The following is a 72,089-nucleotide window of genomic DNA, read 5'->3' on the forward strand; positions in this document are numbered from 1 at the left end:
TATGTCTTGTGAAAAGGACCGGGGAACAGGAAAAGGTGAGTGGGTAGCCACCTACCTTCTTTCCTCGAAATAATTTTATAACTCAACTGTAATGATAATTCGGTTAATATATATAATTCAAACTTTTCTATTATAAGTGTCAAAATATCAAAAAAAGTCTATTGAACTTTTAGATAAAAAATAAAAAGTATAGGACCACACATTTTTGTGCCACAGTTTTGCCATAATTTTAATATAATAAACTATAACTAGTTGGGAAAAATTAGTAATTTATGTGAAAATGACAAGCATGAGGCTACCAGTTATAGTGTGCTACATGGGATGGTTGTGGAAAAGTGCATTGTAAAATATGTGGTCCTTGAATTACTCTTTAGATGATGAAGTGACATAATGGAAGAAAATGGTAACATGACAACTTGGTTTAATTGGTCTCCAAACTCAGCAAGATCTCGATGCGTGAGTTGATGCCCTGGCCCAAAACAAAAAGAGAAGTCCTAGCTCACAATATTTTCTATCTTTTGGCTCAAAATATATCTTTTTAATTGGATGATGCCCCATTGGTCCAATGCGTTTATTCTATGTGTCTAACTCATAAATTGACGGAAATTTATGCTCATAAGTTGACGCTAAAGAGGCATTTTCTTGTTGTGAGAGCAACTCGCCATGGAAAGAAAGAGCTTGGCGCAGTTGAACTTAAGCGCTACCTACCCAATGGGAAAGCAAAGTTTATCACTAGTTCACCATATAGAAAGGCATATACATATATAATTATAAACCTCAATTGATCACCGGGATTCGCGGGGCTGATTGCTATTGTTGCGATATTATACTATCCATCAATAAAGAGTGGACCAGGGTCAACCTAGTGAATAGTGATCAACTATTTTATCAGTTAAAAAATGTCGTTTTCGTTTGTGAGTTTTCCTTTGGACAAAATGTCACATGGGACTAGTCACAATTAGAAAAAAAAAAACCCAATTACATGCAATAATAGGAAGGACCCTCGACTTCGTCAAGATGATTCCACGAACTTGCACAAAGCATGCATGAGGTCTTGCAACAAAATACCTGATCCTCCTGATGTGCTATATCTTGTCCCAGGGGCAGGGAGTACCCAATCAAGATGTCTTCCAGAAGTGGCTTGTTGCCACAGTTGCTAATGTGGTAGAAAGCGAGATATATAGGATACCAATTGGAAGGCATAAGACACACTACAAGAAGCAAGAGGGTGAAGAATTGGAGGCCCTTAATAAAGTTTATCAAAATGGAACAATAGCTTGATGGATTTTTGGAGGCCCTAAAAGGAAAATTAACTGCAACTAGGGAAGAATTAGTTCAACGGAGTGGCATACGACCCCTTCATGCCATGGATCATGAAATGTCCTTTACTCCTCTACAAGTTTGAAATTCCTAAATTGGAGATCTTTTAACCAAGGAAGTTAATATTATACTTGAAACCATTTCAGTTTGATAAAAAAAAAATGAAATATTTTGGTATCGGTTAATACCAATGTACTATTTCAGGATTACCACTATTTAAAAAAAAAAAAAAATATATATATATATATATTAATGAATTTAAAAGTATATATATAATATTTGCATATTTATAGATTTAATTATTTCATAGAAGCTCATTATTTTATTATGGATCTCTACAAATACAAGTTACAAGTTTATAAGTTAAAAAATAAATAAAAAAGTAAAGGATTTGTAACTTTTATAAAAAAGTTAAAACAAAATTAAAAAAATATCAATAAAATCTTTTCGAGGTCTTGATTCTAAAAAAAAAAAAAAAAAAAAAAAAAAAAAAAAAAAAGATGAGGTAGTGAATAGTGACGTAGGGGTCTGCCTTGGTTAGTAAAAAATAAGTATTAAATATATATATTTTTTTAAAAAAACTAAATAGTCAGAGAGGGGAGTCTTTTGGGTTAATATTGCAAAAACTGAAATTAATTTGCGTTATAGGTACTATTGAAACTTATTTGGGATTTTGAGGAGAGAGGCTGAATTTCGGTATCACCGTTGCCGAAATTCAGCCAAAAGTATGAGAGAGAAGATGCAAAAGGAGGAAAGAGAAAATGTTGAATTTCGGCAACGTGGTTACCGAAATTCGTCTGCCCAGTTCTGCTGCCCAACCCTCTCTCCTATGTGCTCGTGTGTGGAGTGCCCAGGGGAAAAAAAAAAAAAAAAGGCAATTGCGGTAATGCAATTGCCGAAATAGGGGAGAAAAAGATTTTTTTTTTTTTTTTTTTTGGTAATTGTCGCCATGGCCATGCCGAAAATAAAAAAATAAAAAAAAAAGTGGCTCCAAAATATCTGAAAGAGTAAAAAAAAGTAATGTCCATAATATTTTTACAACATTTTCACAATAAATCACATGTAATTAATTATTATTAGTTAAAAAAATTTGTGGCAAAGTAATTGTGGCAATAGGATTGCCGAAAATGTGAAAAAAAAAAAAAAAAAAGAATTATGGCAATGGGATTGCCGAAAATGTGAGGAAAAGAAAAAAAAAAAAAAAAAAAAAAAAAAAGAGAATTGTGGCAATGGGATTGCCGAAAATGTGAGGAAAAGAAAAAAAAAAAAAAAAAAAAAAAAAAAAAAAAAAAAAAAAAAGAGAATTGTGGCAATGGGATTGCCGAAAATGTGAGGAAAAGAAAAAAAAAAAAAAAAAAAAAAAAAAAAAAAAGAGAATTGTGGTGGATGATTTTGGCTTTGGTAGTGTGTTTTGTAGATTTTGGCTATAAGTTTTGTGGTTTATGGTTGTGGTTGTGGTTGTGGAAGTGGCAGTGGCAGTGGGTTGTGGTTGTGGTTGTCATGGCTGGTGGTTTGTGGTGATTGGTGGTGATGGGGTTATGGTTTTGTTTTTGTTTTTTTTTTTTTTTTTTTTTCTATGTTGTGTTGTGGTTGCCAAAATAGAGTGGTGGTTGTGGTCGATGGTGGTGATTGTGGCTGTGGTTGATGGTAGAGGTGGTTGTGGTTGGTGTTGTGAGTGTTTTTTGGGTAGTGAGATATATTATTTTATTGTAGAAGATATATTATTTTATTGTGTTGAAAACTAAAATAGATCTACTGCTGCAGCATGCGTATAGGTAAAATAGATAAAGTAACTTTTGATGGAGCTAAAAAGCTAAATTTTTAGCTCCACTGCTATGGATGCGTGGTAAAAATCAATGTCGAACTTCGAACAGTACCATTGGTGGGTGTGGGGTTATTCTGTAGTGTAGAGATAAACCAAGGGGTTTACTGGTTTAGCCTTAAAAAGGAAGGAAAAAAGCATAATAATTTGGTCCATATGAGTAGAAATGTAGAATCATACTAATGTAGAATAATTTGGTCCATATGAATCGACCTCATAGCAGCTTCAAACCTTCAGTTACATGATATACTTTCACTTTCAGAACTAGTAAAATGGCTAATGCAATGAGGCAAAATGAAGAGGGGAAAAAAATTGTTTACAATTGTACTTTAAATTTTTTTTTAAAAAATGGATAATTGTCTCATATTACTTAAGAGAGTGTGTTGTGTGTAGTATAATTTGTCCCACTCTCCCTTAAAAGTTACCATGGAGTTATAATGCGCCTTTGTGTTAGAACTCCTTTCCCTCTCCCTTATGTGTATGTGTTTGTTTCTAAAAAAAAAAAAAAAAATTGTACTTCAAATAATATTTAGTTGAAAATATAAATTACAACCTTTAAAAATTGTAGGGATGAAGGGTCCAAGAGTGTATATTGGGTTGTGGGCCTTGTCCGAGGACATTTAGCAGTTCGAGGACAGGTAGGCTTTAATTGAAAGGTATCAATCGGTGAGTTATGGAAGGATTCTGGCTATAAAGGTTTGGTAAGATTGTCCGAGGAGAAATGCCTCCTCGGCTAAGTAGAGCAAATGTTAGAAGGTTTGGTCTGTCATTAGGAGCTACGCTCTGGACAATTCTACCGGTAAGGATAAATATCAAGAGGGAATAGAATAGAGGGAAGCTAAGAAATATTTAAGAGAAAACTGCTACTACCACGTTAAAAGCTCTGCAGCTTAATATAAATAAGAAAAACCCCAATTACAGGGGGATTATCTGAGAATCTATAGAAAAAACACTATAGCAATAAGAACTGGACTTGTAATCAAATTGAAAAGAGGCCTATACAAGATCTACTCTCCTCGAACTTTGCTGAGGAAAATTTTCTTTGCACGAAACTTGTTTATCTTTACTTTCTTGTCATCTTTAACCCATTATGATTGTTGTTTAACTCATTGAAATCTAGTTTCCAACCCACTCTCTAAAAATTCATTGTGTTGGCCTTTTTGGACCTGAATCCTTTTATCTTTTGGGCTTAGTAATCAAAATGTGCCCTTAAAAAACTAAGGCGAAAAGCACCTTTTAGTCCTTACATTTTCAGGCGATTCTCATTTTAGTCCCTACATTTTTTTTTACTGCTTTTAGTTCATATCCTGAAAAATGCTTCCTGTTTTGGTCCCTGCTGTTACATTAGAAACGGAAAAAACTGACGTGGCAAACGGCAAAAATAAATAATACTAAATTAATGTCCACGTGGCCTAAATTAATAATAAAAAATGCCAGGTCAACATTTAAATTAAAAAAATTAAATTATTAATTTTAACTACATATAAAAAATTAAAAACAGAATTAAAAACCAAAAATCACATGAATTGAGATCTAAGTATATCTTGAACAAGAACACAAATCCAAATCTAAGAACACAAACCCAGAAATTAAAATCCAAAAATTAAAAATTTCAAAATCACCATTTTCTCAAACCCAACAAAATCATCAAATCCTAAAGCCCCAAAGTACCAAATCAATCAAAAAATACAACACAACCAATCAAAACAAAAAAATCTCAAACTCAGAAAAACCCATCAACCACCACGTCTGAAGAAAGCCACGAACCCAGGGACAAAAAACCCCATCACCCAATGTCAATTCCTTGAACCTAACCCCGAGATCTTTACCGAAGCCTTTGGATCCTTCGAAGTAGCACCTATTGAGAATCGCCTCGTAGAACACGTAAGCCTCGATGAGAAACCTAGCCTCGCTGGTCCGCATGTACTAGCTGAAGTAGAGTTGGCCGATCCGACTGGCGATCTCGCCAATTTCCCAGCGGTGGAGACTGAGTCGACGAGCTCCGACCGGTGATCCTGCTGGTACTTCCAGAGCTTCGTGTACACCTTGAAGACCTTGTGGAAGTACTGCTGGCTCATCATGTGACCGTATGCCGGAACGTCTTGAACCCTCGCGAACTTTCGGTTCGCGCCTTCCACTAATGCCCTGAACGTTCGCAAAACGACGTCGTTCTTCTCTCCCATTACCAGGGGAAAAAAAAAAAAAAAACACGTTTTGCTTCTTCTTCTTTCTCTTAGTAATGGCCACCAGATCTGGGTTTGTTGGGTTCAACTTGCTTAGGATGTGTTTTTCTGAGTTTGAGGTTTTTTTGTTTGGATTGGTTGTGTTGTATTTTTGGATTGATTTGATACTTTGAGGTTTTAGGATTTGATGATCTTGCTGGGTTTGAGAAAATTATGATTTTGAGATTTTTAATTTTTGGATTTTAATTATTGGGTTTGTGTTCTTAGATCTGAGCTTGTGTTCTTGTTGTTCTTGTTCAAGACACACTTAGATCTTAATTCATGTGATTTTTGGTTTTTAATTCTGTTTTTAATTTTTTATATTTAGTTAAAATTAATAAATTAATGTTTTTAATTTAAATGTTGACGTGGCATTTTTATTATTAATTTAAGCCATGTGGACATTAATTTAGTATAATTTATTCTTACCGTTTGCCACGTCAACTTTCTTCGTTTCTGATGTAACGGTAGAGACTAAAACGAGAAGCGTTTTTCAGAATAGGGACTAAAAGCGGTAAAAATAAAATGTAGGGACTAAAATGGGAATCGTCTGAAAATATAGAGACTAAAAGGTGCTTTTCGCCAAAAACTAAATAGTAACAACAATGTGAACTTACAAGATTAAAATTACAATTGACTAAACTTAAAGAGTGAAATTTGTTTTTTCTTTTTCTTTTTTTGCCTCTTTCTAAAAAAGAAATAATAATACATTTTTATGATTAGAGAAGTTTAACCGTGATTGAAAATGCAAATTTAAAGGATCAAAAAATTAAAATAAAAATTGACAAGACCAAGATGACAATTAACCAAACCCAGGGGATGGTTTCAAATTAAACCTAACACTTTCATGAGTTTTAAATTAAATTGTACACTTTCTAAAACAAATGTTTTAAAATTATACACTCATTTATGGTAACGCGGTTAACAAAAAATGTTTAAACAAAACAACATTCTATAGTTATTTCAAGACATGTATTTATTTTATTAAGAAATTATTTCAATCCAAATCACATCACATTGTTTTGTTTAAGTATTTTTCATTAATGACAACATAGTAAATGGGTGTATGATTTGAATTGAAATAATTTTTATAAAAAAATATTTATAATTTAATTTAAACCTTCTAAAATTGTTAATTTGAAACCAATATGAATTATGGGGTTTAAAACGTATTTTATGCTTGTAAGGACCAGATTTGAGTCCCTGGCCCAAAAGATGGATGGCATACGTCCAAAAAGCCTAAAACAATGAATTTGTAGAGAATGAGTTGGAAAATTGGGTTAAAATGGGTTGGACAACAAATAAAGTGGGTTCATTTGACAATAACAGAAAAATAGATTGAATTAAACTAAAGAAAATTGTGAGCTCAATTTACATCTTTTTTTTTTTTATATTATAAAGTTTAGTCAAGTTTTGAAGTAAATAATATTTAAATAAATTACACTAACACTCTTGAGTAGACTTATTATATATCAGATTTTCAAGAAATCTCAATCAGTTACTTTTTCCACACCCAAATAATCAAAATAATGGATACTTGTCATTTCCTGAAATCGAATATAGCAGATCACTATGACTATAGCCCTTGGGAAATTTACCAAGTCTAATTTTGCTTTACCTTAATAGTGTCACTGTAATTTACCCTAAATATTGTTTCATCCCGATTTCCTCTACGTGGCTTCTTTTTTGAACTACACTCAGATCAAAAATATATTTAAAAACAGTAGCACGACCAAGCTTAAAAATCCAAATCCAATAATAAATTAATCAACCTACTCATGGCTATTTTATATAATTTTTTTTTTATATCTAGGTTTGGTTCAAGAGAAAATTGCCAAGGATGATCTGGTTAGAGGGACAATGGGATCTAAAAAGTGAAATCATATATTCAATGTGTTTTCCTCCCCCCAAAAAGAGAAAAAAAAAAAAAAAAAAAAAAAAAAACTCAAATTACACTAACACTCATAAGGTATAATGAAATGAGACTCGTTATACTCGATTCTTAAGAGATGAGACTTCGCTCCAAAATAATCAAAACAATTGATACTTCACCCTTTTTCCCACCCCTAAAATAATTCAAAAAATGGAATGGAATGTCAATTGTTTGATCATCTCTTCAAAATTGAGTATAGAGAGTTTAGTTCAGCATATCTTGAGTTTGTCAATATAATTTACCAAGTGTGAATTTACAACACGCTTGAAGATGAGATTTCAACTATTCACCTTTTAAGTAAATCACACGTTGAAGATGTACGGAGTATTTCATCCAAAGCTAAAATTACATCTTTAACATGCAATTTAATGTTTCAAATTTAGAATCTCTTGCTATCTTGGCAAGTTCCATCACAACAAGAAATTTCATCTTCAAGATGCCGATGCAATTTCAAATAACATTGCATTACTTTTCAAATAATTGATATTTTTATATTAAAAGATAGATTTCAACCAAATCAGTCCCAGTACGTGCTGCAAAATTAATTAGTATGTAAATGAATCCATTTATAATTAAATAAGGCAAATTTTCCCATTAAAACAGAGAAAAGAGACAAATTTAATAGATCATAGAATTTAATATCTTAATAATATAGACAAAAAAGATGCATATTTTTTTTTATGCAACAAGATTCGAGGTAAAATCAATGATCAAGAATTCAAGATGAATCAAACCAATACCGCACACCCTTGGTGCGATGGTCACTTTACAAGTATAAGTGCTTATGGGGTGTAGGGGGTAAGGGCCGGAGTTCAAGTCTTTAGGAGGGAGCTTCACACACATATACACTTAGATTAGGTTAGAGTAGAATTCTATCTTGTATCAAAAAAAGAAAAGAAAAAAAAAAAAGAAGATGAATCAAACCAAGTATCCAACTGAAAAAGAAATACTATTCAAAGATAATTATGAAAAATATAATTTTATATAAAGTAGAAAATACTCAACGATGGGAATGAATACTGATTCTGCTTTGGAATGGGAGGGCATCCCAGGGATTTTGACATTTTCTGTGTTATACTCTTTTCAGCTAGCCGTATCTGCGCGACTTAGAGCATCCACAGCAGCTGTGGTATAATTTATGCCATTTTGCCACACTAAAGACCTACTTTATTATTTTACCACATCATTTTACAACATCACATTTATCAGATGTTTTATCATTCAATTTTATACATTAAAATAATATAAACAACACAATAAAATAATATATCTAACACAGTAATTAACAACCACAACACTGCCGCCGCCGCCGCCACCACCACCACCATCACCACCATCGTGGCAGCCACAATCCATTGCAAAACAAAAAATTGAAAGCAAAAATTGAAAACAAAACCACCACCATAACCACCGCCCACCACAAAACCCATTAAAACCCAAAAAACATAGAAAACCCATTAATCAAACCCAGAAAATATAGCAACTCAAAACCCAGAAAACACAACCAAAACCCACTAGACCGGCAACCCAAACCCACGAATCCACTTGCACCGGCAACCAAAACCCATTAGCACCGGCAACCCACGATTCCGATCTCACCTCAATGTCGATGCCCACGTCGATTCCAATCCCATAATCGTGACGAACACTCCGGCGGCAGACCTCGCCCTCACGAACCTCGCTTATTGCTCACACGCCGATCTTCATGGCTTCGCCGTCCCTAGCACCAAGCTCTACCTCGCCTCCATCGCCGATTCCTTTGTTCTTTCTGGGTTTGTGATGATTCCATTTCTGGGTTTTGTTTTAAACTGGGAATTGGATTTGAGGATTTTTGGGTTTGATTTTTGGATTTGAAGAAAGAAGATTTCTGGGTTTGATTTGAGGAAAGAACACCGGTTTGGGAGAGAGAAACAGATTGTGAGGAGAGGTGTTCGTGAGGAGAGGAAAGAACACCGGTTGGGGAGAGAAAAAATCAATTAAAAAAGTGAGAGGAGAGAGAAAAACCGAATAAAAAAATAATAAAGTTATACCACATTTCGTCCGTACGGTGGTAAATATATAAGGTTACTGTTCAATGTTGCATAATTTATAAGATTTGGAACATCTGATAAATGAGGTTTTTTGGTGTTAGATGTGGCAAATGTGCCAAATATTTAACATTTGGCACATTTACCACATCTAGTGTGGATGCTCTTAAGCGTGTGGTTACTGGCTAGCTATGGCCTAGCGTGCGTGACAGCCAAACCAACTTACTTTTTTTCCAAAAAACAAATTTTACTTGAATGCAATTGCTCAGAGATAGAGAAGACAAATTTGAATCTCCAGGTTCACATGGAATGATCCATCCTTCATTGTTTTTACCAAATTAAATGAACAAAAGGCAATGGCATTGTTTTTATTTAATGAAGACAATCTTTCTTGTTTGCATATGAATTAGGTTGTATCACAGAGGAGAGAGAGAGAAAAGAATAGTGACAAAGCGGAAGAGGCATTAGTATAAAGACAAACATAAATCCTCAATCATGTAAAATTATTCCAACAAAAAGTCCGCCTTTGCAAAAGCTTAAAACTTTTAATTTTTTTATTATTAATTAATTAGTATTTTTTTGGTGGGCTCTGATTCTTCTTGGGTGTTGGAGAGGGTCCCTTCATTTCAAAAAGCCGAGGAAGAAGTATTAGTCTTTTCCAATCAAAAAGATTGAAATTATATTTGGATTTGGTTCAAAGGAGAGACCATTCACCAAAGGCTTTGGTGAGCTAAAAAAGTGAAGGGAAAAGTTGTAATCATGGCGTAGTAAATTGGGGTTGACGGACCCATATGTTTACCTTCTAAACGTACGGTTGCTGGGTTTTTGTTTGCCACATCCATATGCATGCAAGAAAAGCGTGGTGCATGACTCTGACTTCTGCTTCTCTGATTTGTCTTCCACGCATTTGAGCTGTAAAAGTATCCCACTAATTGTTTCACACTTTCTTTCTCACCGGATGGTTAGTATGAAATAGAAATCGACGTGGAGATGAACTTTCCCTGTATCTTTTTAGTAAATACAAATTTTATAAGTCTAATAGTTTAATGATATATTCTTATTATATTTTCATGTTTGTAAAATTTTAAGAAAATAAAAAATTAATAGTTATATCTTTAATAAAATATTTAAATTTTAATTTTTTGTTGTCTAAAATTATGCATAAAAAATAAATTTAATCATCATGGAGATGAACTTTTCCCGTATCTTTTTATTAAATACATATTTTAAAAATTTAATCATCTGATGGCATGTTCTTATTAGGTTATTATATTTTTCATACTTGTAAAATTTTAAGAAGATAAAAAATCAATAGCTTTATTTTCAATCATACATTTAAATTTCAAATTTTTGTGATCTAAATTTATGTATAAAAAATAAATTTATTAATCAAATAGTAAATAACATTTAATTTGAACGAAATTTTATGTGTACGTTAAGAACATGAAGAACATGCAATTCAACAATTAGATTTTTAGAATTCACATTTTAGAATTCAACAGTTATATAAGGGGAGTTTGAAGGCTTTCTAGGTTGTAGAGAAACATTTTCCAACATTGTTTGTGTTTCACTGTTCTACAATTACAACTTTTTATTTATTTATTTTTATTTTATTTTTTCCATTTTAAACTTTAGTGACCTTAGATAGAAATAAAAAATATATGTTGCAAGTTGTGATTGGTAAAATATAAGATGGAATACAAAAATAGATAAGGGTGTGATAAGATTTATGTGTTTCTATTTTGTGCTACATCTTATCACTTTTTGGGATTTTGGTGATTAGAAATGCATCAATCATGAATTATGATGAACGGAAAGTTTTGTTCTTTAGAAAAAAATGGAAAAGCCTTTGAACATGTGCAACGTGTATGTCTAAAAGTTAGTATAACCAAATTTAAAAAAACAAGTGGAATTTTAACCATAGATTTAATTCTATAATTTGAGGATTTTTTTAAAGCTAAGGCAGTTTAACCATGGGAAGTATAACTGAAATTTGAGAATATTTTAAAGCAAATGGAATTTTAACGACGGAGGGTATAATTCCAAAATTTTGGAATTATTGAAAGCAAACATAGGGTTTAATTCCAAATTTTAAAAAATCTTGGAAGTTGGGAAGATGTTAACCATGGAGGGTCCCGATGTATGCATACATTAGAGAGGTGGTTTTGATAATAACATTCAATGAATAGACGATCTTGAAATGCTTTTAGAATATAATTATTTTCTTTGTTAATAATTTGATATTTGAGGGAGAGATTTGAACCTTAATGTCACCATTAAAAACACTAAAATATGTCAACTAGTTAAGTTAAAAAGTCATTAGCAGAATATGAAAATTTGTTTATGACAAATATAGTGAGTTATTGATTTAAAATTGAGACTTTTTGTGCAAAAAAAGATCACATCAATGTATTTAATTATTTCTATTTACTTACTATTTGCACCCACCGAAGAAAAATCTTGACTCTCACAGTTAACCTTCAATAATATTGATCATGTGGGAGATCACACTCAAAAAATAGCTACAACTACACCTCTATAAAAGAAAGGAATACCATTTGGTTTAGGGGTTCCCTCTCTCTCTCTCGGATTATCTCTAACTTCTTCAGGGACTCTCTCAATTGAGGACATTCTACCGAGGACCCTCTCTTTACTTGTCCAATTCTTTCTCTAATCTTAGTCTTCTCATGCTTTTCATTTGGCACCTAACTTCAGCATAGCCTCCTTAAATCACTAAATTTATTGTAGGAATGTCAATCGAACTAGATTATTTGGACTCACTATAAATCATAATATTTTCATTAATGTTTTAAGAACATCTATGAAGCACGGGTGCGTTTCGGGACTCGGGTGCGGGTGCGGGACTCGGCAATTTTTGAAAAAGTAGGGTGCGGGTGCGGCGGGACTCGGCGATTAAAAAATTACTAAAAATATTTTTATTTATATTTTCTATATATTTTTACTATTAAAATATTCTTAAAAAACACATTAATATACTTGATTCACAAAACAAAGAAATAATAAGGCAAGAAACGCATCTGAGGCCAGAATTTCGGCCTCTCCGGCGATTTTCACGGCCGATTTCGGCCTGTTTCGGCCGATTCCGGCATGTTTCGGCCGATTCCGGCCTGTTTTGGCTGTATCGGCCGTATTGGTCGCCGGCCGATACGGATCGATTCGGCCCGATTTCGGCCGCGTCGGCGCCGATTTTGCCCGCGTCGGCCCGAGTCGGATCCGCCACGTGGCGCGACGCGGCACGACGCGGGACGGACGCGCGGTCTGCGGCGTCCCTCCCGCGTCGCCGCGTCCCGCCGCGTCGGACGCGGGTGCGCCGGCCTGGGAGCCGCGTCCGTGCATCCTTGAAGAACATACAGACCACAATGACTCTTTTTTCTTTTTCTTTTTTCATTGAATTTGCTAATTAAAATGAAGTGGGAGAAAACCATCCGAAGATGTAGCAAATTGGGCCAAAGGTTTCAGTTAGGAATATATTTATTTTTGAATGGATAAGGAAAGAATATATTTATTTTTTAATGGATAAGGAAAAAATATTTTTATGGAAAACTGTTTCTAAGGATGTATTAGTATCAAATAAAGAAGAGCAAGAAGATGAAGCTGTACACGCAGGAAACAGGGGCGAGCAAGAAGAAGAAGTGGACAGAACGGCAAGTAGTTTAGCTTAATGAAAACGACTTGTAGTGTAGCCTCTTTGTATATACTTACTTAGTGTTCACATGTGACACACGTGTTAAAGTTAGTTTTGTGTTAGTTTTTCTGTTAGCATCTTTTCTGCTAGTTAGTTGCTTGCTCAGGCTTGTATATATAGATTAGCTTCTCTGTCATTCTAATTATTTAATGAAATCATTTTCCCAAATCTAGTTTTCACAATTAGTGCTCTCCAGCATAGAAAGTTAAATATAGTAGTGAAGATTATTTTGAATAAAGTTTTTGTCACGATATTTAGGTAGAAAGTGTTGACAACTTGATTCCTTGTGTCCACTACCCTGACTTTTAATACATATGATTAAGCCATCATTACAATTTGTTTAATTCTAGCCCTCCACCTAACCTCTCTTTCTTTACTAAACACTTACAGTTACTTTAGCCTCTTCTAATTTTATCTTAAGTTAGCACTTAAATTATTCTTCTACTTTTGGTGGGCCTTGTCATTGGTAGTGGCACGTCTCGAAGAAATAGTGAATGATCCTTGGATCTGGGCTCGTCATGAGGAGTCCAAGTAGAAACTATCGCCAATTGGACTGTTCCTTAGCTTGCAATCGAGGCCCACACTCAGGTCTACGCATACACCAAAAAAAAAGAGGTGAACAAATGATTCTAGCAGGGCCTAGATTTATTCTTCCAGTTTCATATGGACTCAGCATCAATATAACTACTACGCACTACCCAATAGGACTAGTTAACATCGTAGATCTATTAAATGCATTAATTGAAGTACTGTGAAATAGACTCAAAGAATTTTACTTTGTTCAATTTTTATTAAAAATAAAAAGAAGGGAAAAATATTATTTTAGTTTCTAAACTTTACCAAAAATTTGTTTTTCATCACAAAACTTTAAGAAGTTCATTTTTCGTCCATAAATTATTGAAAAGTTCATATTTCATTCATAAACTATTGAAAATGGTTTATTTATGTCCTTAAACTTTTCTAAAAGTTTGTTATTCATCTCTAAACTATTGAAAAAGTTCTTTTTTCATCATTATTTTTGTTTCTATAATATTCAAAAAACTCTTTACAAAATTTAGGGATGAAAAAAAAAAATTTAAAGTTTAGGGACGGAAAACAAACTTTTAATAAAGTTTAGGAATCAAAATAGTATTTTATCCAAAAAAAGATTTTACTTTGTTCAAATAAATTGTTTTATTAAAGAAGAAAAAAACTGTTTTTAAATAGGGATAAGAGTAAATTCTGCAATCATAATTAGATTGCTTTTTATTTATTTCAATCATATTTTGATTGCTTTCATTATGACATAGACTATCCCAAAGAGTGGTTATTTAGTAATTTGAAAGCACAATAGCTTTTTTTTTAAAAAAAAAAAAAAAATCAAAAAGCATGATAACATGATATTTCTTTTTCTCATATTTGTAATGGGTTACACTAACTAAATTTATAATAAGATCCAACAGTGAATAATTTTAACTATTTTCAAATAGATCCTGAATTATCATACAATTGTTTTACTAGAATGAATCACAAGATAAAATATATTTGGCTAACATATATTGTTGACCCCTAAAGTTTACTTACGAAACGTTTTTAATTCTTAAAATTTCAAGTGAGCGTTAATGGTTCCTAAAACACCTTTAAATGAATATTGTGTGATTATAGATTACCTAATAATTATAGGAAAAATTTTATAAGACTACTAAAACACCAAGTATGATCTATGGAACTAAATGTTTAACAATTGAGAAGTAACATGTTAATGAAATATGTTTAGCATAAATGAGAATATTAAGATGGATTAGTAGAGTAGCAAGAAAATATTGAATTTGATATGGAAAAAAAAAAAAACCACCACAAGATATATGTGGCCCCTATTGATTAAACAATAAAGATAAGTCACTTAAGATGGTTTTATTATATGTAAAGGAAAACAATTTATACAGTATGCACTAACTAGCGAGAGAGAATGAGTTAATTCAAGTTAGGGGAATGAAATAAGGTAAATGAAGACTTAAAATAACATTAGTAGATATAGTAAAAAGGAACAAGTCAATTAAGGAGATTACAAAAGACTATATATGTGACTTACCCTGATTACTGAATTCGAGATCATAGTTGATCCTAAAATTTTGGGAAGAATTATTGTTTCTTTTGTTGTTCTTGATTATATTTTCAAATTTTATGAAAATTAAATCATTATTAAAATCCACTGAAAATTGAAATTGGGGGAGATTTCAAACCACAATTGCTTATAGGTCAAATTAGAGGAATGTAAAATTGGAGCTCAAAATGGGTTTGGGTTGCATAAAGCCACCACTAAAAAAAAATTGCAATTAGTATTAAAAAAAAGAGAAATGCTGCCTTCGTAATATTTTCATAACATGACGAGATGAGATCATTATATTACACAAGTACCGAACTTTTATTTTTTCCTTCCGAATTCTATTAAACGCACGGTGTGTGTTTCAGAATAAATGAAAACGTAAGATGAATTTTAAGTAGGCTGAGGCCTGCACTCGCGGTTGTGCGCGTTATAAGGGTCATCACAATGGTCGTCTGGCGGCTGAACTCCGTTCTTTCGCGGAAGGCAGCTTGTATAGGTCTTACCCCGCCCACAATCAGCCGAAGAATTGTTCTTCTCTAGAGTTCTCGGACTTATCTGAGCGCCCAGCATTCTTCTAATCTCCGAATCCATCAAAAACTCTGTCTCCAAGTCATCTGCAATGAGGCAGCAGGCTGTGTCGTTGTTGTACAGTGCTGCTGCAGTATTAGCACTTGAAGAAATTGTTTTGAGAAGAAATACTATTGTGATCATCACTAGTGAGATGCCCCTCTTTGCCCTAACTCCCACCATTATTCTTCTTTTTTTTTTTTTTAGTTCAGTCTCCTTTCTTTCTCTTTCTTGGCAACTGAGCGTGGGTCTCATATAGGAATAGGGAGGAAGACTTGAGATTGAATTTATTGGAGTGGAATGACAAAAGTGCCCTCCGGGATTTGTATGGAATCACGCTACTACCCGTAAATGGCGTTTTATTGTCGGAAGCATCTTCGTTTTATCATTTATGATCTGGTCGTTGTCTATGTAATGTATTATACTGTAGTATAAAAGAGCGACTTACTCTTTGAACTACTTTTATAAAAAAGAAAAAAATGAAAAATAGTGACTTTGTCAAGCAGCTTGTTTTGCAGAGAAAATAAAGAAATTTACTGTAATATCTAGGTAAAGTGAGTAAAAAAACTTAAATACTAAATTGATTGCTATCAAAATGTAAGGGATAAAATGATATTTTTGTCTTTTTAATAAAAAATATAGATTATTTATATATACAATTCATCTCTATGCCATTTAACCCATCACGATTCAGTCAATAGATTGTAAGTATTACATTTGATTTTTAAGATTTGAATTAAAATAAAATTGTTAGGATTCCATCCAAAATATCCATAAAGGTTTTATTTTAATACAAATTTTAGGGGATCAAAATGTAGCTGTGGGGTCCAATAATTTATGGGTCCGGCCCACACGCTTATGGGAAGCCCACGGGTCTTAAACTGAAGGAGGCCAGGGCCCCAAGCTCGAAACTAGGAAACATAAAAATAGCCCGAAGACATAGCCGAGGACGGTTTCGTCCTCGGCAGGTCCAAAACCTCATGGATAGAAATGGAATACGAGTAAGTTGGAAAGATCAGAAAATATCCTGGGGAAGTTGTCTTTAATACCCTTCCCTGACATGACACTGCCCCTAACAGGGCCGGGATCTTAGGCTTTATGGATCATCTCCAGCAATTTTTGGGATTAGACTGATGGGACAGATAGCTGTCCTAGAAAGATCGACCCTACACGTGGACGAAGGACAACAAACGTAGACTAGTATAAAAGAGAATGTTATGTGACCAAAGGGGGGGGGCTCCCATCTAGCTTCTGGAGAAAGACTTGATGAAAGAGAATGCCTGGATAATATATGCCGGACACCACATAAAAACCCTCCGACGGGTAACCGGGGACAGCACCATCGTTCCTCGGACATGATCCGAGGAGCCAAATCCTCCTCGATACAAGATTGAAGGGCCTGAATATCCAGCCCAAAGCTCTTTCTCATATTGGTTCATCTATAGTCCGGCCCGAAATGTCACCCTGTGATCCAACGCTGGCCTTTCAAGCCCACTCTCTACAAATATTATTGTGAGGGACTTTCCGTGTGCGAGCCCAACATCGATGTTGGGCCGTTAAAGATTTTGTGTCCTTACAATTGGCGCCGTCTGTGGGAAGGCTTGCGCGTTGGCGCAGGAGGTGTTTGAGTTAACTCTCTAGCCAGCTGAGGTTTGTGGGATTCCCTCCATCTCCGGCGACATGCAGTCGTTGCTCCGACCCGAATTTTTGCTAGGGGCTACGCCCTGCAGTGTCAACAGCGCGGGCAGCTCTAGGGGCTTCCGGCTTCAGGCCAAATCCCCCCGCCATGGTCTAGGGGCTGATCTCCAACAAGTTTTGGACAGAACCAAGGCCTTGCATGGTCCCCGGACCCAAGCCTCTGGGGAAACCAACTACTTAAAAGGAATCATACAAGTTTTGGATAGAACCAAGGCCTTGCATGGTCCCCGGACCCAAGCCTCTGGGGAAACCAACTACTTAAAAGGAATCATACAAGTTTTGGATAGAACCAAGGCCTTGCATGGTCCTCGGACCCAAGCCTCTGGGGAAACCAACTACTTAGAAAGAAGCATACAAGTTTTAGACAGAACCAAGGCCTTGCATGGTCCTCGGACCCAAGCCTCTGGGGAAACCAACTACTTAAAAGGAATCATACAAGTTTTGGACAGAACCAAGGCCTTGCATGGTCCTCGGACCCAAGCCTCTGGGGAAACCAACTACTTAAAACGAAGCATACAAGTTTTGGACAGAACCAAGGCCTTGCATGGTCCTCGGACCCAAGCCTCTGGGGAAACCAACTACTTAAAAGGAATCATACAAGTTTTGGACAGAACCAAGGCCTTGCATGGTCCCCAGACCCAAGCCTCTGGGGAAACCAACTACTTAAAAGGAATCATACAAGTTTTGGACAGAACCAAGGCCTTGCATGGTCCTCGGACCCAAGCCTCTGGGGAAACCAACTACTTAAAACGAAGCATACAAGTTTTGGACAAAACCAAGGCCTTGCATGGTCCTCGGACCCAAGCCTCTGGGGAAACCAACTACTTAAAAGGAATTATACAAGTTTTGGACAGAACCAAGGCCTTGCATGGTCCTCGGACCCAAGCCTCTGGGGAAACCAACTACTTAAAACGAAGCATACAAGTTTTGGACAGAACCAAGGCCTTGCATGGTCCCCGGACCCAAGCCTCTGGGGAAACCAACTACTTAAAAGGAATCATACAAGTTTTGGACAGAACCAAGGCCTTGCATGGTCCTCGGACCCAAGCCTCTGGGGAAACCAACTACTTAAAAAGAAGCATACAAGTTTTGGACAGAACCAAGGCCTTGCATGGTCCTCGGACCCAAGCCTCTGGGGAAACCAATTACTTAAAAAGAAAAAACAAAAAATTTTGGACAGAACCAAGGCATTGCATGGTCCTCGGACTCAAGCCTATGGGGAAACTAAGTACACAAAAGCGCCATCGGAGTTCCCTAACTCCCAGTCGATTGCTCGGAGGGAATATTTATAAATCATCAGCCTTGGACGATATTCACGCGCTTATCACAGAATATCCAACTGATATCCCGGTTAGTTTCTTAAGTTTGATTTATTACAAGTTATCGATATAATGCCTGATAGTGCTGACAGATGAGAGTTGATTAGATTATGCTTCAAAGTAGCTTTATCACAAATATTCTCAAAGCAACACATATATAGAGCACATTCGTTCACAAAGTTGTGTTGCCCATTAGATCAACGCTTAAAACATGTAAATCAATTTCCATTTTTATTACGATGAAGAAATAGTACAGTGTACAAACGAAAAGCTGGAATCAGCCTACGTCAAAGCTTACTACATAAGCAAGAAAAAGAAAAATACAAGAAAGCTGGAGAAAGCCGAGGAGGTATGTCGGAGGAAAGGTTGGCTACAGCTCCGAGACCTTATTCTTCCCCCGCACCCTTACCTGCCCATAACTCAGGCAGCCAAAGAGACCCAACTTGAACCTGACACCATTGAAGAAAAGGTGCAGGGAGTTGGAGGTGGTGGGGCTTTCTCTAAACATACGCCTGCTGCAAAGCAGAGACGCTGATGGAGGAAAATCTTTCTTCTGCCACACCAAAACTCTGGCATGGACAGAACCTGTTTCGGATTTTGACTAAAAGAGGGGAAGATTCCTTTCCCCCTCGGTGGAGATGGAGTACTCTCCTGAACTTGTGCTTCCTGTGCCCATACCTCACTGTTATAAGCCTCATGAAGACACGGCGCTTCTGCGGCGGAGGAAGTTCTTTCTTCCCAACCCTCGCTTTCAACATGTTATGCCAAGAAAGGAGAACTCTGGGTATGGGAAGCGTGATGTGAGAGAAAACTAAAAGGATTGGTGTATATATAAAGCAACCCTCTCTCCCTCCTATTTATTTGAAAAGACAAGATAGTGGCAGTCAACTCACGCGGCGTCCCAAGGAGCACTACAGACAAAGTGGTCTTGGCTCAACTTCCAACGTCAACTGCAGCCAAGAGACTCAAGAAGCCTCGTAAAGGCGCGCCTCGATCTTTGGGGCGTCAGAGAAGTACTGCATGGCCAGAGGTTGCAGAAATATCTCTTAATCCGCGGGTTCATTGAATTCGCGACCCAGGCCCGCTTTGCGTGAAGGCCCAGGGACACCCTGTTTGGCACCTCGGGAAATGCTCAATAAAAGGGAAAACCAAGTACCAATGCAGACATTGGTCTCGGACAGAACCTAAGGCTTGCATGGTCCTCAGACTCAAGCTAAAAGGGAAAACCAAGTACTGATGCAGACATTGGTCTCGGACAGAACCTAAGGCTTGCATGATCCTCGGACCCAGGCTAAAAGGGAAAACCAAGTACCAATGCAGACATTGGTCTCGGACAGAACCTAAGGCTTGCATGGTCCTCGGACTCAGGCTAAAAGGGAAAACCAAGTACCAATGCAGACATTGGTCTCAGACAGAACCTAAGGCTTGCATGGTCCTCGGACTCAAGCTAAAAGGGAGGACCAAGTACTGATGCAAACATTGGTCTCGGACAGAACCTAAGGCTTGCATGGTCCTCGGACTCAAGCTAAAAGGGAAAACCAAGTACCGATAAAGACATAAGTCTCGGACTCAAGCCTAAAGGGAAAAATCAAGTACATAAGATAAAACGCATAAGTCCTGAACAAAACCCAGGTTTTGCAAAGTCCTCGGAATCAGGCTGCTTGGGAAATCAACTGCCCGAATGAAGAAATTTCTCGGCTTAAGTACTGGAAAAGGTTAAGGCTCGCGTATCATGGAGATGGCAGAACAACCTAATGATCGCCAACCTAAGGAGGCCATTCATCCGGTGGGTAACATGTTCTCGGATAACTACTTCTTACACCTTATCGAGCATTTAATGCCCATCACGGCTAATTTTAAGATAAGTCTCACTCCTCACTGGTCGGATTGTTATGTTGAATAATAATCTTGTTAAAGTTATCGTGGCATCTTTTTATGAACGATTACTTTGGCCCTAGTTATTATTGATTCAAATGCTATACTATTATGCCGAGCAGCGCTTTTACATTTGTTAGAATATATAGACAAGACATACGAAATGGAGTAACAATAACTTTTATTAATATGAAAAATTGTTACAACATACAAGGAAGGGCTTAAACAAGCCTATACAAAAAATGAACTGCTAAAACAGTAACAACATCCGTAACACAAATAAATAAACCATCAAGTGTCTTCTGAACTCGCCTTCAAAGTCTCTCTGAAATCTATGCCTCAGTACTGCTCATATCAGGAGAAGACCCTTATACAAAAATAATGAAGGACAAGGAAGAAGAATTGGAACACATGGAAGCACTTCAGCAAGCTCTTGTTGCTGAAGAATGCGAGGGAAAAAGAAGATGGAGGACATAAGCGGGAAGGAGGAGAAGAAGAGGGAAGCAATGAAAAGAAAGTAAAAGGAGCAAAAGAGGGAGAAGGGGAGCCATATTAGGTATGCTTATGAGAGAGCGGATGGAGATGACAAGGGAGGTTTTCGACTCAGTCACACCAGAAATGGGGTATGACGAGTCCCTGCTTCGGATTTTGGCTAAAAGAATGGGGAGGCAAATCTTAAGCCTCCGCCATCCTTGCCCTGACCGAGCCATCTCAAGTTTTGTCAGGACATGGCATTTCTGGGAAAGGAAGGATTTGTTCATGGTGGATTACTATGAGAGAAGTATTATTGAATAGGGAGTAACCGGATGGAGGAAGTGGATTCTGAGAAGAACGTGAGGGATTCAAATATGAGAGAGTCACCCTCTGTCTTCTCTCTTTATATAGGGGACGAAGAAGAGGGTATGTAACGCACTCAGATCCCCAGGGAAATCCAGAGTATAACGCGCTGCTTCGTTCTCCTACACCATCAGTAACCGTTATATCTGGGAGGCCTCGTAAATGGGAAGACATTAAAGACACGCTGCAGATAACCACGCGGCATAACGGCAACGTGCGCAAATCCAGGAAAAACGGCTCGTAGACCGGTGCATTCCTTGGGGAGGGGAAGAGTCGCAGTGTTGATCAAGATCCGAAGAAAGTGAACGGCACTAAGGGCTTGACATCATCAAAATCCACCTGTCCTACCATAATGTTGGACAGCAGGATTTTGAAGGGCTAATGTGGGGTCCAATAATTTATGGGTCCGGCCCACACGCTTATGGGAAGCCCACCGGTCTTAAACTGAAGGAGGCCAGGGCCCCAAGCTCGAAACTAGGAAACATAAAAATAGCCCGAAGACATAGCCGAGGACGGTTTCGTCCTCGGCAGGTCCAAAACCTCATGGATAGAAATGGAATACGAGTAAGTTGGAAAGATCAGAAAATATCCTGGGGAAGTTGTCTTTAATACCCTTCCCTGACATGACACTGCCCCTAACAGGGCCGGGATCTTAGGCTTTATGGATCATCTCCAGCAATTTTTGGGATTAGACTGATGGGACAGATAGCTGTCCTAGAAAGATCGACCCTACACGTGGACGAAGGACAACAAACGTAGACTAGTATAAAAGAGAATGTTATGTGACCAAAGGGGGGGGCTCCCATCTAGCTTCTGGAGAAAGACTTGATGAAAGAGAATGCCTGGATAATATATGCCGGACACCACATAAAAACCCTCCGACGGGTAATCGGGGACAGCACCATCGTTCCTCGGACATGATCCGAGGAGCCAAATCCTCCTCGATACAAGATTGAAGGGCCTGAATATTCAGCCCAAAGCTCTTTCTCATATTGGTTCATCTATAGTCCGGCCCGAAATGTCACCCTGTGATCCAACGCTGGCCTTTCAAGCCCACTCTCTACAAATATTATTGTGAGGGACTTTCCGTGTGCGAGCCCAACATCGATGTTGGGCCGTTAAAGATTTTGTGTCCTTACAGTAGCAATTGAAATGGATTTTTTTTTTTTTGGCTAAAATTTTTGTAATTTAATAGTATTGTTCAGTCTCATTTATAATGGGAACTAGAGTTTGAATTTCCATTCTTCTCATAAATATATATATATATATATATATATAAACAAAACTTATTAGACTAAAATCGTGATAGAATATAGAGACAACATGTGACATTCGTAATTAAAAAAAAAAAAACTAATGCAAGTAGTTAATTCATTAATAAGTGCTTCCTTTATGAGAGTATCTTATAAAACCATCTCATAAGAACACACTCTCACATCATAAAGAAAAATGTCTTCCTTACACATAAATAAAAAGAATGGAAGCAAGAAATGCCATCCTTGCTTCCTCCTTTTTTTTTTTTTTTTTTTTTTTTTTTTTTTTTTTTTTTTGGGGTAAGTAAATGTGATCCTTGTGAATGGAGCACAAAACTATGACATCACAAAGCACATTAAGTAGCAATGACTAATGTCAATAAGTAAATAAAGGTAAATTTAGATACAATATTTTTAAGTGTAGTACTTTAAATTTCTCCACTAAATTTAAATATTAGATGGTATTGACCAATAAAAAATAAGCATTGTTTTCTTTCTTAAGTCATTCCACCCACCTTGAAATGAATAACCCATTTGTTGTTTCCCAATAAGGCCTAATCGGATTATAAAATACTAAAGAAAAGTGAGATTTTTTAATATATTTTTAACATTGTTCATTTGCTCTATTTATTTTTTTCCACAAATTTTGATCTAGTTTGCTAATGATCCATCTAGATTCTTGTAAGGATCCAGAGTTATAAAGTCTAAGGTAAAGAATAAAATAAAGAACCAAGTGTTTGAATGTAAGTAAAATCTAATGTGCTACACGTCTATACTTAAGGTGTTCTACATAAATTTTACTTAATAAATAAATAAGAAAAAATAAAGAAAGAAGGTACTAGGCATTGGAAAATCCAAATAAACAAGGACGCGACTGACTTGCCTTCATTTTTAGTCTTTCTCACATGGCCATCATAATGCATGCCTGGCTCTTCTTTATAAAAAGTTCTTCCCTAAAGTTCTCACGAATTTATTTTAGTCTTTTCCTATGTCTTGTGAAAAGGACCGGGGAACAGGCAAAGGTGAGTGGGTAGCCACCTACCTTCTTTCCTCGAAATAATTTTATAACTCAACTGTAATGATAATTCGGTTAATATATATAATTCAAACTTTTCTATTATAAGTGTCAAAATATCAAAAAAAATCTATTGAACTTCTAGATAAAAAATAAAAAGTATAGGACCACACATTTTTGTGCCACAGTTTTGCCATAATTTTAATATAATAAACTGTAACTAGTTGAGAAAAAATAGTAATCTATGTGAAAATGACAAGCATGAGGCTACCAGTTATAGTGTGCTACATGTGATGGTTGTGAAAAAGGGTGTTGTAAAATATGTTATCCTTGAATTACTCTTTAGATGATGAAGTGGCATAATGGAAGAAAATGATAACATGACAACTTGGTTTAATTGGTCTCCAAACTCAGCAAGATCTCGATGCGTGAGTTGATGCCCTGGCCCAAAACAAAAAGAGAAGTGCTAGCTCACTATATTTTCTATCTTTTGGCTCAAAATATATCTATTTAATTGGTTGATGCCCCATTGGTCCAATGCGTTTATTCTATGTGTCTAACTCATAAATTGACGGAAATTTATGCTCATAAGTTGACGCTAAAGAGGCATTTTCTTGTTGTGAGAGCAACTCGCCATGGAAAGAAAGAGCTTGGCGCAGTTGAACTTAAGCGCTACCTACCCAATGGGAAAGCAAAGTTTATCACTAGTTCACCATATAGAAAGGCATATACATATATAATTATAAACCTCAATTGATCACCGGGATTCGCGGGGCTGATTGCTATTGTTGCGATATTATACTATCCATCAATAAAGAGTGGACCAGGGTCAACCTAGTGAATAGTGATCAACTATTTTATCAGTTAAAAAATGTCGTTTTCGTTTGTGAGTTTTCCTTTGGACAAAATGTCACATGGGACTAGTCACAATTAGAAAAAAAAAAAACCCAATTACATGCAATAATAGGAAGGACCCTCGACTTTGTCAAGATGATTCCACGAACTTGCACAAAGCATGCATGAGGTCTTGCAACAAAATACCTGATCCTCCTGATGTGCTATATCTTGTCCCAGGGGCAGGGAGTACCCAATCAAGATGTCTTCCAGAAGTGGCCTGTTGCCACAGTTGCTAATGTGGTAGAAAGCGAGATATATAGGATACCAATTGGAAGGCATAAGACACACTACAAGGAGCAAGAGGGTGAAGAATTGGAGGCCCTTAATAAAGTTTATCAAAATGGAACAATAGCTTGATGGATTTTTGGAGGCCCTAAAAGGAAAATTAACTGCAACTAGGGAAGAATTAGTTCAACGGAGTGGCATACGACCCCTTCATGCCATGGATCATGAAATGTCCTCTACTCCTCTAAAAGTTTGAAATTCCTAAATTGGAGATCTTTTAACCAAGGAAGTCAATATCATACTTGAAACCATTTCGGTTTGATAAAAAAAAATGAAATATTTTGGTATCAGTTAATACCAATGTACTATTTCAAGATTACCACTATTTAAAAAAAAAAAATATATATATATATATATATATTAATGAATTTAAAAGTATATATATATATAATATTTGCATATTTATAGATTTAATTATTAGATAGAAGCTCATTATTTTATTATGGATCTTTACAAATACAAGTTACAAGTTTATAAGTTAAAATATAATTAAAAAAGTAAAGGATTTGTAACTTTTATAAAAAAGTTAAAACAAAATTAAAAAAATATCAATAAAATCTTTTCGAGGTCTTGATTCTAAAAAATAAAAAAATAAAAAAATAAATAGATGAGGTAGTGAATAGTGACGTGGGGGTCTGCCTTGGTTAGTAAAAAAGTATTAAATATATATATATATATATATATATTTTTTTTTTAAAACTGAGGGTTCGTTTGGATACAGCTGAAAACTGAAACTGAAAAACACTATAGCAAAATAATTTTTAAATGTGTGAATAGTATCGTGGGACCCATTTTTAATGAAAAAGTTGCTGAAAAGTGAAATTTGTGGGTCCGTGAACAGTACACGATGTGCTGTGATTGGCTGAAACAAATTGGAAAAGTCAAAATTTGCGGTTACTGTTCATTGAACAGTACATAAACAGTAACGGCAGCACCCAAAAAGCTCAAAAACGCATGAAAAAAAAAAAAAAAAAGGGAAAACGCAGACGCAAACGCCCTATCCAAACGTAGCCTAAATAGTCAGAGAGGGTGATAAAACCCAAAAAATTGCTAGCCTATTTTTTTCAATTCTCCCAATCCAGCTAGCTTTTTAAGTTTTCCACTCAGGTTATAAAATTAATTGAAATTCGAGTTTGATAAACTCAATTTTAGGTTAGAATTCGAGTTTGACAAATTCGAGTTCTAGAAAAAGTCTACATAATTAAATAACTTCGCCCTCGTGCTATCCACCTAAAATTTTCCTTAAAAAGTATTATTTAGCAAATTTTGCCGATTTTAGATCCCAAAACTCTCTCAGTCTTTTCCTCTCTCTCTTTCTCTCTCTCTCAAAGTTTTCAGATCTCAAAACTTTTCTTCTGTTTGAGTCTCAATTTCAAGCTCTTAATCTCATTTCACAGCCCTAACAAATTGCTAGTATAGTCGCTTATCGCCATTTAATATCACAGTAGCGGTGTGATGTTGAGAGAATGTTTCTGCCTTTCTGGTTTGTAACTTCGGTATCGGTCCAGTATTCATTATCGGCTAGATTCTGGTATTTATATCGGTACGATAGAAATGATCACGGTATGGCCGGTATTTGAACTAGCACAAAATTATTGTGTTTCTGTATTGGCCAAGCCACCAGTACGACAAATGTCGGTGACATCGGCCGGTACGGTATGAAATTGTCTCATTTTCTTTTAATATAGTTCATAAAGGAATGAAAAAAGAGTGAAATAAAATGGAATGAAATGTATTTAAGCAATGGAAAGGAAATGAAAAAAAAAAATGGAATAGAATTTTGTTAAGTTATCTTATTTGGATGTTTTAAAATAATGGAATAAAATGAAATAGTAATGTAAGTAATTTTATTTGGGAGTAACATTATTAAAACATTACTATTATACCTCTGTTATTTCCTCCTACACTCATATCATTCATTCCCATTTAAATTTCCAAACAAAGAAATGACTTTTTTCATTTTTTTCTATTAAAATTTAAAACTCCCAAACAAGGGAATAAAAAAAAATGGTTTAATTTTTAAAATTATTATTTTCATTAATATTTATTCCATTCTTTCCTTCCAAACAGAGTTTAAGAGAACTAAGGACCCACTTGTACACCTTGAAATCTACAATGCATGTGTTTTTAGGAGGTGGTATTAAGTGTTTCGGATACATGCATCCTCCTACTAACATGAGAATGGGCTCCACATACTCATGTTCTAGACGAGATCATGCATAGAATCTTTCCCACCATTTTAAAGGCCTCAGTTTGGAATGTATTAGAAAACTAAGGTCCAACTCAATCGCATTTTTCATTGATTTCAACAAGTACTTTGTTAGATATTTTATCGGTGAGCAGTGCTATAAAAAACCAACCACACACCTCTTTAATGTCTATTGAGAATCGGGGGAGTCACTCTGGAACTACGTGAATCGTTTTAGCAATGAGACACTTCAAGTGAAGGAGATAGACGGTGGCGGCATTGTGGCCCAAATTCCTATGAAATTCCTTGTTTAAATTTTAAAGGTAAAGAATTTATTAAATTTTCCATTAAAAAAAAAGAGATTATGTTTTTTCTTACAAATAAAAAGAGTTATTTTGGATGACTTATAAGTCGTCTGTTGAAAGACTCAACAAAACTCAAGGATTCTATTATAAAAAAGATTTTACTAACAAAATATCCTAAGGACATTTATTGATGAACAATTTTTGAAATTTTCGTAATAGTGGTATCAACAAAATTTTCTTAAAATAGTTTAGTAACAAATGCTCTAAGAATACCAATTAATCAATCTATTAAAAAAAGTCCAACAAAATACAAGTCTTCTCCAAATGAAAAAAAGGAAAAAAAAAAAAAAATCGTTTTCCTGTTATTAGAATGGACCTCACACTTTCAAATGCCTTTGTCTTGGGATATCGTTCTAAATAGAAAATTCTCACAAACATCGCTTATTACATCATTTCGATAAAATTGGAACGATAAAATTGGAACATCATTTTGATAAATGTCGATGCTATAGTTCATTTGTAATGAAATTTGATAATTATTCTTAAACTTTCTGGTAAATGCACAAACACTCCGTTTAGTTGAAGGTTGGTTTTTTTGTTTTTCTTTTAAAGTATGTTTGGTAAACTGTAATAGACACTATAATATAATAGATATTTTTAAAGAATAGCTATTCAGTTGTTTGGATGTGTTTCTATGCAAGTAATAGGCTAATAGTCATTCAAGATGAATAGTTATTCTTTAAAATGAAGAATAATTCCCTATCAAAAGCCATGTAATCCCTATTTCTTGATCCAACTTAATTCACTTGTAAAAAAAATTCCAAAAAGCTCCTACCTGTCGCTGCTCTCTCTCCTTTCTGCCATATTAATTTATGGTTTTCAAATATAATAAGAACTTGTGAAAATCTGAAAAACCACAACTTGCCAAAATCTGAAAATCATATACTATGTTTTTCATAAAACAATATTTATTTATTAAGCTACCATTGTTGTTTTTGTTGTTGTTCTTCTTTATTATTATTTATTTTATTTTTTGAGAATCAATTTATGGTTCTTCAGGCCATAAGTTCTATATTAAAAATATTTTTCGCTAGTTAGTCTACGTACGGCTCGGCTCCAACGACTGAATTTTAATAATCATCAAATAATCTTGCACAGAAGATCGAATTGACTTTCTCAAAAAAAAAAACAAAAAAGAAGATCGAATTGAAATTTAAGGTGTTATCATTTTTTTCTTTTTCTTTTTTATAACATTTATGCAGTTATTATTATTTTTTTTTTTGAGGGGGACATTTATGCAGTTATTCATTTTGAAATTTGAACAAAAGAAATATATATTAATTATAAAATTGTCCAATTTATACGGATTAAGATGTTAAGTGTTGAAGTGGGCCCGTGTGTGGCTTGAATTGCCACATGCCCACCTTATTTGACCAAATCCTATTTGGAATAGGAACCTACCTCTTCAGTCGACTTTGACATATATATATATATATATATATATTAGGTTTTGAGAAGCAAGAGCAACTGTGAGATTATAGAGAAAAATTCCAATTAACCTAGTGAGCAGTCGCATGAGAGAAAATAGAGAAAAGAGAGGCAGCCAGCTTCTATTCTTATTTTTTTCTGTGAGAGAGTGCTAAGGTGTAATTGGGATTTGGGTTTCTTGAGAGTGTTCTTGTGCACTGTTGTATTTTTCTCTGATAATAGTAAAATCCCTGCAACTCCGTGGAAGTAGGCAAATTGCCGAACCACGTAAATATTGTCTTGTGCGTGTGATTGTTTTCTTTGGCGTGTGTTTTCTCTATTTGTTTTGTTTCTCATAGGTTATGAATTTTTGGTTAAATTCCCTACAACTGGTATCAGAGTCTAGGGTTAGGTTTGAGTGGGAGCAATGGCAGAGGAAGCAGGAAAGGCGTCTGGAATAGAAAAGTTCGATGGCACAGACTTTGGATTTTGGAGGATGCAAATCGAGGATTACCTTTATGGGAGGAAATTGCATCTACCGCTTCTAGGGGAAAAACCTGAGGCTATGAAGGCTGAGGAATGGGCTCTTCTTGACAGACAGGTACTAGGAGTTATCAGGTTAACTCTGTCTAAGTCTGTTGCACACAATGTTGTAAAGGAGAAAACCACAGCAAATCTGATGAAGGCTTTGTCTGGTATGTATGAAAAGCCGTTAGCAAACAATAAGGTGCACTTGATGAAGAAACTGTTCAATCTGAAGATGGCAGAGAATGCATTAGTAGCACAACATCTGAATGAGTTTAACATTATTACAAATCAATTGTCGTCTGTAGAAATTGATTTTGATGATAAGATCCGTGCACTGATCGTTTTGGCTTCTTTGCCAAACAGTTGGGAGGCAATGAGGATGGCAGTAAGTAATTCTACGGGAAAAGAAAAACTCAAGTACAATGATATACGAGATTTAATTCTGGCTGAGGAGATTCGCAGAAGAGATGCAGGTGAAACCTCAGGATCTGGTTCTGCCCTAAACCTCGAGACAAGAGGCAAAGGTAATAACAGAAATTCAAATCGGGGCAGATCAAAATCCAGAAATTCTAATTGGAATAGAAGTAAATCTAGATCAGGCCAACAAGTACAATGCTGGAATTGTGGGAAAACAGGTCACTTTAGGAATCAATGCAAAAGTCCTAAGAAGAAGAATGAAGATGATTTTGCTAATGCTGTAACAGAAGAAGTACAAGATGCATTACTTCTTGCAGTAGACAGTCCACTTGATGATTGGGTTTTGGATTCAGGAGTTTCGTTTCATACCACTCCACACTGAGAAATAATACAGAATTATGTTGCAGGTGATTTTGATAAGGTATATTTGGCTGATGGTTCAGCCTTGGATGTTGTTGGTATGGGAGATGTCCGAATATTGTTGCCCAATGGGTCTGTTTGGTTATTAGAGAAGGTTCGACATATTCCTGACTTGAGGAGGAATCTGATTTCTGTTGGACAACTTGATGATGAAGGACATGCAATACTATTTGTTGGTGGTACTTGGAAGGTTACAAAGGGAGCTAGGGTATTGGCTCGTGGAAAGAAGACTGGTACTCTGTACATGACCTCAAGTCCAAGAGACACAATTGCAGTTGCTGATGCAAGTATTGACACAAGCCTATGGCACCGCAGACTTAGTCATGTGAGTGAGAAAAGGATGAAGATGCTGCTGTCAAAAGGAAAACTACCAGAATTGAAGTCTATTGATTTTGACATGTGTGAAAGTTGCATCTTAGGAAAGTAGAAAAAGGTGAGCTTCTTGAAAACTGGCAGGATACCGAAGGCTGAAAAATTGGAGTTAGTACACACTGATTTGTGGGGGCCTTCTCCGATTGCATCCCTTGGAGGTTCAAGGTACTACATCACTTTTATTGATGACTCAAGCAAAAAGGTATGGGTTTATTTTCTGAAAAATAAATCTAATGTATTTGAAACCTTTAAGAAATGGAAGGCCATGGTTGAAACAGAAACATGTTTGAGGTCAGATAATGGAGGAGAGTACATAGATGGAGGGTTCAGTGAGTATTGTGCTGCACAGGGAATTAGGATGGAGAAGACTATTCCTGGGACACCACAGCAGAATGGTGTGGCCGAGCGCATGAACAGAACTCTCAATGAGCGTGCTAGAAGTATGAGGTTGCATGCTGGACTACCAAAAACTTTCTGGGCTGATGCTGTTAGCACTGCAGCTTACCTGATAAACCGAGGACCATCAGTTCCCATGGAATTCAGACTTCCTGAGGAGGTTTGGAGCGGTAAAGAGGTAAAGTTTTCACATTTAAAAGTTTTTGGTTGTGTTTCTTATGTTCATATTGATTCTGATGCTCGTAGTAAACTTGATGCAAAGTCTAAAATATGTTTTTTCATTGGCTATGGTGATGAGAAATTTGGCTATAGGTTTTGGGATGAACAAAACAGAAAAATCATCAGAAGTAGAAATGTGATATTTAATGAACAGGTTATGTATAAGGACAGGTCAACTGTAGTGTCAGATATTACAGAGATAGATCAGAAGAAATCTGAGTTTGTCAACTTAGATGAATTAACTGAAGGTACTGTCCAGAAAAGGGGTGAAGAAGATAAGGAGAATGTAAATTCACAGGTAGATCTGAGTACACCTGTAGCTGAAGTCCGCAGATCTTCCAGAAACATTAGACCTCCACAGCGTTATTCACCCACTCTAAATTATCTCCTGTTGACTGATAGTGGTGAGCCAGAGTGTTATGATGAAGCCTTGCAAGATGAGAATTCAACCAAGTGGAAGTTAGCCATGAAGGATGAGATGGATTCCTTGTTGGGGAATCAGACATGGGAACTGACTGAATTACCAGTAGGAAAGAAGGCTTTGCACAACAAGTGGGTATACAGAATAAAGAATGAGCATGATGGTAGCAAACGTTACAAGGCTAGATTAGTTGTTAAAGGGTTCCAGCAAAAGGAAGGCATTGACTACACAGAGATATTTTCTCTAGTTGTGAAGATGTCAACAATCAAACTGGTACTGGGAATGGTGGCTGCAGAAAACTTACATCTTGAGCAGTTAGATGTGAAGACAGCATTCCTTCATGGTGACTTGGAGGAAGACCTTTACATGATTCAGCCAGAAGGGTTCATTACTCAAGGACAAGAGAATTTAGTCTGCAAACTAAGAAAGAGCTTGTATGGCCTAAAACAAGCTCCTAGACAGTGGTATAAGAAATTTGACGGTTTTATGCATAGAATTGGGTTCAAGAGATGTGAAGTTGATCACTGTTGCTATGTTAAGTCTTTTGACAATTCTTACATCATATTACTGTTGTATGTGGATGATATGCTTATTGCAGGGTCTAGCATTGAGGAGATTAATAATCTAAAGAATCAATTGTCCAAATAGTTTGCAATGAAGGATTTGGGAGCTGCAAAGCAAATCCTTGGTATGAGAATCATTAGAGACAAGGCTACTGGTACATTGAAGCTTTCACAGTCAGAGTATGTGAAGAAAGTTCTCAGCAGGTTCAACATGAATGAAGCTAAACCAGTGAGCACACTCTTGGGTAGTCATTTCAAACTAAGCAAAGAACAGTCACTGAAGACAGAAGAAGAAAGGGACCATATGAGCAAGGTGCCCTATGCCTCAGCTATTGGCAGCTTGATGTATGCTATAGTGTGTACAAGGTCAGACATTGCACATGCAGTGGGAGTTGTGAGCAGATTCATGAGTAGGCCTGGAAAGCAGCATTGGGAGGCAGTCAAGTGGATTCTGAGATATCTGAAGGGTTCATCAGATACATGTCTTTGCTTCACAGGTGCAAGTTTGAAACTGCAGGGTTATGTAGATGCTGATTTTGCTGGTGATATTGATAGTAGAAAGAGTACTACTGGGTTTGTTTTTACTCTGGGTGGTACAGCTATATCATGGGCTTCAAATCTGCAAAAGATTGTCACTTTGTCTACTACAGAAGCTGAGTATGTTGCAGCAACTGAAGCTGGAAAGGAGATGATTTGGCTACATGGTTTCTTAGATGAATTGGGTAAGAAGCAGGAGATGGGCATTCTATACAGTGACAGTCAGAGTGCAATATTTCTTGCTAAAAATTCAGCTTTTCATTCAAAGTCGAAGCACATACAGACAAAATACCACTTTATCCGTTATCTTGTTGAAGATAAGCTGGTAATACTTAAGAAGATTTGTGGATCTAAAAACCCGGCAGACATGTTGACTAAGGGTGTCACTATTGAGAAGTTGAAGCTGTGTGCAGCTTCAATTGGTCTTCTAGCTTGAGGACAGGAGGATGAGTTGCAGGGATGAGGGATTGTGTTATGGAGGATTGTAGTTGATGTTTACAGCTTGTGAGCCCTTAAGGGCTAAGGTGGAGCTGATGGAGGAGTTTGCTAGTGTAGCTTGATCAATTCAAGCCAAGGTGGAGATTTGTTGAAGTGGGCCCGTGTGTGGCTTGAATTGCCACAAGCCCACCTTATTTGACCAAATCCTATTTGGAATAGGAACCTACCTCTTCAGCCGACTTTGACATATATATATATATATATATATATATATATATATATTAGGTTTTGAGAAGCAAGAGCAACTGTGAGATTATAGAGAAAAATTCCAATTAACCTAGTGAGCAGTCGCATGAGAGAAAATAGAGAAAAGAGAGGCAGCCAGCTTCTATTCTTATTTTTTTCTATGAGAGAGTGCTAGGGTGTAATTGGGATTTAGGTTTCTTGAGAATGTTCTTGTGCACTATTGTATTTTTCCCTGATAATAGTGAAATCCCTGCAACTCCGTGGACGTAGGCAAATTGCCGAACCACGTAAATATTGTCTTGTGCGTGTGATTTTTTTCTTTGGCGTGTGTTTTCTCTATTTGTTTTGTTTCTCACAGGTTATGAATTTTTGGTTAAATTCCCTACATTAAGTTAGATTCTAAATGTAACTTTATAAATAAGGGTATTTTAGGGAATTAATTTAAGTATGTATTCATTTTCCTAGAGTTAGGGTTCTATTTCTTTTGTCACAAAACAAATGAATAATAATAATTATTTCATTACTAGTCGCTAACCCGTGCAATGCACGGGATAGTTAAATAGATATTTAATTAATCTACCTCACATTAAAAGAAAAAGCTAGTTAAATAAATATTTAGTTAATCAACCTTACATTAAAAGAAAAAGCTAAAAGAATCAAGGAAAGGCTGATTTACCCACCAAGAAAAAGCTAAAAAGGAAAGGAAAAAAAAAAAAAAAAAAGACATTGAAAAAGAAATAAAGGAAAAACTATTTTTTTTTTTTTTTACAAAACAATGTTGAAAACTAAGGCAACATTAAGACAATGGGAAATCTATTTGCAAAGGTTTGCAACCTTTGTATGTTTACTTGGCTCAAGGTCAAAATCCAAATTCAATTTTGAAACAATGAAAATATACTTCATATTAATTGTAAATCAGTCTCACTACATAAATTCACTTTTCGCTCTGATGTATTTTGTAGATCAAATACTGTCAAAAGAATTCTAATAAACACAATTGCCACATCTATATTTGTTGTAGGCATTTAATTTACATAGAAGCCAATAGCAACCGCAATAGCTATCACGGTTGCTCAATGCTATGACAATCTAGATCCAAACATTCTCCTTCTAAAATCTCATCTCTTTTCTTTAAACCTGCACATCAAGCTTTGTGAACATGCATCCCCCTTATCTTCATGGAAGAACAAAAGAAAATGAAGTTGATAGCTGTATATTTATTGGCTGCTTTGCAAAGGAACACCACTCCTTCAACTAATGACGTAAGTGTAGCTTTTATATAATAATCACTAAAGGCAATGGTGAAATTGACCAAAACATCAATTACAAATCTGAAAATAACATGTATACATATACCATATAAGAGGTTAATACTCACTGATATTTGTCCACAAACCCACATGAAAAAAAAAAAAAAAAAAAACACTTTACAAATTAATGCCAAGTGCATGTTCTTCCTAAATGATCTCTTAGGCAACCCCTTTTATGTTGACCATAGACTAACCCAATTTCCTAAATCAAAACCAATCCACCACAATATCAAAACCTAAGTCATATTTAAAATCCAAATTTTAAAAAGGGAAAACAAAAACCTTACCAGTGGATGTATATAGAGGGTTGTATATAGAAATGGACCCAAATTAGGTTTCAACCACTATAAAACGAATTCTAATTCAAAACCAAATCTACCACAATTACATACAGTGCATTTAGTGAGTCATTGTGGCGGAATGCGTGGACTTGTTTGATAAAATATGTCAAAGTATCTGTGTGGGATTGGGGGAAGGAGAAATAAATTGAAAGCAATGGGATAATGTTACTATATTATTTTCTTGGACACCTGCCATGCTTGGTTAGTTAACAATCAATAGCATTTTTTTTTTTTTTTTTGTTTTAATGTAGGATGAGAGCACGGGTGGTGTTTTAGTGTGTTAGCAATTCCTATGACAACCAAAACCAAGAGACACAAACCATGAAGTTGACTTAAAATAATGCGAGAGTATAACTATCAAATTCTAAATAAATAAATAAATAAAAGCAAGAGGGAGTGAGATAACGCAACGTGTGGCTTTTTGAAAGGCCACACATTTATTAACAGCTGTTACTTATCAATACAAAGGCAGGGAAAGAAACAGTTTTATGGTATAAAAACACAAGTCCTCAAGCAAAGCCTAAAGCCTCTTGGCTGGTGATTTCTAACAAAATGGAACAACCTCAACATGCATAAAAAAATTCAACACCTAAAATAATAGAGCAACCATTAGTCAACTCAACAAATCAACTAAAACTTAATTGTAATTGTAAGGTGACTTCATAGATGTAAAGATTACAAAAATAAAATAAAATTATGCTAGTACAATTTATGCAATACTAATGTATAATAAATTATGAAAAGGCAACAAACAACAAAATTAAAACTTCCAATGTTCAAAACCTTACATGACATAGAAGCATTAACTCAATTTCTTTTCACTTTGCTGCAAAATATGAAACAGCAAATACCAAACCACATAACTATTTATACCAAAAAAATCACAAACTTAGTCATCCATAAAAATTAAAATAAATCTGGGCATCCCAAATTCATCAACAACACGAAATTTAAACTCTAATCAACCACCAATCTATCCAAACCTATTGTATCTGAAATTTCAACTACTACATACAATCCAAAAGAAACCAATACCGAAAAAACTCATTCTTTGCTTCATCTCTATGTAGGGTTTTAGGTGTCTTCGATTGTGTAATTCTTTTCATTTTTCTTCATCATTCAACCTTAATCAAAACCAATAATCCAAATACCTAAATCAAAGACAATCAACCCAAAAAAAAAAAAAAAAAAAAACTAAAATACTCTTGGTGGTTGACTAAAATAAAAATTTCAGTTTACAGAGATTTACAAACGATGTGAACTTTACATTGGAATCTTTGTTTTCCCCAAAAGAAAATTCATCTTTTCTAAGCACAACTCATTTTGGCATAAAAGTAAACCACAATCAAGTGAACAAATCAAAAGTTCTCAAAGCTTTAAATCAAGGCAATTAAAAACTAAAAACAAAGTTCAGAAAATATCATGTCCCAAATCATTTCATTAAGCAAAACATTGAAGCCAACCACACAAACACAGAAACCTAGTCACAGAATACAAAATTGACAGAACAATATGAAACACATAGCATTAATTTTAGTGAAGCTTAAATACATACATAGTATCTACACACATACACACAAACATAACACAAATATACATACATATCAAACGAACTCAAAAGCAAAATCAATTCAACAGATCAAATGAGTAGTGAAGACCAAATGGTTTATTGAAAAAATCCAACAACAAAAAAAAATGATCAAATCAGAATCAAGTTGAATAGCAACCAAACAAAATTTACAAAACCCAAGTTAAATTTCTAGTCCATTGAAAACCCATAGAGATTTTACTCAAATCAACAAATAGTTTTACAGATTCGAACACACACACACACACACAAAAGTCGAAGTACTCAGCATTAATCGATTGCTAATTAATCGAGTTGAACCCTAGGTTTGATAAAGAAAAAAAAAATCAACTTTATGCAATTTTGATCGAAAATCTCAAAAATAAGAAATAGACATTTCATTAAGCAAAACATTGAAGCCAACCACACAAACACAGAAACCTAGTCACAGAATACAAAATCGACAGAACAATATGAAACACATAACATTAATTTCAGTGAAGCTTAAATACATACATAGTATCTACACATATACACACAAACATAACACAAATATACATACATATCAAATGGACTCAAAAGCAAAATCAATTCAACAGATCAAATGAGTAGTGAAGACCAAACGGTTTATCGAAAAAATCCAACAAAAAAAATGATCAAATCAGAATAAAGTTGAATAGTAACCGAACAAAATTTACAAAACCCAAATATAAATTTCTAGTCCACTGAAAACCCATAGAGATTTTACTCAAATCAAAAAATAGTTTTACAGATTCGAACACACACACACACATAAAAAAAAAAAAAGTCGAAGTACTCAGCATTAATCGATTGCTAATTAATCGAATTGAACCAACTTTATGCAATTTTGATCGAAAATCTTAAAAATAAGAAATAGAAGAAGAAGAAGAAGAAAACGAACCCTAATTTTCTGAAACAAAGTTCTAATTCAATCATCTGATGCAATCTATATATTTTTTAATGAAAAAAAGCAGAAAATTTTAGATCCGATGTGAAATCGTATAGATTACCTGAAAATACGCTGAAATCTATGAAGAGCGTGCAAAGCAAGCTAAGATAAAGCTTTAAACAGAGCAAATGAGCGATTGGGGATGGCTTACAAGGGAGAGGTTTGAGGAATAAAGAGACAAAGCGGAGAGAGAGAGCTCAAAGGTTAGGGTTTTGGGTTTTAAGAATGCATCAATGCGTATAGGTTAGAGAGAGCAAGTCGCATAAAAGACTGAAAAAAGAAATTAAAAAAAAACGAAATTTAAAATAAATTAATAAATTAATTAAATGCTGACGTGAAAAAAAAATTAAATACTGACATGGAAAACTGTGGAAATTTCAAAGGTTTCGGTTTTATATATATATATATATTGATAATATTTTGTATTTCCTATAATACTTATTTTTGTACTTATATAATTATCGTATCGTTACAATGTACCGAATATGCCCTTAGTTTTTTCCATCATATAAAAACTTCAATTATTGGAACTAAGAAATAGGATAATGTACTATCATCTTCATACAAGGGTATAAAAGGACTAACACAAAATAGTAGGTGTCTAGCTGGATTGAAAGTTGAGCCAGTATGGCTCTACAACCCAAATTAGTCACGCACGTGATTTTTTTTTTTTTTTTTTTACAATAAGTCAATAAGTCAAATGACATAACAGAGTGCACAATTTTTTTCACACTTGCTTTAATGTTACGTTGTTGGTATTAAATAAAACTAATGTCAATAATTGTCTAATGTAATTAAAAATGATATTATTGTAATTATAGTGTGCTGAGTACCGATTTAATAAGTTGTGAAATTTGTTATGTTTACAATATTATGGTTTATGTGGTCATGGGATGGATGAAATGGAATCATAGAATCCATCAATAATCATATGAGATAAACTCTACAAAGTTACTTAAAATTAATATATTTTGCTTATCTTCCTCTTTACTTAAATTAGTTATTAATAATTTTTTATAGGTAAAAAATTTGATTAATATTATGAATACAAAGTAAAACTTAATTTTTAAAATTTCATAAAATTATATAAAATCCTAGAGAAAAGTAGATAAAAGAGAAATAATCTTATATACCTCTTTCCATATGCATAATTACTCTTACAATACATAGCCTTCTAAGTTCTAATTGTGTGAACTGTGAACCCACAGGCATATTGCAAGGAGGTAATGCGTCATATGCTTGAGATAATTAATACTCTAAATCTCAACATCATTAATTGGTTCTTAAGGATGAATAGCACTTTCTATTGAGTTGCTCACACATAGTAATTGAAAAAATAATAATTGGTTGGCCTACAGTGGTACCGGTATATGCTTTGAATTTATGATTTTCTTACCGAAGATGAAGCTCAATCTAATGGAACATGATTTGCGAGGTCATTCTTTATTCTCTCTCTCCTTAGTATACACATTAAAATATTAGCACCAAGATGCACGCCAATGCTTTTCTTCTTTTTAAAAAGTTGTAATTTTATCAAACATATGCATTACAAGTTACAACTATCATCTTACTCCATATGTGAATAAAATGACTTTCTTCCAAACCTAGTTTAAGGATCCAACGCGACTCCAAAGTCTAAATAAAACACACTAAAATTTAAGCTACAACCTTTTTTATTTTATTTTATTTTTTATCTACCTTTAGGAATCAAAATCTCAGAAAACACTGCCCCGGCAGACATAAATCCATTCAAATCCGTACTCGCAAAACTTTGTTCTTCCTTGCTTGTAACGGTGACCCTGCTGTTGCTATTTATACTTGTCACTTGTCCATCGCTACTACTGAACATGTCACTACTATCATATACAATGGACTTATTAGGGATGAGAGCTTTCTCAGCTTCCATCACCTCAATTTCAACCCCACGAAGTGTCACCTCTTTATTTGCTGCATTCTCTTGCAACTGCAATGTAAACTCAAGGCCCCACACCACATCGTTCATTGATGGGCGTTCGGTTCCATTGTCAAGCAAACAATTTGTAGCGATCTCAACATATTTCTTCAAACATTCCACTGCAATTGTACCCTTCAAAAATGGATCAACAATCTCATCAAGTTTTCCATAGCGTTGGCACTGTTTGACCCACTCTACCAGGTTGACTTGCTCTTTCACCGCCATACGTGTAATGGGTGGCTTTGCACACAATACTTCACACAACACCACACCAAAAGAATACACATCAGATTTCTCAGTTAACTGTTGACGTAGATAATATTCTGGATCCAAATACCCCATGCTACCTTTCACCACGGTGCTGACGTGAGCCTTGGACATGCTAGTGGGGCCTAGTTTTGATAACCCAAAATCACACACCTTGGCAGTCCATTCCTCATCCAATAAGATATTTGTAGTCTTCACATCACGATGAATGATCATGTGCTTTGCGCCTGTATGAAGGTAGTTCAACCCATGTGCTGCACCAATACAAATCTCGAGTCGTCGTTTCCAGGAAAGAGGCGGATTATCAGTATTGTAGAGATGATCACGGAGGGTCCCACGGGCCATATAGTCATACACTAGGATCATCTCATTGCCATCGTTACAATACCCAATGAGAGAAACAAGATGCACATGGCGGAGTTGAGATAGCATCTCAATCTCGGTCTTGAACTCATGTGCCCCTTGTTGAGACCCCGGCTTCAATCGTTTGATGGCAACGGGGTTGCCCCTAGCCCACCCATCAATGTACCCTTTATACACGTTTCCAAACCCACCAGCACCAACAATGAACACACTATCAAAGTTGTTGGTTGCTGCTGTAATTTCAGACAGTGTAAAATAACGACACAAATCAGCTGGTAGTGTTGTTGTTGACCCCTGGGTCTTCGTTGACTTGGTCGTATCATCGTAGTCTCCGTACTTGACTCTCTTGCTCCTTCGGAAAATTATGAAACCGACAATAAAAAAGATTAAGACTATGCCGGAAACCACACCCGAAATAATTCCAATTTTTGTCGTCTTGTTGAACTTCCGCCCATTTGGTTGTTGGATTAATGGTGGCGGAACCGTAGATGACGTCGGAGCCGGGTCTGGGTTGGACCCGGCGAGATTGCCTCCGGTGGTGTTGATTTTGAATATTTCCAGCCCGTTCAAAATAGCATCGTTGTAAGCTGTCTGCCGATCATCTGGGTTTGCTTGCAGTGCAACGGAAAGGTTCATTTTCTTCTGATTTAATTTGCCGGGCATCGGCACAACATAATCAACAAACATTGGAATCCCTTTTCCACCACTCCATTGGATTACATCTACACCGTCCGCTGCAGCAGTTTGATTGGCTATATAGATGTAAAAGACCCTCTGAGAGCTGCCGGTAATCTCTGGTTGAAACTCGCAAAAATGAAGCCTCACCATGTAAAAAAAGCCAGAATCCACGGAAAACTCCCAAGTAAGATTATAGAGCTTGTTATTGGTTTTGTTCGTACCCATTGTCCGGGCAGTTTTGTAGACTTCCTCTGGTGCTGTATAATTTGGAATTTTGTTGAACATCAAGGAAATAGAGGTGTTGACAGGTAGAACACTATGGTCGTTCACAACCAAGTAATCATTATCGCTCAACCAGCTCCGGTACATACCAGTAGTGTCTTCAGCGGGTGAGATAGACCTTCCACCAACGTTTACACGGTACTCCGTCTCAAGAGCCGTGTTGTTTTCGATGCGGTATGGTTGCACCTGGCCAATAAATACAGCCCCATTTTTTTCAGCTGCAGTGTAATAGAGATTGGGAGGCATTGATACGACTTCTATTCCGTTGATAAAAGCATATGAATCTGGCCTTGGAGTGAAAGTTATGTTCAGAGTTTTCTCATCCCCAACATTTACACAGAACTCCTTTGAAAGATTTTCTAAGTGAAGAGCGTCAGCAGTAAGAGCAGCACTAAAGTTTCTTAGGAGAGTAAAGGGACCAGCTTTGACAGAGAAGTAGGCCTTAGAGCTGTCAAAGTTTGGGTATGAAGCTGGGTAAAAGTAAAAACGGATGAACTTCTGGCCTGAAGTCACTGAAAAGATATAGGTGAATTCGGAGCGTGAGAAGCGTACTGTGCTGTAAGGGACCAGAAGCACCGCGGTACGAGATTGAGGCGCTGTAGAGATGGCTGATGAGTCATGGGGATCTAATGGAGAATATGTTGAGTTGATGTCTCCGATCCAAGTCCGCGGATCTTGCGTAGTACTGTTGCCAGAGAAGCCACAGTCAAGGGCTATGTTCTCAACAGGGTTGTAAGGGGCCAGTAATTCACCAGCGATGGGGCTGGTAAAGTGGTAGAAAAAGAGGAAGACGTAGAAAGGGCTGAGCATAAATGGGTTTTGAAGATTAAGGTATTTTTTGCTAGTTTTGCTCATTGTTGCAAAGCCAATAACTACGCACACAGGAGGAGACTGGTAGAGAAAGGGAGGGAAGGATGGAGGAGATAAATAATGAGAATACGTACTGTCAGTCAAAACTTTTTAGATTAAGCCATCGTGACAATTTGTTTCGTTTTTGCCCTTCATTTATTAATTTCTTTCTTTTCTAATAAATATTCTACTTAGAGTTCGTTTGGATTGAGTTTATTTTTCCTGAAATTGAAAACACTGTAGTAAAATAATTTTTAAATGTGTGAATAGTGTCGTAGGACCCATTTTTAATGGAAAAGTTACTGAAAAGTAAAATTTGTGGGTCCGTAAACAGTACACGAGTGCACTATTCATGGTTGACTTGGTCAAATAGTGCGGCTGGGAAAAAGAAAAAAAAAAAAATCATAAAACGTAGCCCAGGATTCAGCGGAAAACGCTGAATCCAAACGGGCACTTAGCCTCAACTGATTTTGGAGAAATTATTAGGTAGTCTAGGACTACTACAAGGTCAGCTTGTTGATCTTGTAGTTCCAACCAATAGAAACAAGACACATCATGAAAAATGAATGACATCAACTTAGTTGTCACATCATTCTAATACACCCACAGATTTTAACATCGTTAATCCTGTCTGTTAACTCGTTTGTAAATTTCAAAATTTCATTTGGGAATTGGGTCGGTGAAAGATTTTAGAAGGTAAAAGCTTTCAAAATTCATTATTTTGAAAATTCTCTCATCCTTTTTTTTTTTTTTTCCTCCTCATGGTCCATCTACATGTTCATCATCATCACTATTTGCTACTACTTTCTTCCACCGCAACGTTGGCAACACTTCTTCTCTATTTCTACTTCATTAGTTCTTGCGCAAGCCTACTGATGAAGCGTAAGTTCATCAGTCAGAGGTAGCAGATGGAACTGACCTTCAGCCCGAGTGATAGTGTCCTCAAAGTGGTCACCGGTGTGGTGCCTGCCACAAAGTCTCCGATGCCAAAGTCAATATCAAGAAGTTATTGATGAAAAAATAATGCAATATCACAAAGCGAGGAAATATATCTCAAAAGTATCTCCGTACCTCGTGCTGGTGATGTGAGAGCCTTATATATAGGTTCCTTTGGATTCTGACCGTTGTGGCTAATAATGGGATGTTAATGCCCTTCTTGGTAACGCTTTCTGCTTAATATCGGGGTCTTAATGTGCTTTCAATGGTCTACATAGCTGTTATTGTAACCGTCGGAGGTTTTATTGGTGGTATTGAAATGGGCCTAATGCTTATGTCAGCGATGGAGGTACTTGTCTCGGTTCGTCCAGGAGGATGACTTCGCCTGTAACGTTATGTTCGTCTGTAGTTGGTTTCGTCAGTCCTATCAGCTGCCCTCGTATTTTGTGGTTGTCTTGACATGTCATGACGATCATGGAAGGTGAAGAGTTTTTTTTTTTTTTTTTTTTTTTTTTTTTTTTTTTGTGTCCTGTAAGCAACTCTTTTGGGATTTTGCGCCGCATTAAATGCGTAGTGGCGGCTCTTCAGAGGGAGTGGCCACGTGGCACTTTTTGTTTATTGGGGTTAATGCTCCGCTTTGTGGGACTATTGGGCTTTCCGCTGGTTTTCAATCGTTTTTGAGCCTTAATTTAAAACTTCTCCTCTTCTAGTTTCCTTTTTCAAAAAACAAACACAAAAACTTCCAATCACTGCTCTGAGCGATTTTTTCGAACCTTCATTCTGCAAATCTTCTCCAAACCAGTGTGCTGCGCCTTGGTGCTTCGCCGTTTGTTGAGGTATGTTTTCCCTTACATGTTTTTACCTTTTCCTTCTATCTTACTGTAATATAGCCTCTGATTCTCTTTTTCTTTTCTTCTTTTGCTTTTTGTTGGTCTTCGATTTCCTGGGGGATTCAGTTTATGTTGTCTCCCTTTGCCCCTTTTTTATGTATTTCCATGGTTAATAATTCTGAGGTTAGGATAGCTTGCTCATCAATTTCCTTTCTTTTTGTGTGCCTAGGAGGGTCTTTGGGTGTTTTCCCACATTTAGAGAATTTTGTTTTTGAGGGCAATTCTCTGAGTGTTGTTTTGGGCAACTTACTGCCTTTGCTTCGCCAATCGCTTAATTGGTTCGAGGGTCTGGTGAGAGGGAGAGAGGTGATGTCTGAGGTTAGGTCTAGCGACCTCAAGACTAGGTTATTGTCTAATGGCGACCCAGTGGAGGGAGATACAGCCGTCTCTGTCCCTCGAGAGGTTAGGGCTTTTTATGCCCTTGGGGAGGTGTGCGGTTTGGATGCCGACACTATGAGTAGATTCAAGGATAGGTTTCAGTTTCCGGAGCGGGTTCGTGTTCGTCGACCTAATGACGAGGATAGGGCCTGTCATTGTTTCCCAGGTGAGTATGTTTTTATGAGTCGGCCTTCACTTGCGGGCTTAGGCTCCCCGTCCACCCGTTCCTGATGGAACTTTTGACCCATTTTGGTATTGCTCCTGAGCAGTTTATGCCTAACTCGTGGACAATTGTGGTCAACTGTATGCAAATATGGTTGGCCGCCAACGGAGACATGATTAAGGTAGGTGAACTCACCTACCTATACCGTTTGAAAGAGTTGAAGGAGTATGGATACTATGAGTTAGTCCCTTGGGAAAGAAGAACAAGGATTGTCAAGGGTTTACCTTCGTCCTTCAGATATTGAAAATTGCGATTTTTCTTTGTGTCCGGGGATGATTTCGAGACTCAATCTAGCAGGGATTGGGGCGATATCCCGAGGTTGTTTCATCGGTGGGGAACCCTGACTTTAGGTGCGTCAGTATTTCTCCTTGTCGTTTCAGTTTTGCCGTTTTTAATGTTTATTGTCACTAACTCCTTTATCTTCTATTTGGCATAGTTAAGAGACGGCTTAAGCTTAAAAGCATGCATAAGGAGCGTATTGAAACCACGATAGGATATGCAAAGACGATTGAAAGTTGGGACGATCTGGTTGATCCCCAGACCCTTGCCTTCTACAACCTTGGACTTGACCGTCTCCTTACGTTCTTCGTAACATCGGTATTGAAGGAAAAAAAAGTAAGTATTGTCATCGTTAGTGTTGACTCTTCTCATGTACACTTTGGGTTTTCTGTTAAGTGTTTTTCTCTTGCAGAAATGACGACCATGTTCAACAAGGATATGCACGCGAAAATGAGGTCCAAGAAGGATGAGCCGCCGTCAAACATAGGGAAGAAGGCAGTGCGCGTTACCGGGAAGGGCCCCTCCGTCACTCCCCTTGGCTCCGTCACTCCTATAGTTTCTGTTATTGAGATGACGAGGACGGCTTCTCCAGCCACATCGGTAGAAGAGATCCCTACCTCGGGTTCCAAAAGGCCACGTGTAACTGGTAAGGAGAAGGAGAAGGTTGATTCCCGATCGTCCACTATATGGGATGACCAGAGACTGGCAGTGGACAGGGCTCATGAGGTTGTGACTGCAGCAGACTTGAGGACCCTCTCTGACATGCCTCTTAAAGAGGTTGCGTCTCGTCACGTCCATAGGCTTGTTCAGGTATGGTGTTAACCTCTTTTTTTTTTTTTTGGCTGACGACTTAAAAACTTCTTTCCAGGTGTTGGGGGAAAGTCTTCACATCACCTCTGAGTATTTTACTTAAGAGGCTAAAGTGGAATCCTTAACATCTAGGATGGAGGCCTTGGAGAGGGAGAATTCTGAGCTGAAGAAGAATTTGATCGTTTCTATGGACGAGACTACCTCTTTAAAGGCAAAGGTCAAGAAGCTAGATGACGACCTCAGAGTTGAGCACAAATTGACTCTGGAGAAGGACGAGCAGCTCCTTTCTACCAAGGAAAAACTTAAAACAATTGCCGCCAGATCAGTTGAGGCCTTCCAGACAACTGACGAGTACAACACAATACTTTTTAGTTGGTACTTCAAAGGCTTCGAGCTTCTTAGGAGATATCTGGTCAAGCATCCTACTGGGGTCGACATGGAGAGTTTGGACCTGGAGGAGGTTGATAAAGAGATGGCAATGGACAAAGCTGCTCAATCCTCTGCTCCAGAAGGTGATGCCCCTGAGACAGCTACTGACGCTCCGACTAGTGAAAATTCTGCTGTTGATGCCTGACCTGATTACTTAGAAAAAATTGTTATTTTTGTGGATGCCCGTTATGTTTTGGACCTTTTTTTTTTTTTTTTTTTTTTTTTGTAAATCTAATTTCAGAACAATTACTTGTTATCCCGTTTTGAGGACAATGTTTGTGGCCCAGCATTTATGGGTCTTTTTTGGGTATAACAACAATGGTAATTGCCCTTTGTTTTTGGGCTTTTAATTGAATTTGCTACATACTTACTTGTTCATCAAATGCTTGAGCTGTTTTACATTTGTCCATATCTTGTACTTTAGCATGAATCTTTAGCTATGATCTTTCCCTTCCATTTGTCACTGATTTGCTACTTAGTCTGCAACTCACCATCCTTCAGAGGGGCTTGAGTACAGCCTGAGCTTTGTTTTGATTTGTTTTATTTAGCTGTGAGCTTTTTTTTTTTTTTTTTTTTTTTTTTTTTTTTTTTTTTTTTTTTTTTTACGTGGGTTCATTGGTACTTGCACCCACTAAAGGATTATTCTTGCGTCAGTGGCTTACATCCGTTAAGGCGAAGTCTTGTTACTCGACTTATACCCCTTTAAGGGGTTTTGTTAGGTTTATGGATTCGTCAGTAACTTACATCCGTCAAGACGGAATCTTGTTACTTAGCCTTTTGGCTTTCACCCTTTCAAGGGATTTCGTCATGCCTATGGCTTCGTTAGTAACTTATATCCATTAAGGCGGAATCTTGTTACTTGGCCTTTTGACGTACACCCTTTCAAGGGATTTTGTCATGTTTGTGGCTTCGCTAGTAACTTACATCTATCAAGACAGAATCTTGTTACTTAGCCATTTTGTGGCCTATAACCGTTAGAGGGATCGTCAGTAACTTACATCTGTCAAGGCAGAATCTTGTTACTTAGTCATTGTAGGCCGTACGATTGACTAGACCTGCTTACATAAAGACATTAGATGAATAATTCTTTTATTAATTTCAAGAATGAATATATTTGTTTGTTACATCTATTGGTGGTACTTCTTTAAATGCTCAATGTTCCATGGTCAAGGGAGTCTTTGTCTGTCCATGGTTTCCAGGTGGTAACTGCCTTATCTTGAGTAGTAAACGACTCGGTAAGGCCCTTCCCATGTGGGACCCAGCTTTCCTTGTGTAGGGTCTTTAGTTGCTGTGGTGGTCTTGTGCAGGACGAGGTCACCTATGTCCAGTCGTCTGAGTTTAACCCTCTTATTGTAGTATTCGACCATCTTCAGCTGGTACTTTGTCATCTTGCTGGAGGTTTTGTCTCTTACTTTGTCCAGACAGTCCAGGTTGAGTCGTAGTTCATCGTCATTGCACTCTTCGTTGAACGTCTCTCGTCTGACGCTTGTTACTCCTACTTCGACCAGGATTACTGCTTCAGTGCCATAGGTGAGCCTGAAGGGGTCTCTCTTGTTGGGGTTCTCGCCGTGGTTTTGTAAGCCCACAAGACATTAGGTAATTCTTTTGGCCAGGCACCCTTCACGTCATCCAGCTTGGCTTTGATAATCTTGAGCAACGTTTGATTCGTTACTTCCGTCTGTCCGTTTGCCTGGGGATGCCCTGGGGACGAGAACTGATTCTTGATTCCAAGGTTTGAACAGAAGTCTCTGAAGCCTGGCTGTCGAATTGCCTCCCATTATCTGATATAATCGTCAATGGAATCCCGAACCTGCAGATTATATTCTTCCACACAAAACTCCGAATTCTTGCCTCAGTGATTGTTGCTAGAGCCTCTGCCTCAACCCATTTTGTGAAGTAATCAATAGCATCTAGTAGGAATTTTACTTGACTTTTACCTTGGGGTAGTGGGCTGACGATGTCGATTCCCCATTGTGCAAATGGCCACTGGGAGGCTATCGTCGTTAGTCTCTCTACTGGAAGTTGTTGTACCCGTATCGTTGGCACTTATCGCACTTCTTGATGATTTCAATAGTGTCCACCTGCATAGTTGACTAGAAATAACCTGTTCGTATTACCTTCTTTACCAGGGATCTGGGGCCGGCGTGGTTACTGCAAACTCCTCTATGGATATCTTCCAGTATGTATCTAGTTTCTTCTTCGTCGACACACTTCAAGTAAGGCATGGAGAAGCCTCTCTTGTATAAGGCGTCATTGAGGATCGTGAACTTGGCCGCCCTCTTCTTGATCTTTTTAGCTTCTTCTGTATTCTGAGGAAGGTGCCCGTCTTGGAGGAAAGACATTATGGGTGTCATCCAGCTGTTTGCGTTCTGGATGGTAAATGTTGGGACCTCTTCAATGCTGGGGTGTTTCTGGACTTCCATCGCCAAGTTCGTGCTAATCTCCCCTTTTTTTGATGATGCTAGCTTCGAGACTTCGTCTGCCCCCATATTCTGACTTCTTGGGATCTGTACGAACTCCACTGTATCGAACTCCTGAGTCAGATGTTTTGTTAGCCTGAGGTATTTCTGCATTCTCTCTTCCTTTGCTTCGTACTCCCCCCTAATCTGCCCGATCACTAGTCTTGAATCATTTTGGACTAGTAGGTTTTTAGCTCCAAGCGCCTTTCCAAGCCTCAATCCCGTCAGTATCCCTTCGTATTCAGCTTCGTTATTGGTAGCCGGAAATTTTAGTTGAACTCCATACTTAAGCATCTCTTCGTCGGGGGTGGTTATGATGACCCCTACTCCCCCCCTTCTTTGGGCTGATGAACCATCAGTTTGTATCGTCTATCGCTCAACTTCGTCAGTGAGGCTGTCTTTTTCCGGAAAGGTGAACTTTGCGATGAAGTCCGCCAAAGCTTGCGCCTTGATTGCTGTCCTGGGATGGTACTCAATGTCAAATTGACTAAGTTCAATCGCCCACTGGACCATTCTTCCGGCTGCCTCAGGTTTGTTCATCGATTTCTTAATCAGTTGGTCCATCATCACGAGGATAGGATTTACCTGAAAGTATTGCCTTAGCTTGCGCGAGGCTATTATTAGCGTAAACGCGATCTTTTCAATCTGTGGATACCTGGACTTAGCCACTTGGAAGGCTTGGCTGACGTAGTAAACTGGGACCTGCTTCTTGCCTTCTTCTCTAATCAAGGCTGCACTCACTGCTGAAGCTGACACTGCTAGGTATAAGTATAGGTCTTCCCCTTCTTTGGACGGGCTTAAGAGGGGTGGACTACTCAGGTAAAGCTTTAGTTCTTGGAAAGCTGCTTCACATTCGTCGGTCCAGGCGAAAGCCTGCTTCAAGGTCTTGAAAAAGGGTAGGCACTTGTTCGTAGCTCTGGAGACGAACCTGTTTAAAGCTGCTATCCTTCCTATGAGCTTCTGGATTTCCTTGACGATTCTGGGTGATGCCATGTTGATTATGGCTTGCACTTTCTCTGGGTTTGCTTCTATTCCTCTTTGGGACACCATGAATCCCAGGAAGTTCCCTGAAGCTACCCCAAAAACACACTTACTTGGATTCAACCTCATCTGGTATTTTTTGAGGGTGGCAAACGTCTCATTTAGGTCGTCCAGATGTGTGAGCTCTTCCTTACTCTTGACGAGCATATCGTCCACGTATACTTCCATGTTCCTGCCAATCTATTGGCTGAACATTTTGTTCATCAACCTTTGATACGTAGCTCTGGCATTCTTTAATCCAAAAGGCATTACCTTGTAACAATAGAGTCCTTGACTCGTGATGAAAGTAGTCTTCTCCTGGTCTTCCTTAGCCATCCTTATCTGGTTATATCCCGAGAAAGCTTACATAAACGTCACTAACTTGTGCCCGGCTGTAGAGTCCACAAGCTAGTCTATTCTTGGTAGAGGGAAGCTGTTCTTCGGGCACGCCTTGTTCAGGTCTGTGAAGTCTACACACATCCTCCATTTTCCATTTGTTTTCCTCACTAGGACGACGTTTGTGAGCCATTCAGGATAGTACACTTCCCGGATAAACCCTGTCGTCAATAGTTTAATAACTTCATCTGCAACTGCTTGATCTCGTTCTGGGGCAAACACTCTTCGTCTTTGCTGGACGGGTTTCCGCTCTGGGTCCACATTTAACTTATACTAGATGACTTCTGGTGCTATGCCTGGCATGTCCTCGTGGCTCCATGCGAAGACATCTAGATTTTCTTTAAGGAATTGGATTAGTCTTGTTTTCATCTCAGGGCTTAGCATCGTCCATATCTTTGTCATCTTGTTTGCTTCTCCTTCAGCCAGCTCCACTATTTCCAGGACTTCCATTTTATCTTCTTCCTTCTCTTCAATCATCCACGTGTGGTTCTCTTTTGCAGCCAGGACGACATGATAACACTCTCTGGCCAGGACTTGATCTCCTTTTACTTCGCCGACATCATTATCTATTGGGAATTTCACCTTCAAACAGTAGGTAGACGTGGCCGCTTTCCATTTGTTGAGCGTGGGCCTCCCAATGATGACATTGTAGGATGAGGGGTAGTCCACCACTAGGAAGTCTAACTAACGGGTCAACTATACCGGGTAGGTCCCCACTGTCACTATCAACGTTACTATGCCCCTGGGGTATACCCTATCTCCGCTAAAGCTGATGAGGGGAGAGTCAAATGGGTGCAGTCTCCTTGGATCTAGCTTCAGCTGCTGGAAGGCAGGGAGGTAGATGATGTCTGCAGAGCTACCATTGTCCATAAGGATCCTCTTGGTATTGAATCCCTCTATATTCAGCATTATAACCAAATGGTCATTATGGGGCTGCTTCACTCCCCTGGCGTCCCCTTCATTGAAGGACATGTCCCGGTCTGTTCATTGTTGCTTAGACGGAGGTATCGTGTAGACACTATTTACCTGCCTCTAGTTTGCTTTCTTGAGGGATTTAAATGATCCTCCTGAGTAGGGCCCTCTTGTAATCGTCTTTATCTCCCCGATCACATCCTGTGGAGGTTGGGACAGGTGGTCATCATCCTGGGAAGAGGACCTATGATGGCTCTTATTACCGTCCCTAAACTTACTATATTCCCCCTTCTTTACATATTTCTGTAATTTCCCTTTCCGTATCAACTCCTCTATTTGCTCCTTTAGGTCCCTACAATCTTCTGTGTTGTGGTCGTGATCTTTGTGGAATTGGCAGTACTTGTTCTTATCACGAACGTTAGGGGATGAGTGTAATGGTCTTGGCCATTTGAGGTAGTGCTCGTTTTTTATCTGTGTTAAAATTTTGTCAACAGGCATAACCAGAGGAGTAGATCTTACCGTCTGAGGACCTTTATCATCTTTTCTCTTGTTCCCGTCATTGTTCCGACGATCTGGGCGCTCCCTTTTTTGACCCCTACGATTGTCTTCCTTCTTTGCTTTGTCTCCTGGCTTCTCTACATCCTTTATGGCTGTTAAAGCATCTTCAGCATTTATGTACTTCTATGCCTTCAGGAGCATTTCTGCCATCGCCTTTGGTGGATTCTTTGTGAGGGATGCCACGAGATCTCTTGATCTTAGTCTCGCTTTAAAGGTCGTCAGCTGCACTTTGTCATCAGCTTCATCCACCTCCAGAGTCTCCCGAGTAAAGCATTTCACGTACGACCTCAGAGTTTCCTTCTCTCCCTGTCTAATGGTGAGTAAGTGGTCTGCCGGCGTCTTTGGACGCTGCCCCCCCTATGAAGTGACACAAAAAGGCATTGCTCAACTGCTCGAAGTTGTCCACGGGCGAAGTCAGCAACTTTGTGAACCATTCCTTTGCAGCTCCTTTGAGAGTGGTGGGAAAGGAACGACATAGTATCTCGTCAAGTGGCTGTTGAAGACCTAGAGTCGTCTTGAAGGTATTAAGGTGATCCTGAGGGTCTTTAAGTCCGTCGAATGGCTCAAGTTGAGGTAAGCGAAACTTCGACGGTATAGGGCATTCAAGCACCAACGAGGTGAAAGGCGAATCCGTGGCCCTGACCATTCTGTCTACGCTTTGATCCGTCTTCTCCTTAATGGCGTTCCTCAGTTCGTCCATCTCCTTCCTCATTTCTCGAAGGAGATCTGAATTCTGCTCGTCCGGAGTAGTTGGCCTTTGATGGATACTCCTCCTATGGCTATCCCCTTCTCCCTCCATGTTATCTTTCGACCGATTCTCTTCCTGTTGAGCCTGTTGGACCTGTTGTAGCCGTAGCTTCATTTCCTGATTTTGCTGGGTGAGTTCTTCAATGGTGGCCACAAGAGCTTAAACTTGTTGGGCCAAGGCTACAGAATCTGGATTGGGTTCCCTCTGAATGTAGAGGTTTGATGAAAACTACGTTCTCAAATATGAATCTGAAAATGTCGTTTCCACAGATGGCGTCAAACTGATGAAGCATAAGTTCTTCAGTCAGAGGTACCAGATGGAACTGACCTTCAGCCTGGGTGATAGTGTCCTCAAAGTGGTCACTGGTGTGGTGCTTGCCACAAAGTCTCCGATGCCAAAGTCAATATCAAGAAGTTACTGATGAAAGAATAATGCAATATCACAAAGCGAGGAAATATATCTCAAAAGTATCTCCGTACCACGTGCTAGTGATGTGAGAGCCTTATATATAGGTTCCCTTGGATTCTGATCGTTGTGGCTAATAATGGGATGTTAATGCCCTTCTTGGTAATGCTTCCTGCTTAATATCGGGGTCTTAATGTGCTTTCAACGGTCTGCATAGCTGTTATTGTAACCGTCAGAGGTGTTATTGGTGGTATTGAAATGGGCCTGATGCCTACGTCAGCGATGGAGGTACTTTTCTCGGTTCGTCCAGGAGGATGACTTCATCTGTAACGTTATGTTCGTATGTAGTTGGTTTCGTCAGTCCTATTAGCTACGGATATCTCATGGCTAGATGATAACTCTTTTAGTTTTTTTACTTGGTAAATTTGAACTCTTTTTTTTTTTAAATTTTTTTAATTAAATTTTTTTTTCTCTTCTTAGCTCAATATTATCTGGGTCAAATTCCTGTTGCCTTACTTTTCTTTTATATTAAATGGGTCAAGCCTTAATGGTGTTCCTTTAGTGGCACTTTGCTGGAATCTTAGGTTCTGTAATACATGAACATGGGTTTCAGATTAGATTTATAGTTTAACTTTATTGATTGTTAAATATGAGTAATAGTTTTTTTTTTTTTTTGGTTTCCTATATAAAAAAAATTTTAGTTTTTGTTGGATTTGATTTGATCAGATAAATTTTGAGAGTGGTTGGGATTAACAGTGCTTGATTTAGGCAAAGCGTCAATGTCCCAATTTTTATTAGTATTATTTTTTGGTGGCATAGAAAGTGTTTGTTGAAATGCCTTATAGAGTTCTGTTTTGTCTAAACTTGTTATGGGTTTTGAAGAAGAAGAATATTGGAGGTGACGGATCATATCGTATGGACGGCTTGCTAAGCAAATGGGCCAATAATAGATGGATCCTACATGGATGGACAAAAGGGGTGGACGGTTCAAAAGGCCACATGGCGCTTGTCTGTTCATTATGTGGGCCCTAAGAAATTTTAAATGGAAACAACTTGTACCCCACGGTTAACCCTAATCCATAGAATCTCAATGCGAATAGAATTCTAATACAAAGAAGATTTCGGAAGATACGTTCATTAATGAGGATCTTTCCTATAAGGAAAAGACTTGCTACGTAAGCATAATAGTTCAACTCTACACCACTATAAAAACCCAAAGACTCTCAGAAAACAGGTACGCATAATTCATCCCAACTCTAGCACTCTAGAGTTATAGAAATATTCTAACTTGACCTTCAGAGGGTATTTAGTCGGCATCACACTGGTGCTCTCTGTCAGGTCCTTTCTTGTTACTATGCAGGTATTGTTGCGAGAGTGCAAGGATTGTGTAACTTACTGGTGACTTTTTCGGCATCATTAATCGACGCCGTCTGTGGGAAATATTGCAACTTGTAAGCCATACAAACGCTTCTCGGAAAAAGAGTTGCATGATACTTCCTCGCTCGATGGCAACCACGAGACGAGCCGCGACCTACTGCCCTGGAGAGATAAGTCCAAACCCTCACAATAGCAGTGGAACGCCTCACCAGACAAAACCAAGTCCTAGAGGAACAACTACGACAGAAGAACGCAATGATGGGAACCTAAGAGGAAGACCAAGAAGGTACCAGTGCTGATCGAAGGAACCAGGAGGGGCTGAAGGGTAGTAACGCCCCAAGTTGACCGGATAGACAAGACATGAGCCGTCCATCTGTTACTGATATGGCCCTGCCCCACATCGTCGAGGAGATGTAGATGATGAAAGAACGGATGGAATGCATGATGAACGCGCTTAAGGGGAAAGTGTCCAGTGATCTCGACGATCTAGTCCATCGAACTGATTCACCATTCACCATGTCCGTCAACTCTTTCCCCCTTCTTCCAAAGTTTCATATGCCGCAAGTGGAAAACTATGACGAAAATAAGGACCCACTGGATCACTTGGAGTCTTTTAAACCCTAATGCACCTTTAGGGGATATTGGACGAGATCATGTGCAAAGCCTTCCCCATCATGCTAAAGGGCCCTGCAAGGATCTGGTTCAGCAGGTTGACGCCCAACTCCATTAATTCCTTTAAAGAGTTGAGCGCCCAAATTCTAATCGCACTTCATTGGGGGACATAAGTATAAGAAGTCTACTGCATGCCTAATGAGCATTAAGTAGTGGGAAGATGAGACGCTGAGGTCCTACATAACCCGTTTTAACAAGGAAGCACTCTCGATTGACGAAGTTGACGATAAGATCCTTGTAGTAGCCTTCACGAACGGGTTACGAAAGGGTAAATTTTTATTCTCCTTATACAAGAATGACCCAAAAACCATGTCGGATGTGCTTTACAGAGCCACCAAGTACATGAACACTGAAGCTGCGCTGCTAGCACGCGAAGAGAAACCCAAAAAGAGAGAGAGGTAGGAGGAAGCCTAGCAAGATAGGGGTAGGAAGATGGCTAGAACAGGAGATAAAAGAGATGATCGATGATCTAGGCCCCTAACGGGGAGGTTTACAAACTTCACCCCCTTGAATACCCCGATTGATCAGGTCCTGATGCAGATCAAAGATGAAGGAGCCTTAACTTTCCCTAGTAAATTGAAGGGCGATCCCAGCAGAAGGCTAGGGATAAATATTGTTGTTTCCATTGAGACCACGACCATGACACGTCTGATTGCTATGACTTGAAGCAACAGATAAAAGCCCTCATTAGGCAAGGCAAACTGCAAAAATTCGTTGGCAAAGAAGGAACAGAGCAAAACCAAAGAGCACCCGCCTGAAGAGAAAATGAGCGACCTAGGCCACCCATAGGAGACATAAGGATGATTACAGGGGGTAGCACTTCTAGTTCCTCTAAGAAGGCACGTAAGGCATACCTGCAGATGGTTCAGAATATTCAACCAACAGGGTATGCCCCAAAGATGAAGTGGGTTGACAATCCCGTAATTGGGTTCACAGAGGAAGATGCTCGACGTCTCCACCACCCACACGATGATGCACTCGTAGTTAGTATACGGGTAGGAGACTATAATACCTACAGGGTGTGGGTAGACAATGGAAGCTCCGCTGATATTCTGTACTATCCATCATTTTAGAAATGAGAATAGAGAGGGAATGATTGATCCCAACCAACGCCATACTCGTAGGGTTTAAAGGAACAAGGGTGTACCCACTTGGTGCGGTCACCCTACCAGTGACGGTCGGAGATTACCCTTAACAGATCACGAGGGACGTAACCTTCCTAGTCGTTGACTGCTCGTTCGCATACAACGCCATTCTGGGGTGTCCTACTTTGAATTCATGGAAGGCTGTAACATTAACCTACCATTTGATGATCAAATTCCTCACTGAATATGGGGTAGGAGAAGTAAGAGGTGATCAGGTGGCAGCACGTGAATGCTACATTGTGATGCTAGAAATGGATGACCACCAACAAACCATGTGCATAGAAGAACAATGAACGACAGAGCCTGTGGAAGAACTAGAGGAAGTAACCCTTGACAACTCTAGGCCTGAGCGGACGACTAGTGTGGGTATGTTAGCTAATCAGTCGGTTCGTCACGCACTCACGACGTTTCTAAGAGAGAATTAGGACGTATTCACCTGGAGTCACGAGGACATGCCAGGGATTGACGCTTCAGTCATGGTTCACAAATTGAATGTGTCGCCCTCATCCTCTCCAGTTCGACAGAAAAGCGAGTGTTCGCTCAAGAGCGAGACAAAGCAATAGCAGAGGAGGTTCGGAAGTTGTTAGAAGCAGATTTCATTCGAGAAGTATACTACCCGGACTGGTTGGCAAATGTGGTTATGGTAAAAAAGGCAAATGGAAAGTAGAGGATGTGCATAGACTTCACGGAGCTCAATAGAGCTTGCCCTAAGGACAGTTACTCGCTTCCACGAATAGATACCTTGGTAAACTCGATCGCGAGACATCAGGTACTGAGCTTCATGGACGCGTTCTCAGGATATAACCAGATCAGAATGGATGAGGTTGATCAAGAAAAGACTTCCTTTGTTACCAGCCAAGGACTCTTCTGCTACAAAGTGATGCCATTCGGACTTAAAAACGCCGGGGCGACGTACCAAAGATTAATGAACAAGATGTTTGCACAACAGATCGGGAGGAATGTTGAAGTTTATATAGATGACATGATGGTGAAAAGTGTACGAGAAGACGAACACTTGAGCGACCTCCAAGAGACCTTTGACACCCTTCGGGCGTACAACATGAAGTTAAATCCAAGCAAATATGTATTTAGGGTTACGACAAGGAAATTCCTAGGATTCATGGTATCCTAAAGGGGTATCGAAGTCAATCCAGATAAAGTACCAGCTATAATGGAATTAGCCCCACCAAAGACGATCAAGAAGGTGCAGAGCCTGAATGGCAAGATAGCGGCATTGAATAGGTTCGTCTCAAGGGCGACAGATGAGTGCCTACCTTTCTTTCGCGTATTGAAGAGATCGTTTGAATGGACAAACGAGTGCCAGCATGCATTCGAAAATCTTAAGTTATATCTTTCAACTCCTCCCTTACTCAGTCCATCCAAACTAGGGTAAGAGCTCTATCTGTATTTAGCCGTCTCGCAAGCTGCGGTCAGCATAGCTTTGATAAGAGAAGAGGATGGGTTGTAGAAACCCGTTTACTTTACAAGCCGAGGGTTTCGAGAAGAAAAAGAAAGGTATCCTTAAATGGAGAAGCTGGCGTTTGCGTTGGTAACCGTAGCACGGAAACTCAAGCCGTATTTCCAAGCCCATACTATTGTTGTCTTGACGAATAAGCCTTTGAGAAGAGCCATAAGTAGCCCCGAAGCTGCAGGATGGATGGCATTGTGGGTAGTTGAGCTGAGCGAATTTGATATACGATACCGTCCGCATACTACTATTAAGGGGCAAGTGGTAGCTAACTTCATCGCCGAATTCACACTCATGGAAGGCTAGGGGGTAGAAGTAGTTCCACAATGGAGCGTTCATACAGATGGATCTTCGAATAGGCAAGCAAGGGCGTTGGCGTGGTACTCCGCACCTCGGAAGGTGATAAGATCGAGTGCATGATCCGCTGGACTTTCCTTCGACCAACAATGAAGTAGAATACGAAAGCTTTAGGGGCAAGATTGGACTTTGCAAGAGTGGCAAGAGCTAGAAACATAGTTGTCTACTGCGACTCTCAAGTCGTAACCAGTCAAATTAATGGTAACTATGAATGCAAGAGCGAAAGAATGAAGAAGTACCTTCAGGAGGTGAAGGATCGAATTAGTGGTCTTCAAGTTAAATTCGTCCAAATCTCGAGGGAGGAGAACGAATGCGCTGATCGTCTAGCAAAGGCCGCTTCAGCAGAATGCATGCTTGTCCCTGATCAAGTACTATCCTTCGTTCAAACCTCTTCACTCATAGATGAAGTCATGAGTGTGTAGGAGATAGGTACTGAAAACAATTGGAACACGCCATTAGTCTCCTACCTAAGGGACGGTATGCTACCGGATGGGAAGGACCCCGCTAGAAAATTGAAGGTCCAAGCATCGCCCTTTGTTCTAATAAAAAAAGTCCTATACAAAAGAGGTTTCTCCCGCCCGTACCTAAGGTGTTTGGGACCCGAGGAGGCAGACTACGTCATGAGAGAGGTCCACGAGGGGATCTGCGGGAACCACTCGGGAGCACGATCGCTGGTGAACAAGTTGATTCGGGCAGGATACTACTGTCTTACTATGTAGAAGGACGCGTAGACTTATGTCAAAGCTTGCGACAAATGCCAGAGATTCGGTAACGTCATCAGACAACCGCCAGAGGAACTCACCTCTATGACGGCCTGGTGGCCGTTTGCTCAATGAGGATTAGATATCATGGGCCCCTTCCCAACAGCAGTCAGGCAACTAAAGTTCCTAGTAGTTGGCATCAACTACTTCACCAAGTTGGTGGAAGCGGAAGCCTTAGCCACTATCACAGAGAAGAACATTTGAAGTTTTGTCTGGAAGAACATCATTTGTAAGTATGGGATACCCATGGTGCTTATCTTTGAAAACGAAAAGCAGTTCGACAACAATGCATTCAGGGATTTCTGTTTAGAGCTAGGGATTAAGAACCACTACTCATCACCTGCTCATCCACAAGCCAATAGACAGGTTGAAGTTACGAACCGATCCTTGTTCAAAATCATCAAGACTCGGCTCGAGGGGGCAAAGGGTATATGGCCGGAGGAACTACCAAGTGTTTTATGGACATACTGGACAACAATAAGGACACCTACAGGGGAGACGCCATTTCGATTAGCATACGGGAGCGAGACAATCATCCCAGAAGAGGTAGGGCTTGTAAGTTATCGGGTGGACAACTATGATGGAAATAAGAACGATGAAGCCCTTCGCCTACAACTAGACCTGGTGGACGAAGTATGGGCAACAACAGAGTAACGGTTGGCACGATACCAGAACCTTATGGCAAAGAACTACAACTCCAAAGTCCAGCACAGAGACTTCCAGGTCGGAGACCTAGTTTTGAGGAAGGTAATGGGTGCAGCCAAAGATCCTACCCAAGGAAAGCTCAGCCTCAATTGGGAGGGACCCTACAAAATTACATCATGGCTAAGGAAATGCACCTACCATCTGGAGACGTTAGACGGGCGATAGATGTAAGATCCATGGAATGCTGAGCATCTACGAAAGTACTAACAGTAAAAATGACGACGTGGAAAGCAACATCCGACAGATCCTCATTTTATTCAAATTTTGCTAGTTTTAAGTTAATTATTGCAACATTCTTCGGTTTCCTAGTTTTAACTACATAGACAGTTTACTTTTGCTTCAATACTTAAGCATTATTTTTAAGCTTCTTTTTCCTTTAAGAACTACTTTTGGTTTAATAATAAGAGGAATATTTAGATATGACCAATGTGTTTTTTATGAAATTTTATTTAGTCCATAAAGTGGACGGTTCATCCAAAAAGGATGGAAACTTTATCAAGTCCTTAAAGTGGACGGAACATCCCAAGAGGATGGAAACTTTATCAAGTCCATAAAGTGTACGGTTCATCCAAGAAGGATGGAAACTTTATCAAGTCCTTAAAGTGGACGGAACGTCCAAGAAGGATGGAAACTTTATCAAGTCCATAAAGGGGACGGTTCATCCCAGTAGGATGGAAATTTCATTTAGTCCATAAAGTGGATGGTTCAACCCATGAGGATGAAAATTTTATTATCCACAAGGTGGATGGATCATCCACCCATACAATGGACGAATCCAACATAAAGACGGATCAATATTGCTAGTCCATTAGTGGATGGGTTCTGATTAGAATTCAAGTACCGAATAGGACGGGCTAGTCCATACGACGGACAGATCTAACTTTAAGGACAGATCCAACTTAATAAATATTTACAGCCCACAAGTGGATGAACTCATCCTAAAATGAATGATAAACACAAAGTCCATATAATGGATGGATCCAACTTAAGGTTTGATCAAAAGCTTCCTGTCCACAAATAGACGGACTTGTCTTATCATGTGAATACATCATATAAGATTAGGTAGTAACAATAGTTTGTGATAGAGGACGGATCTAAATCAGCTGAATTAATTGTAGTCACTGTGCGGACGGGCTCATCCTAAAGGACGGATCCCCAGTAAAGAGTTATAAAAATCTTTATAACAGGCTCAACGAAAAATTAAAATTGACAATTCACATTCACTAGAAGATGGATACATCTAAAAGATGGTCTTTAAATCACCAGCTACATATTCAAAGTCATGTTTTTACATGCCACAAGTGACAGATAAAAAGTTAAAAGATTGTTCCCAAAATAGTTACAATCCAAAAAAAAAAATAGTATTTTACTGTTGAGGGGAGGTAATTTCAACATTCTCTTCAACATTCATGGGCTGACGGACGTGACCATCAACAGGCTGGGCCTGGTTCTCAACAGGAACTGACTCCTTGTCACCAGGGGCTGCATTGTTAGCAAATAAGTCCTTCGTACTCTTAGAGGCGACGGGTTGAGTAGTAGCTTGGGGTTGTGTGTCTATGTTAAGTTGAGAAAAATTGAGGTTGGGATAAGCTTTCTTTGCCTGACGGATAGCATCATCAAAGTCGTTGGCATAAGAGGTCCCAAGCTCCTCTAGGAGGGCGTCGGAATCGCGATATTCACGGATCACTGCCTCTTTTGACTGACGGAGTTGGTCCTTGGCGTCCTTAATTTCTTTTTCTTTATCTTCCAAGACCTTCCTTAACATTTCCACTTGCTGATCAAGCTCTTTCCTGACCTTCTTCGAGAGGGAGAGTTTCTTCTCCATACCAACTCTCCAAGTCTTGAGACTGTTTAATTCTTCCTCCATCTCGTTGGCCCTCGCCCTAACACAGTCCAGCGTCGTCTCGTGATTCAAGCACCGTCCCATCAACCCTTTCATCATCACCATGGCCTAAAAACAAAGGTTATTAGTGATGGAGGTAAGTGAACGAGAAAAATAGGAAGTGGACGGGTTAATATACTTGGGCAATACTAAACAGCTCCGTCTCCCCTATGGCCTCAGTAGCATGATTGCCTAAGTCCTCACAGTCATCAGATGACATGATGGACGAAAGCTTCTTTAGAGCGTGTTTGGAATCCTCTCTGAGGAGGACGGGTGGCTTTTCTTGAATGGTGGATGGGCCCTTCATCAAACCCTTCCCAGCTCCATGCTTGGTAGAAGTAACCGTCTTCCTGCCCTCAGCCTCTAATCCAACAACAAGCTCTAGGATTGTTTTGGGGAGGCAACGTTGTTTTTCTGATAGTTTTCTTTTTGTAGATGGATTGGATGAACCCGTCTTCTTAGGTTGTTGACCTTCAACCTCCTTCTTTTTTCGTACTTGTTGCTTGATGATGGCTCTTATTTTAACAGCATCCATTTCTGCAAAATAGAGGACGGACGTTGAAAATTGAGTAAGTATAACAAAAACTCAAAATGACGGACTTACGTTGACAAACTTGGGCTTCGTATAGAAGGGCAGCTCTGGTCGGCTCTGGTCTGTCACAATACCAATGCAATGTGTTTAGATTGACCAATTTAGCCCACGTCCTTTCTTCAAGCTTGGTTTTGTTGAAAATCTTCAAAAAAAACTGAACTGTTCAAGTGTGACTGGAGGACGGTCCCGAGTTGCATAAAAGGACTGATAATTATGTGTTGAAGAACAATTAAAACATAAAAAAATATTTGTTGACGGACGCATACCCGACGGTGGCATTATGCCCCATGTTTTGTCAATGGGCATAAATTCGTTGTCACCGGGGTGACACATCCATTTGTCACCCTCAAAAAAGAAATAACGACTCTTCCAATCCCTGTTTGAGTCAGGATTCTCACAAATGAGCCTTAGCAACGAGCTCCTGGGAGTGAAGTTGTACATGCCCTTGGACTGAGAAACCTCAGTAGGATGGTAACAATGGAAAAACTCTTCCACCGTCAACCTCTGTGCTTTGTCCGACATAGCGCCATATAGGACCTCCACACTAAGGAAGACCCTTCAAGCATTTGGGGAGATATGGTTGACGGACAATCCAAGGTATTGGAGGAGACGACTGTGGAGGGTACTTAAGGGAAACTTGAGCCTTACCTTCAGCATTTGCTCATAGATTCCTATGTCTTTAAGACCCTCGTAGTAACACTTTTCTGATTTGTAGGGTAGACACATGGGTATATTGTTGGGTATTTGATACTTATCCCTAAGTGTTTTGAAGTGTGTTTCTTTGATTTTGGAAATAAAATCATTGATCGTCCACAAGGGAAGAAGGATGAACTCCCTAAGCCCATCAGGTCCTATAATGGATTGGATTAGGGGATCAACATCCATTAAACCGTCACTAGAGCCACCATTTAATTTCTCCATCCCTAGATCCTCATCCATTTAAGAGGAAGCTGACAGATTCCTCTCCTCACTGGAACTGTCAGGGTCTTTGTAACCTGATGGGTACATTTCATCGTAGCCCGCTCCATTGCGGACAAACGACTGGTTACTTGATGCATTAGACATGACCTACACGTGACAGTAAATCCTAAGACTGATAGTATTATAATGGTTGAAGAATGTGTAAAAGTCTAGAGAAATATAAATGCATAAAAATTTGAAGTAAAAGGAAGAGAATGCTTACCAGGACGGAGTCAAATGATGAAGAGGTAATGGTGATGAATGCAACAGTTGAACGGTACAGGCGTTTGACAAAGGTGACGGGTGCGCTCTGATCTTGAATTTCAGTAGAAAGTAAAGTAATGAGCGGAAGAAGTCTCAGTTTATGTAGAGAGAACGACATGGAAGACGAAGGGGCGTTTCGATCCAAGTGAGCAACCATTTAGCAAACACCACATGTCCATCATTAATGATCCTAGGCCGTCCTGTCCAGGCTAGGGGGCATTTGTCGAAAGTCCAAATTAAATTGTCACCCCGCAGGCCCGTCCACTCAGAGAGCACGGACTCACGAGGTGAGGGGGCAACTGAAGAGGAAGAATATTGGAGGTGACAGATCATATTGTGTGGACGGCTTGTTAAGAAAATGGGCCAATAATAGATGGATCCTACATGGACGGACAAAAAGGGTGGACGGACCAAAAGACCACATGGCGCTTGGCTGTTCATTATGTGGGCCCTAAGAAATTCTAAATGGAAACAACTTGCGCCCCACAGTTAGCCCTAATCCATAGAATCTCGATGCGAATAGAATTCAAATACAAAGAAGATTTCGGAAGATACGTTCATTAATGAGGATCTTTCCTATAAGGAAAAGACTTGCTACGCAAGCATAATAGTTCAACTCTATACCATTATAAAAACCCAAAGACTCTCAGAAAACAGGTACGCATAATTCACCCAAGCTTTGGCACTCTAGAGTTGTAGAAACATTCTAACTTGACCTTCGGAGGGTATTTGGCCGGCACCACACCAGTGCTCTCTGTCAGGTCCTTTCTTGTTACTATGTAGGTATTGTTACGGGTGTGCAAGGATCGTGTAGCTCATTGGTGACTTTTTCGGCATCATTAGCTTTGTATCCATGTCTATGTGATTCTGTTGTTTCTATTTTTGTGAAATCCGGTGTTGAAGCTGTCTCTAAGTGTAACAAATTTGCTATGCAACAACTGTATTATTTTGTATCTTTTCTTTTCAGTTAATCAGTCCATGACCTCAAAGTTTGATAGTGGAGTTAAAGTGTCATCTAAGTATGCCATGGGCTTCAGCTGCTAAACTTGTAATAACTTTTGATTACTTTGTTTCATGTAGGATAGAAACTTAGGTGGGCTTATTCTAAATTCATGTGCAAGTTTTTGGTAATTTCATTGTTACTTTTGCCTACTATGGATGCACATCCATCTCTTAGGGATTTTGTAAGTCATGTCCAAGTATAGTTCATTGTCACTCATGAGCTTATTTATGAACATCATAATTGACATTTTATAAAATTAGTAGTTTATGCTTATTTTCAGGTCTATATGCAAACAATTAAGGGAAAATTTTGATTACAAATACGAGAGATACTGATTGGCTTTCATTGGTTGCTCTGTGTGGCTTTCTACTTTGGTGCTTATTTTTATCGCAATTAGAGGTTCACAATTCTAGAATCAATTACAACAAGAAGCACATGCACCATTAATGCATAAGCATCTTGATGCAGGAGCCCAACCAAAATAATTCTTAGGATTTATTTTTAAATTTTGTTCTTTTAGTTTCCTCTTTATTTTCCTGCATCACATATCTTGTTTAATTCCATTAGTGTTGGTATGACATTATGTCACACCATATTTTTAGCAACCATGCACAATTCTTATTAATTGATGATTGTGAATTTTTACTTGCAGATAGTTTTAGCATTGAAGCCCAAATTAGAACAATTGAAGTTGCCTTACGAATGACTATGAGAGAAAAAGTAAAGTTGCATGAGTTGAGGAGATTTTTTTTTTTATTTTATATTTTTATATATTTTATATAGAATATTTAGGTTTATTTATCAAATACAATGATGAGGTCAATTTGAATGTAAATGGGGGAGGATGGGGAGACATTTTTTTCCCTTGATGTTTAACTCTCCAAACTCTCTTGTTAGGTTTTTTTTTTTTTTTTTTTTTTTTTTTTTTTTTGAGCTCTTGCTTATATCATCATAATAGAGGGAAAAGATTGTATCATGTATGAGTTTTTTTTTTGGGTCTTTTGAGCTCTTTTTTATCATGGTAGAGGGGAAGGAGATGTTGACTATAAATGACTATAATAGAAAGGAAGTGCAAAAATGTTGGTGAACCTCTTTGATGTTACTTTTGCATGTTATGTTTCTATTTCAATTTACATCTTTGAATCAAGTTCTTCATAGTATGGAAAAATTATTTTGTACATCCAATGTATTATAAATTCTTGCATAAATTTTTAGGTTTCATTTATAGAACTCACATGTGAAGTGTTTGGTTGATCAAAAAATGAACAAAATTTGTAAAAAATAGATCTCAATAATTTTATTTTTTGTAGTTTATCTATAGTAGGTTGTGTAGGGACTCGTTTTGGATCTTAAACCCAAAGGATGAAAGGATTAAGGCCTAAAGAGCCCGACACAATGAATTTGTAGAGAGTGGACTTGAAACTAGACTTCAATAAGTTGGACAACAATCATAATGGGTCAAAGATGACAAGAAAATAAAGATAAATGAGTTTTGTGCAAAGAAAATATTCTTCGGCAAAGTTTGAGGAGAGTAGTTCTCTTGGTTACAATCACAATTCTTATTTCTACAGTCTTTTTTCTATAGATTCTCCAATCCTCCAAAGCTAAAGGTATTTGATGACACCCTTGAAAGGCATCCAAAAAGCTCATCCAAGGATGACCCATAGTCGCATCCACCAATTGGTCTATCTGAGGCATTGGGAGGGGTAATTTAGGCAAGTTTTGTTTAAATCAATGAAGTCTACACATACTCGCCACTTCCCATTTTTCTTCTTCAGCACCACTGTATTGGCCAACCACTCAGGGTAAAAAACCTCTTTTATGGCCCCAACCCGTTTAAGCTTAATCACCTCCTCCTTGACAGCATCAGAATGTTTCTTAGATGAGCACCAAGGTGGTTGCTTTTTGGGGATGATAGAGAGATTGACGTTTAAATGATGGCAAATGAAATTTGGATCCACCCAAAGAGCTTTGTAAGCACTCCATGCAAACACATCAATATTTCTCCTAAGAAATACTATCAGCTCTTCCTTTTCTTGAGGAGGCAACTGATCTCTGACCTGAAAAAATTATCCTCATCATCACCAATAATAACTTTTTCTAACTCTTCACACTTTGCCCCTTTTACCACCACGTCCATAGACAATAGTGGCATCCTTGATTACTATAAAGCGTACTCAGTAAAGGCCGATGACTCACCTCCAGTCTGATGTCTAATTGTAGCTACCAAGCACTGCCTAGCAATAGATTGGCTCCCAACCTGCTCCTCAACCTGGTTCTCGGATGGATACTTCACCTTCAAGTGTAGGGTGGAAGAAACAACCCCTATGGCATGAAGCCAAGGTCTTGCCACAATGGCAGTGTAGGGGAAGTTTGATGGGCTCTTTGGGCCTTAATCCTTTCATCCTTTGGGCTTAAGATCCAAAACGAGTCCCTACAATTGGTGCCATTTGTGGGAATACTTGAGCTTTAGTGAGATCAATTTTCAGCTATGGTAGGTTTAGGGCCAAACTGAGAAGAGTCTGTTGGTTCCCAATGTCAAGATCAGTTTCTCAATTTTGAACGAAGGAGGGACCGGGAGGTTAGTGTGTATACTACACATACTAGTAGGAGCCACTCTCAAGGTGGGATTCACATCTCTTATGAAGAGAATACTCAAAGCATGCAACTGGAGATTGACTGTTTGTGGAGGAGGTTACACCACGAGCAACGGAGAGGGGCTCCTTTAAGTTCTGACCCTTCTTCTAGTGATGATAGGGATGATAGCTACTAGCTCACGTCAAGGACTCCTCCTAGTGAGTCTTTTTCGCGCGATGAGGATCACCATTATGGGCGAAGAAGGAAGAGTCCATCTCACAAAGGTCTAGGCAACGATGTTATGAGTAGGGCTCTAAACCAGATTTCTAAGTCACCTCTTACACGAAAGATTAAAGGAGGAAAACTTCCTCAGCGGTGTACTTAGCCAACATTCATCCCATATAATGGTAGAACAGACCCTGTGGAGCATGTTAGCCACTTCAACCAGAGAATGGCTGTTCACTCAAAGAATGAGACCTTGATGTGCAAGGTGTCCCCATTCGGTTTGGAGTCTGTGGCAATGAGGTGGTTTAATGGCTTGAAGGAAAGTTCTATTTGCTCCTTTAAGGAGCTTACTAGGGCATTCGGGTCTCGTTTCGTTACTTGCAGTAGGGTTCCTAGGCTCTTGGACTCCCTGTTGTCCATGACTATGCAAGAGGGGGAAATCCTGAAAATGTACTATGACAGATACTGGGAGATGTTTAATGAGATAGATAAAAATTTTGATGATGTGGCTACAAGGACTTTCAAGGTCGGTCTGTCTGTTGAGTACGATTTGAGAAAGTCTCAGGCAAGGAAGCCTGTTAGGAGTGTATGTCAGCTCATGGATCATATTGATAAGTACAAGAGGGTCGAGGAGGACCAATAACAAGGGGAGGGGAAAGCTAAAGTACTCCTCAAGATCGAAAGGATTTCAGGTTGGAGAGGTATACTAACAACTGACCTCGAAGAGATTTTGATGGGCATTTTGGATCTACTGTTGCCCAGGTGGTTAGCACTACGTTTCGAGAGCCTGTGCATTAAATTTTAGAAAAAAAATAAGAAAAAGCCATATCTTAAATGGCCAAATAAGATGGGAGGAGACCCTACGAAGCACAACCAAAGCCTTTATTGCCAATACCATCAGGAATGAGGACATACCACAGAAGATTACAGGAATTTGTGGAGTCATCTAGAGAAACTGGTTAAGACTGGGAAGTTAAAGCAGTTCCTATATCAGCCTAACAGACAAGGCAATCAGGTTGGGTCAGGAGCTCAAAGGGATGCTTCTTCTAGACCACCTTTAGGCACAATTAGTATTATTCTTGTTGCTCCAGGAATAACTGGTTCTCATCCATCCAAGGTGATGTCTATAGCTTGGCCACTTGCCAAGGACTCGTCCCCTGAGCCGAAGAGGTGTAGAATAGAGGTCCGACCAGCATTGAGTTTTTCTGATGAAGACAGAGTTAGAACCTTGCAGCCACACGATGATGCCTTATTGGTCACCCTCAAGATATGAGGGTATTGATAGGAGTTGTATTGGCTTGATAGAAGTATGTAGTGTGTGTATATGTGTTGTACTACTGTGTGTAGGTATGTGTAATATGTGTAGTGCTTCTGTGTGTAGGTGTGTTGGTGCAGAAAAGTAGTTACAGGAGGTTAGTTACTGTGCCAGCTAAAGGAGGACTGATGATGATTGTAACTAATTGTAACTACCTGACTGAATGGTATTAAACTGTATATAAGGTAGAGAGAGAGGTATGAGAAAGGTAAGCAGAAACAATACCAATTTTACTAAATTCATTCTTTCATAAACTCCCAATTTCTCTCTGTTCTTCCTATTCTTCATTTTTCCTTCCCTTGGAGGTTGGTTGCCTCGAAACAACCCTTGAACACAATTACCTTTTAATTGATTCTATCAATTTGGTATCAGAGCTTATTCTGTCTTCATGGCAGAGACACGATCCTTGGCTGCTTTCAATGAGAAATACAACAATCTTTCATTCACTTCTGACCAGCATGAACAAGAAATACGAGGGATTCATTAGAAACTAGATGCCATGACTTTGGTGTTATAGACATTGATAGAAACTGTACAAGGACTCACTGAGGCTGGAAATCAATGGCAATAGGAAATTGCACCTTAAACTCCAGCTACTACAACAACACCAGTGGATTCACTCACAGCAGTTCCAAAGACAGTGAAATTGGAATTCCCAAGATCCAGAGGAGAAAATCCCTCAGGTTGGGTCTATAAGGGTCACCAATTCTTTCAATTGTACAACACTCCCATCAATTAAAGGATTCTTTTAGTTTTTATCACATGGAGGATGAAGCTCTGGTTTCAAGAAGCTGAGGAAATAGGGCAATTCAGTTGGGAAGCCTTTATGAGAGCTTTGCATATTAGATTTGAAGCTATGGCCTATGATGATCCGATGGAAGCATTAACAAAATTAAGGTAGGTCAGTTATGTTTCTTCCTACAAAGCTCAGTTTGAAGTTTTATCAAATAGGATCAAGGAATTGTCTGAAAAATATAAACTTAGTTGCTTTTTAAGTGGGTTAAGGGATGAAATTTGTTTACCTGTCAAGATGTTTAATCCACAAAGTCTTAATTCAGCCTTTGGCCTTGCTAAAATACAAGAAGAGTACCTCCTTAGTAACAAGAAAACCACTAAGCCTTGGATATATTTGCTTAAACCTCTATTCTTGGACCTCCATCAGCAATTAAGAATGAAAAGATGGATGTTAAAACTTCCAAATTTCCTATTCAGAGACTACCTGTGGCGCAGATTGAAGAAAGAAGGAAGAAGGGAATTTGTTTTCATTGTGAAGAAAAGTGACATGCAGGTCATCAATGCAAGACTCCAAAAATTTCCCTTATGGAAGGTTTATCTGAATTCCATTATGATGATCATTTGCAAGAGGTGGAGTCTGATGTATCTGGTGGATTGGTGTAAGAAATGGTTAAAGATATGGCTGGGTTCAAAGACAGTGGCATTGAAGGGGCTGTAGAATTGAGAGGTAGTGTTGCTGAGATCACCCTTTCTGCATTACTTGGTAGTCCTTCCCCAGGTACAATGAGGGTTTTGGCAAGGATCAAGCAACAAGAGATGGTTATTTTGATTGATAGTGGCAGCACACATAATTTTCTGGATGAAGATATGTGGAAGGCATTGAATTTACCTTTGTCATCTAAGGACACATTTGAAGTCCAGATTGCTAATGGTGCTTTAATCAAGACTAAAGGGGTTAGTTATGGGGTTCCACTTAAAGTTCAAGGGCATATCTTTAAGGTGGATTTGAACATATTGCCCCTTGGTGATTGTGTAGTAATCTTGGGTACCTATGGTTGTATTCCTTGGGGTTGATTCAATGGGACTTCAAGCATCTCACTATGCAATTTTGGTATGAAGGCTTTTCTGTTTTGCTCAAGGGTTTACAACCCTCAAGGCCCTCCTTGCAAGAAGGTGAGAAGTTTTTAACACCTACTATCAAGAAGGGGTTGTTGTTGCAGATTGTAGCTACTCCTTTAACAGCCTCAATAGTGCAGCCACATCCTGTTTTAGCCCAATTACTTCAGGACTTCAGCAAGGTCTTTGAAGTACCTACTGGTCTGCCACCACTCAAGAATCATGAACATTCTATCATTTTGAAGGAAGGCAGTTAACCTGTCTGTGAAAGGCCTTATAGGTATCATTTCTATCAAAAATCTAAGATTGAAAATATTGTCAAAGAATTGCTTGATGCAAGATCTATTAGAGCTAGCCAAAGCCCATTTTCTTCACCTGTGTTGTTGGTGAGAAAGGTAGATGGCAGTTGGTGCATGTGCATTGACTATAGGTCACTTGATAAGGCCACTATTAAGGATAAATATCCAATTCTAGTGGTAGATGAGTTACTTGATGAGTTGTGTGGAGCAACAATCTTTTCTAAACTAGACCTTAGGTCTGGTTACCATCAAATTAGAATGAATGAACATGATATTCCAAAAACTGCATTTAGGACTCATGAGGGGCATTATGAGTTCCTAGTCATGCCCTTTGGCCTAACAAATGCAACCTCTACTTTCCAATCCTTAATGAATAACATATTTAAACCTTTCTTAAGAAAGTTTGTGTTGGTGTTTTTTGATGATATCTTAGTCTTTAGTAAGACCTTAGATGAACATGTTTCTCATTTACAATTGGTCTTAGAGGTGCAGCTTAAGAACCAACTGTTTGCGAAAATGAGCAAATGTGTTTTTGGGTGCAAAGAAGTGGAGTATTTGGGGCATTTAATCTCAGGTAAGGGGGTTAGAACTGATCCTAAAAAAACTAAGGCTGCGCAGAATTGCCTTACTCCCATTTTTGTTAAGACTTTAAGGGGGTTCCTTGGATTAACTGGGTATTGTAGGAAGTTTATTAGAAATTATGGAGTCATTGCTGCCCCACTAACTGCTCTACTTAAAAAGGACTTTTTCCGTTGGTCCTCTGATGCTGACTTGGCTTTCAAAGCACTTAAGCAAGCTATTTCTAATCCACCAGTCTTGGCTTTACCTAATTTTTCAAAGCCTTTTGTGATTGAATGTGATGCTTCTGGTTATGGCTTGGGTGCTATTTTGATGCAAGGGAATAGACCTTTAGCTTATCATAGTGAGGCACTTAAAGGTAGGTGCTTGCATCTGTCTACTTATGAAAAGGAGCTATTGGCATTGGTGAAGGTTGTTAAGAAATGGAGACCTTACTTGGTTGGCAATCCTTTTTTCATTAAAACTGATCAGAATAGCCTCAAATACATCCTTGAACAGAGAATTAGCACTCCTACTCAACAGAAATGGATCACAAAGTTGTTGGGTTATTATTTTGTGGTAGAGTACCAAAAAGGAAGAGAAAATAAAGTTGCTAATGCCCTTTCTAGAGTGCAATCTTCTATTGACAGCCTTGCACCAGATGTTTCCCTTTATCTCATTTCATTTCCTTGTCCATTGTGGTTGGATTCACTTAAGGAAAGTTACAAGTCTAATGTGGTTTACCAAGATTTACTTTCTAAGCTTGCTGATTCTAACCATCTTCCTCCAGCAGGTTATTCCCTATAGAATGGACTTATTCTTTACAAGATTAAGATTTATCTTAGTCCTACATCTTCTTTAATTCCACTGCTTCTTCAGCAATTGCATGACAGTCCAATTGGTGGTCGTTTAGGTTACCTTAAGACTTTTCATAAGGTCAAGCAAGATTTCTATTGGCAGGGCATGAAGTCTGCTATTAAGGATCATATTAGGTGTTGTGAGGTTTGCCAAAGAACAAAAAGTGATATTTCTAAACTAGCTGGTCTGTTGCAGCCTCTTCCTATTCCTGATAAACCTTGGTTGGATATTAGCTTGGATTTCATTGAAGGGTTGCCTAAATCTCATGGTTAAGATGTTTTCTTCGTAGTGGTTGACAGATATACCAAGTTTATGCACTTCTTCTCTCTTCATCATCCTTTTATTGCTGCAAAAGTGGCTGCTCTGTTCATATAGGGTGTCTTCAAACTTTATGGCATGCCTAAGTCTATTGTTAGTGGTAAGGGGGTTGTCTTTATTGCTGCTTTTTGGAAGGAGTTGTTTTGGTTGCAAGGCACAAAATTGGCAATGACCTCAGCTTATCATCCACAGTCTAATGGTCAGACAAAGGTTGTTAATAGAAACTTAGAACAGTACTTGAGGGCATTTGTGTGTGACAGACCTCATGTGTGGATTGATTTGTTGCATTTGGCAGAATATTGGTTCAATTCTAATTACTATACTTCTGCCAAAATGACCCCCCTTTAAGGCACTGTATGGTTACCCCCCTCAAAGACTTTTGGATTATGTTTCTAGTGTGACTAAGGTTGAGGCTATGGATAACTTCTTATATGCTAGGCAGAAGCTTCTTCCTCTTTTGAAACAGAGTTTGGCTTCAGCTTAGGCCAAGATGAAGCTT

The 72,089-nt window shown here is 38.4% G+C and overlaps 1 protein-coding gene across 1 annotated transcript; it reads right to left on the reverse strand.

Annotated features, from left to right (window-relative positions):
• Positions 1-39,037: 39,037 nt before the first annotated feature.
• LOC126695451 (receptor-like protein kinase FERONIA) lies at positions 39,038-42,036 on the reverse strand. Its single transcript, XM_050392209.1, has one exon. It carries the CDS (start codon positions 41,964-41,966, stop codon positions 39,258-39,260), a length of 2,709 nt encoding a protein of 902 aa, XP_050248166.1. The 5' UTR covers positions 41,967-42,036; the 3' UTR covers positions 39,038-39,257.
• Positions 42,037-72,089: the final 30,053 nt, after the last annotated feature.

This window comes from Quercus robur, chromosome 8 (assembly GCF_932294415.1).
Source record: "Quercus robur chromosome 8, dhQueRobu3.1, whole genome shotgun sequence".
Lineage (NCBI taxonomy): Eukaryota > Viridiplantae > Streptophyta > Magnoliopsida > Fagales > Fagaceae > Quercus > Quercus robur.

Coding starts and splice junctions, on each gene's coding strand:
- LOC126695451 (XM_050392209.1), bottom strand. CDS start 41,966: ATGAGCAAAACTAGCAAAAAATACCTTAATCTTCAAAACCCATTTATG.